The 68,214-nt window shown below is 49.8% G+C and overlaps 1 protein-coding gene across 2 annotated transcripts; it reads left to right on the top strand.

Annotated features, from left to right (window-relative positions):
* The first annotated feature begins 19,503 nt into the window (after positions 1 to 19,503).
* On the top strand, positions 19,504 to 61,583 carry FAM167A (family with sequence similarity 167 member A). 2 transcript variants are annotated; one of them, XM_004766069.3, is made up of 4 exons: positions 19,504 to 19,692; positions 26,385 to 26,483; positions 38,076 to 38,879; positions 58,382 to 61,583. In XM_004766069.3, exons 3-4 carry the CDS (start codon positions 38,511 to 38,513, stop codon positions 58,643 to 58,645), a joined length of 633 nt encoding a protein of 210 aa, XP_004766126.1. In that variant the 5' UTR covers positions 19,504 to 19,692; positions 26,385 to 26,483; positions 38,076 to 38,510; the 3' UTR covers positions 58,646 to 61,583. The 2 variants fall into 2 exon arrangements, with proteins under 2 accessions (XP_004766126.1, XP_012918752.1); XM_013063298.2 differs by lacking the exon at positions 19,504 to 19,692 and adding an exon at positions 22,743 to 22,982.
* Positions 61,584 to 68,214: the final 6,631 nt, after the last annotated feature.

The raw sequence follows: 68,214 nt of genomic DNA, 5'->3' as shown, positions 1-68,214 counted from the left end.
TTTGTTGGTTTAAAGATTTATTTATTTGAGATAGAGAGTGTGGGCACATGTGCTTGCACGAGTTGGGGGAGGCGCAGAGGGAGAAGGAGAGAAATCCTCAAGCAGACTCCTCCCCTCACTTAGTGGGGACCCCAAAGCAGGGACTGGTCCATGACCCTGAGATCATGACCTGAACCTAAATCAAGAGTCCAAAGCTCAATGAACGGAGCCACCCAGGTGTCCTGTAAAGGTGTTTTTTTAGCAGCCATCCCAAAGTTGACCAAAATGGTCCCTAATCCTTGGGAACTCCAACAGGAAATGGACTTGTTTTTTCAGAAATTTCTCAGTTCAAAATTGGAGCAGGGACAGGGCCTATCATAAATATCATCACTGCCTGGGCCCTAGAGGAGATGCCTGTGAACAAAGGGTCAGGAGAGCACAGACCAATATGTTTTTTTATTCTGACCCAGAGTTTACATTACAGCTCAGTATACACGTGAATTACTAAATGCCGAGTTTCACCAAAAAATACTTGTTATTTTTGATATTTTCTATTCTATTCTATCTTACTGTATTCTATTTTTATCTCTTCTCCTTTCTTCTGCGTGCTTTATTCTTTTTCTGTTCTATTTCTGTTCTTTATTTTTATTTTTTTTAAAGAGTTAAAAAATTTATTTGACAGAGAGAAAGTGAGAGAGAGTACAAGCAAGGAGAGCGGCAGGCAGAGGGAGCAGCAGGCTCCCCGCTGAGCAGGGAGCCTGATGCAGGGCTTGATCCCAGGACCCCAGAAACATGACCTGAGCTGAAGGCAGATGCTTAACCAGCTGAGCCACCCAGGGGTCCCTATTTCACTTTTTTAAATGCTGGTTTTGACGTACTAAATTGATTTTGACCACCATTCAGGCAACAAGCCCCACAGAGTCAAAAACTTGACATAAAGCTCCTCAAAGGGACTTTTGGGAGCCTAGGAAGCAACTGGATCGAGAGTGCCAAGCACAGGCTTGAACAATGCACAGCTTGAAGGTGAAATCCCCAGTTTTATAGACTCACCATCTGGGAGAATCTAGCGTGTCACCTAATTGCCCCCAGCATCAACTTTGCCATCTCTAAAACTAAAAGAACAAAATCCAACCCTGAGGGTTCTTGAGTACCAGATATGCAAAGTGCCTAGCCCAGACAAGGCACTCAGAAAATGTTCATTATCTTTTCTTTTAATCAAAGGCACAATGCCTCAAGAATGTGGGTCCTTACAGGTGAGTCTCATGGATCTCTAAAATAGCTTAGTGGCTAAGATCTTGGAGTCTGGAACAAGGCTATCTGGGTCTAATCTTGCCATAGATACTTAAGAGCCCCGAGAACTTGGGCAAGTGTCTAACCTGGGGGGGGGGGATTGGTTTCTTTGCCTTAAAATGCCTTAGGGTCTCTTAGGGTTTTGTGAGGATTCAGTGAGCTGACAGTACAAAGCATTTAGAAAGATTCATGACATACAGATCCCATACAGACATTGACCATCATCACTGTAATGAGACATGAATCCCCTGTAGACATTTATCATCTCCATGGTAGCAATACTTGAAGGCTGTGTAGAATCTTACACCATCATCGCTGTAATTGTGCTGGTGGATTCATGAAACAAGTGACATTGAGGGTGGATCCAAGTTTCCCCAGGGAGGGCAGGGAGCACTCAACGTCTGGCACATCCATGTTGGCATAGCTGCACTGACAGTTTGCAGCCAAACTCTATATTGACTTGTCGGTGTTAAATCTTTTAAAAGCAGTGTAGTTGTACTATTTGCTCAGAATGGCCTCTTAACACCCTCAGCCTGCCTCTCCCTGCTACAGAGGAGAGAGCTGCACATGAGGCAATACCTAATTTGGAGTAAATACAAAAACAAGGCTTGGCAGAGCCTGGATGTGGTTGTTTAGGATTTTCAGGGTGCTCAGAATGTCCTAGGATCTGAACTATAGTATGAATTTGTGCAGTTGGCCCACTCATGCATCAGAACCAGGCAAGAAATGAGTGGCAGGTGTAGAGTACATACAAGACATTCATCAAAGCTTTCTGCCAGGGAGAACTGAGAAGGGTTTGGAGAAAAATTTGCACTTATATGTTTCTCACACCCGAAAGAGAGGGGTGAGGACTCCCATCGTTGCCGGACTGCCAGGACTGGGCAGCTGAGAGAGTTGGAAAATGTCGTAAGATCTGCTTCCCCCTTTTCATAAAACTCAGATTTTCAGGGATCCTCTCTTCTCCCTTTCAAGTCCAAGTGATCTGAGGAAATCTGGCCTCAAACTACCCGGGTACAGATCAATATATCCCATCCCTGAGGCCGTAGCTGCAAATCATTCTAAGTGGTTCCAACCAGTGTGAATAACAGAGCTCATGTCTGGAATTATAAGATAGGACAGCATGATTTGAACTTCCTACTTTCTCTAGTTACAACTCTCTATGCAGTGTGGTCTGGGAGCTCCTGGTAGCTACTTGAGGATCATAGAGAAGCAGGAGTAGGGCAAAGGCAACACTGCAACTGGAAGAACAGAAAAGTGTGAAGGAACCAGTCCTTTGCAATGTTGTTGGCTTGTTGGGTTAAATGAAGCCTGGAGTCTGTCCTACTTGTAGACTTTCCAGTTTTGTGAGATTGTAAATTTCCTACAGTTGAGTTTTCAGTTATTTTCTGTAGGAAGTCTTGACTAAAAAACAAAACTAACTGAACAAGGATTTCTGGGGGGACCGGGGTGGATGCAGGATAAAGATGACTGGCAAATGTTCAAGTCTTCATGTGATATTGTGAAATATATATTTATTTGGTCTTCATCCCAGTTTTTGTCACAAGGCTCCTAAAATCCTTAAACTTTCTTAAACTGGGCCATGACAAAGTTGTCTTTTGTTATGTTAATAAGGTGGCTTTTAGAAAGCCCCTAGATAACCTAAGGGTGGGGTCTGGTTGCACAGGAAACCAACCACCTGATTACAGGGTTGGAACTTCCAGCCACACCACCCAAACTATGGGACATGGAGAGGGAATGAAGATGGAGTTCAATCACCAATGGCCAGCAATGTAATCAATCATGCCTGTGTAAAGATGCCTCCTTTAAAAAACAAAAGGACGTGCTTCTGAATTCTTCTCCCATAAATGAACACGTGGAGATTTGAGTAGAGTATTGCATTAGGGACGGTATGGAAGCTCCAACCCCTTTCACCATATTTGACCCTGTGCATCTCTTCCATCTGGCTATTCCTGAGTTCCTGCTGGTGATTTGTGAAAACTTCCTCAAGTATGTGTATTCTATATATCTCAGAAGTCTGTGGATGGAGCTAGTTCTAGGCTGACTTATGCCCCCCTCTAAGTTTATATGTTGAAACTCAAATATCTAGCACCTCAGAATGTGAGTGTGTTTGGGGATAGGGCCTTTAAAGAAGAGATTAAGATGAGGCCATTGAAGTGGGCCCTAATCCAATCTGACTGGCATCCTTATAAGACATGGAAATTGGAACACACAGGGGTACCTGGGTGGCTCAACTGGATGCCTGTCTGACTGTTGATTCTGGCTCATGTCGTGATCTCAGGGTCCTGGGATTGAGCCACCACTGGGCTCCATGTCCAACTGGGAATCTATTGGAGATTCTCTCTCTCCCTCTGTCTGCTCTTCTCCCCACTTGCGCATGCTCATGCTCTCTCTCTCTCTCTCTCTCTCTATCAAATAAATAAATAAACTTAAAAAAAAAGAAATTTGAACACACAAAAGAGACACAGGTCATGCAAATGAACAAAGGAAAGATCATGTGAAGACACAGGATAAAGGTGGCCATCTGCAAGCGAAGGAGGGAGGCCTTGAAACCAAAACCTGCTAACAACTTAAGCTTGGATTTCCACCCTCCAGAACTATGAGATAAATGTCTGTTATATAAACCTTCCATCTTGTGGTGTTTTGTTATGGCAGCCCTAGCTAACCAATACAAAGTTCCATAACACTCAACTCTGGATGGACCCCCACAGGCTAAATGCTGCAGAAGTGTTCATTTCAGTTGATTACTACTACTCCCTAAGACAGTAGAAAAAAAAATGGGGGCAATCTATGGAAGATTGTAGAAGTTGTTATTTTTGTTTTGCTTTGGTTTTTGTTTTGTTCTGTTGGATTTTTCTATCTCCCTTTCAAAATTTCCCATCCCTCTATTTCTGGTAGGAGACATGCTCCTTGGTCTCAGAGAAGGGCAATGACCCAGGGCCTGACTAGCAATAATACCCTATTTCTCTGACAACAAGGATTGGTCTTAGACCCCAGCCTGGCCAACAAGAGCCCTTTGATTGCTGTAGAGATGACAGTAATGACAGCTAACTTTGATTGCTCCTACTATGTCCACCCCCTGTTTTAAGCTCTTTATGGGTATTATCTCCTTTAGTTCTCAAATAACTCTTAGAATGGTTTCTTTCATTATTCCCTGAGAAGTTAAGTGACTTACCCAAAGATACAAGATCAGCAAAAGGATGAGCTGAATAGATACCCAGAGTCTGGCTCTAGCACCCATGCTGTCTGCAGGGGTCAGTAAGCTAGAGACACTGGGTGCATGTTTTCTCCACCAGGCAGGGGATGAAGAAGCTTGGTCATTCAGTGTCATTGTGCCCTAAGGATGAGGCGACAGAGACACTGTACTTGAAAATCACACCTGTAACGCTGATGTCCTCTACTCTCCACTGGCCTCCTTTGGCAGCACAGAGAAGGCGCTAGCCCCTGAGTCCCACTTCAGTCCTGAGCATGAACTGTTCTCTGCAAGAGCTCACCTGCCCTCTTGCAAAGATCCCAGGCCTTGTCCAGTGGGTGAGGTAAAGATTCTAACTTGGCCAAGAGCCCCAGGTCTCTTCCTAATGAACCATCCTGCCCCTCAGTTGTAAATAGAGATGCCAATATCTACTGAACAACTGTATTATGGGGTTCAGAAAGAATTAGCAGAGAAGAGGATCTCATATTGGGCAAGGAACAGAAGTTCATTGGGTACTCCTATCACTTTAGTATAATTTGGAAACAATGGAGATTATTATCTGTAGAGTTGCTAAAATGTTTCCTTATTCCAGAGTTAGCCCAAACCTATAATTTCCATGCCTGATGCAAGGATGAGAGCTGCCTCGTGGGGTCTTTGGGGTACCCCTTGACCAGGAGCCAGCAGCCTTTTTATCTTCTAAAGTTCTCTGAGGGAAAGGGGCCTACCCCTGCTCTGGAAAGCTCCTCACACAGAGATCCTAAGGCCTCAGAAGGTACTGAACTGCTCAAATCCAGGCCCCAACCTGAAACTTCCTAACAACTTCATCAGTAATGCCTTTGGACTGTGACGTCGTTCCTTTGCTCCTACATGAACCCCCACCCCCACCCCACCCCCTCAAAAAAAAAAAGAGAGAGGGGGAAAAAAAATACCTTACCAGAGAAAAGATGCCCAATGTCACTGATCTTCAGCAAAAAAGATTCTGTGGCTGCTTTTCTACTAGTCTGCTAACTGGGCCCATGGGTCCAGGATGTAACAGGTATGGATTTTGTGCTGAGAAGTGAGAACAGCCCCAGAACACCTACAGAAGAAGTCTGGGGCCAGCGCAGATGCCCGAGGCACTAGGAGAGGGGACCAGTGAGAGGACATTTGAAAGGGGATGGAATAGGTGGAAAATATGTAAAGAGGCCAGAAACCTGCACCCACAGTTCTGCCAGCTCTTCACCATGTGTAAGCCCTCAGAATCTGCTCTGCATCTCTAAACCACACTCTGAAATAGGATACTTGACTGCTTTCATCTTATCCCCATTTGGATATCGACTTAGGATCTTAACATGTCCATGACCAATCTCTCAATTTTCCCTCCCAGACCCACTTCTCCCATTCAATGCATCAATAATGTCATTGACTCTATTACTCAATCTAATACACCTACTAGTCATCTCAGTCCCAATCAGCAAATCCTATGGGTCCTATCTCCAGTGTGATCTAAAATCTGCCCATTTATCTCCACCCTCATGGCTATCACTCCAACACAAGATATCAGTGGCCTTCTCTGGCACTTTTAACTCCTCTCTCCCCAGGGTTTTTTTTTGGAGTCACCATTTTATTTTCCTGATGGAACTTATCGATAGCTCACATTGCCTTGTTCTTTGGTTTATTTGGTTGCTACTGCCTGTCTTCGCTCACTAGAGTATAGTGAGGCCCACAGAAGGGGCCTTACCTTCTCATCCATCACTGTATCCATAGCCTTTTGAACAGTCCTTAGCACATTGAAGGTGCTTGATCACAGTTATTGAATAGTTGAAGGAATCCTCATCGGGATCTTACCATCCCCATTTTACAGGGTTAAGAGAAGGGAAGAGATCTGCTCAAGGCAGCAAGCTGGCAAGCAGTAACACCAGGACTGGATTTCAGCTCTCCTGACCCATGGTCCAGTCCTCTTTTCTTTCCAACACTTGGCTGCTTAGAAAACTCTACCCAGACTTCCATTCCATAATCCCACTAATGACTGGTTTGAGTTGAGAGCAGATGTTCCAGGAGCTTCAAACCCTGAAGGCTGAGCTGCCACAAATCAGACTTTCTTGGTATTTTAAAGAGAAATCAGCAACATCTACAACTTGGCAACTCTTGGCCCTCCCCAAACCACCCCCCAAGGGACCCCAGGCCTAGTGGGGGCCTGCTGATGGTGAGTCATCGCTGAGTCAGTGGAAGCTGTTTCAGGGATATGTGCCCAGGAGGGTCCTGGTCTCTCACGGGGCAGTAAGCAGAAGCTGAGACAGAGACAGGCAACTCAGTGGAACACAGACCAAGCCTTAGACAAGCCAGCTCCGAGACTGAGGCTGGGGAGACTCAGTGGCTCCAGAGGTTGGAATCTGGAGAATTCTCTTCATTGAAGTGGAAGAGGCCCCCACACAACTTTGGAAACGTCTAACTCACTGAGATCAGGCCCCAAATAACTCCCACCACTATCTGAAATACTTCAACTTCTCCTTTACAGGTAGCCTTACAACTTTGTTCTAGAAGAGGTTGCATTCTAACTAAAAAGATACACATCAACAATACACTAAAACATATTAAAAGTATACGGAGAAAGAATAAGTCAAAGGAGAGAATGAATAGAAAAGTAAAATGGAGCCAGGAATGAGGACAGTAGCCCCAAAGCCTGCTATGAAGTCCTCTCCACTTGCTAAGCAGGGCCACATACTTGGCCTCAAGTTTTCTAGAACCCAGGGTGAACAACATAGCACCACACCTCAAGAATCACATTGTCCAAAAGAAAAAAACAAGCCAGGTGCTCAAAAAACTCAGTTCTTCTGAGGCTGAGGTCACAAAAAAGTACATCCAATGCTCTAGAGTTGTCTGAGTTGTCCGGTGGGTCCTCTTGGGTTGGGGGAGTGGGGCATTATATCATGTAGCACATAACTCCTTAGGGCTCCTCATAAAAGCTCAGGGATGAAGCTGTTTTCTGTTGTGCGCCATGTTCAGTTCAGGTCACACCAAAGGGTGACAAGGCCTGAGGAAAAGAAAATAGGCCGAGGAATCAACAGAACCCCATCTGAAGCCCATGTCAGCCTTGGGTTCTGGATGAGACAGACCATGGACAAATCATATTAACTCTCTGGACTTCAATTCCTCATTTACAAAAAGAAGAAAAAAATGATCCTGACAGAATTTCTGTGAGGATTAGCAAACTAATATTAGCACTGTTATGGACTAAATGTCTGTGTCCCCACCAATTTGAATTCATATGTTGAAGTCCTAACTGCCAATGTGACAGTACTAGGAGATGAGGCCTTTGGGAGAGGCTTGGTCATGAGGGTGGAACCCTCTTGAATGGAATTAGTGCCCCTATAAGAAGAAACATGAAAGAGATTATTTCACTCTCCATCATGTAAAGAATACCACGAGAAGGTGATCATCTGCAAACCAGGAAGAGGGCTCTCAACAGATACAAGATCTATCATACTTTGTCCTTGGACTTCCTGTGAGAACCATGAGAAATAAATGTTTACTATTAAACTGTCCAATCTATGGTATTCTGTTACACCAGCCCAGAATGACTGAGACAGATACCTGTATATAATAAAGCTATAGTTAAAACAGTTTGACATTAATTGATTCAGGAGTAGACAACTTGATCAGGAGAACTGACTAGAATGAGCTATGTATATAAGAACATAAAAAATACTAAAATTCTGACATTTTGAACCATTGGGAAAAGGATAAATGATTCAATAAATGGTGTTAGAGTATTTGGACATCCAGGTACAGGGAAAAGTCATATGCTTAATCTCAGCGGTAACCAGAGAAACAAAAACTAACTGCAAGCTAACGTTCTTCCACATCACACAAAAACATCAGACCATAGCAGGTGTTGGCTTGGTTAATGGGTAAATGGGTCCTCGTGGTTGGGGTCTAAGTGGTTACGTCTCTATATGGAGAGGAATCTGTCAGTATCTAGCAAAAAGGAAAAGGCCTAGTCACCCACAATGTCATCCCCAGTGACCTACGTTGGGGCAGCCATGTAGATGAGGATGATACTGTACTTTTGTCATGGGAAACAATGGGAATATCCTTCAGGAAGGGGATGGATCCAAGTGGCCCAGATTCATGTGTATCATCACCAAACCCTATTGGAGAGGCAAAGGGCAAATTGCAGAACAATACATATAGGATGATGCCATTGGGGACAAAACAAACAAAATGAAACTCTAGTTGTGCACTTTGTATGAGTACGAAAGTAAAATCATTAATAAAGAAAATGTACTCCCAACTCATGGCAGTAGTTATTTCTGAGAGGAGGGGAGAGAAATAGTCTTGGGGAGGGGCAAGTGGCACAGGTTAGTCAAAAGGGACTCAGTCTTATCTGTAATGTTCTAATTTTTTCAAAGAATCGATCTACTTACAACCAGTGTACTTGTTAAGATACTATATACTATGAAAATTTAGAAGCAAATATGCTGAAATAGTAATAATAATTATAAGTGGTGGAAATACATAGGATTGTTCTTTTCTTTTTGAACGTTTTGATTTCCTTATTTCTAACGTTTCCTATATCTGCAGAGAAATGGGGACAAAACTAAAACCAAAGTCTCCAAACCCTCTGTCCCTGGACTACCCCAGGAATGGGGGTCTCTGTGGTGACCCCAGCAGGTCGGGGCCTGGCAGGGCTGGGTCCAGAGTCAGCAGCAGGAAGACCCAGGCTGCCTTGGCCTTTGGGGCTCACTTCTTCACCCCTCAGGCCTCTCAAGAAGCCAATCACCACTGTTTTGCCCTTACTACACCGTCCAACCTAGCCTGTTTCTTTCCCACTAACTCTGGCCTGGCCTCAGTCCTAGCCACACTCCAGCCCCAAATAGTCCCCCAAACACATGGGAATGTTTCTGGCCTACACAGGACCTAAATCCTGAGGAAGCCTAAAGTCCCACTCCCTGGCTTAAAGCCATGAGGAGGGACAACCACCACAGGAACAAATTCGAGGCCTGAAATATACTGGGGCCGCCTTTCCTAGCTCTGCCCCTGGCTGGCTCATGAACAGTCAGATACCCAGGTGCAAATACCTCAGCTGCTTGGGCCTGGGGGGAAGGTGAGGCAAGCTGTGGAATTTTCCCAGGTGGTGACTCCTGAATGGAAAACACTGCCAGGCGCCTTGCTAGTGAGCTCAAGTCTGGAGGGGAAGGAAGTCCCAGACTAGCTACAGGACTAGAGAAGGGCCAGCTTCCCTTCACTTTGGGAAGTGACCTCTCTTTAGCCTGAGCCTCTGTGTCTGCTGATTTCCTGGAAAAGGCAATGAAGTCATCCACTACTCTCTTGTAGCTCCTCAGGAAGGAGGAACAATTGCACAGGTCCATTAATAACAGGGAAGATTCCCCAACCTGTCTTCCCCTAAGTCAGAGTGGGTGAGGCCAGTGGTGGCCAGTCCCAGCAAGCTCATTGCTAGGTGGGAAAGGACAAATGGCCTAGTCCTCAAACCACCCATCCCATCACCAGCTGCCCATCTAGAACATTCCTGGCATCCCTGACATAGCTCATTTCTTTCCTGTTCCTTCTTTAGCAGAGGAGACTAAGCACAAGGCTTTATAAGAACACATGTTCATTGATTGATTCATTCATTCATTCACTCATTTGTTCACTTACACGAGCATCACTGAGTGGGTGCCCACCAGAGGCCAGCCTGGTCCCAGGCACTGGGAACAGAAGTAAGACACCATCCTTCACCTCACAGGGTGTGGGATCTATGGTAGACACAAACCTCATGGTGAAGTGTTAGAGTAGTTGTCTGCCTCAGGTGACAGGGAAGCACAGATGAGGCGCAGCAGTTCTGGTTAGAGGAGTGGATATTGGTAGTAGGGAAGAGAGAAACAGAATTAATACATTCAGAGAGAGACTGGAGAACCTATGTATTTTAGGATCTACCAATAGGTACTCCTGACCAAATTTATTAAACAAACATCTCTATTCCCTTCTAACATTTAAGGTAAATCACACAAGTACAAATAGCCTAGAACCTCATAGTTTGCAAATACGGGATATATTTGCGTGAGCAGGTTTGAATGTGACTGGGTTTTAAAAGTCTAATGGTTCTTCTGATGGCAAGAAGTCTTTTGTAAAGATGTAGTTCAGAAGTATGATGATGTTTAAAGTTTGGGTCTTATTTTAAACTTGGCCTCTGACTTCTTCCTTTTGGGTTCCATCTGATTTCTTTTAACCTCTGAGATTGCACAGGCCTGAGTCTTTTGCACAGCTGGACTTCAGGGTAAGAAGGGCCAGTGGGGGAGGGCAGGTTGGGGGGTTGTTGAGAGGATTTTATATAGTAGCTCTAAGCTGCTCTCCTCTCCCTGCTGCCAACAGGTCGTCTGCCCCACCCCACTGGTAAAATTCTGAGAGAACCCAACCTTTTCAGTGCCATGAGCCCAGACATGCAAGGATGCAGAAATGCCCATGTGGGGAATTAGCTCTTGAAATGGAGGTCAGGTTCAAAGAGAACAGAGTGGGTCCTACAGACAGAAGGCATAGTGAGGTTGTCTTGAGGTGGGGGTATACTGTGGCTAAGGCTATACAACCCTTAGCCCTGGACTGACTCAGCCCTTCCTACAATAGTTAGACCATCTGGGGCCTACATGGAGCAAGACCTTCATCAGAGGCGTAGGAGGAAGAGTCAGGTTATTAGTTCATTCTGGCTGTGTCGTGTTCACTTGCAGAGGCTCCTGACTCCAAGAGCCCAGGCCAATGAGGAAGAACGTATCCCATCGTCTTAGTTTTTTGGGCTGCTCTAAGAAAATATCACAAGGTGGGTGGCTTCTTAACAACAGAAATACATTTCTCACGGCTTTGGAGGCTGGGAGACCAAGATCAAGGCAACCATAGATTGGGGGTCCTGGTATGAACCACTTCCTGGTTCGTAGCTGACTGTCTTCTCACTGTGTCCTCACAGGACAGATAGGGAGAGGGAGCTCTCTGGGGTCTCTTTATTACGGCACTAATCTCATTCATGAGGGCTGAACTCTTATGACCTAATTACCTCCCAAGGCCCCACCCTCTAATACCATCACATTGTGGGTCCAGTGGCAATATATGAATTTTGTGGGGACGCATGCAGACCGTGTCACCTTTTCTTTTCTTCCTTTCTCCTTCTCTTTCTCCTTCTTCTTCTTCCCCCTTTCCTTCCCTTTCTCCTTCTCCCTCTCTCTCTCCCTTTTTCCCCCTCTCCCCGACTCTATTTCTCGGTCTCTCTCTTACTCTCTTCTACCTTCTTGGAGGCTTATGACATCATCACAGACAACCATTTTCAACAAGAGCTAATTCTGCTTGCTAAACATTTTGAGCTGATCTTGAAACATGAGCCTGAAAGTGATTTGTCAGGAGGATCCTGAAGAAGTAATTTCTCTGTGTTCAGCAATCAGTCGATCGCACCTTTGTTTCTCCCAGCCCGGAGTGCAGTAAGGAAGCCCGTCTCTGTGTGCCTGCCTCTATTCCCTCTCTCTGTGAACCAGGAATAGTCCTGGTCATGAGATGCTAGTCGGTAGAATGACAGCTGACCCTGCTGAGGTGGCTTGTCTCATCTCCCACCAGAAGGTGTTCTGGGTCTGGGCGTGGCCCAACCATGAGGCATGTTTGTCTGCCTCGTGCTTCGTCCTGTTTTCCTGATGTCAGATTCCAAACAGAGCTACCTCATGTTCAAAGAAGACAAACAAGGCAGCTAAGATATTTGGGAGGACTGCCAGCTTGATTGCTTAACATTTGCTCACGCTGTGCATTAGACTAGAAAGAGCAACAGGCACGCCTCATTTCAGCTAGTACAGGATCGAAGTATCAGTTGGTGCACAGACAACAGAAGAGACATTGTTTCTTGGGTGATTACTCTCTGCCAAACATTATGGCAGGCATTTGATAGATATTAAGTCTAATCTTTGAGATAACCCACGGTGGAAGATACTGGTACCCTCAATGTTAGAGGAGGAACCGAGCCTCGGAAGGGTTAAATATTGGCCCCAAGCAGCCCAACAACAAGTGACAGAGCCAGGATGAGGACCAGGGTCCCCAAAGCCTGAACCATGCACCACAATATACTTCCTTTCAACCTCACCAGTCAGGATGGGGCAGAAAAGAAGGCGTATATCCCACTTGCTTTAGCACCTGTGGGGGCAGTCGGTTTGAGTGGATGTTAGGAAAGCAGTTACTTATAAGGGGGTTTATGTCCCCAGGTAAGGAGTTCCGCCCTCTGGCTAGAATTCCCAGAAAGGGGCTGAATATGAAGATCCACAGACCAGCTTCCCCTAGAATCCCTCCCCAGTGCTCTGTGACCAATGACCAGCACTCTGTTTCCTTCCGTGAGCAGCTCTGGATCTGCCTGGAAAGTCCATGCATATGGTCTAAGTTTTGTTTGTGACAGAATGTTTAAGTCCAACCTGTCATCTGAGGGCAACAATGTCTCCTCCTGACACGCACTCCAGGCTGCTGGTGCCATCGGACATTGGCTGATGGAACTGAAAAGAATGAAGTCATTAGCAATAGCTGTTGGCTTGGCCACTAGGTGCACCGTTCAGTTTATGAAGCAGCCCGTGTCCCTGTGCTCCCTTCCTGAGGGGACAGAGTTCTATCGTAGGTCCTAAACATCTTCATTCTGCCTGTGATTCTGTGACCACCTCATCACCCACCCAGTCCCCCAACCAGTTTAAAGCAGGGCAGAGAACAAGCAGGCTCTCCTCTAGGATATGGAGACATGGCTGTTCATGAGTGCCTCACCTGCTAGCTCTGGTCCCAGCCTCTGTCTAGCTGGTGTGGACCCCTTGCTGGCCCAGACATGGGGTATCTGCCAGACCCTCCCACTTTGCAGTTTCTGGCCCTGCCCACTGTTACTGCCCAGCATGACAGATGGGTGGGGCGTATCATGGAATCGTGGGTCAGAAGATGCCAGAGCTTGAAGCCCTCATTTTGGTGAGAAGGTAACCGTCCAAGGCAGGGAGGGGGGGTGAAGTAATTTGACAAGTGTCTACATGGTTACAAATCCAACACTGAAGTCTGAATCTCCTGGTTCCTATCCAGAGTTCTTTCCATCATTCAGAGGAACCAGGCTCATCGGGGGAGATAATACTTAGAAGAATCTAGAAGGCTTTCCCTTGCCCATCAGGGCTGCTTCACTGGCTTCATTAGTGGAATCATTTCTGGTTTCCTTCAAATGCTATACATGCCCAGGGTGGCTTCCTTCCCTTCATCACTAAGACGTGCCAGTGCTGGGCCTAGAAATATTCTCAGCAGCATCTTCTAGATCATGATTCCTAGGTGTCTCCACAAGACAAAAGGACAAACTCTGCAGAAGACACTGTGACTCCATTATGGGGAAGAGAGTGACCCAGAGAGCAGTCGCTCACGTTTGCCTGCGGTGGGCAGCATGCCTGGCATCTCAGAGTCAACAAGCCAGCAAGCCGGCCTATAATCGGGCCCACCACTAATGCTGGAGAGATCCAAGGCAAATGGATAAATGGAGGCCCACATATCGTGTGTCTAAATATTTGAGAGTTATAAACCAGGCTAACAAACTGTTGGACAATATTTGTTCTTTCCTCCTGCCTTGACAAATACATCTTTATAACCTCAAAGGCAGATTCTAATTCTGTACCTGTGAATTCCTGGAACAAGGAAGGATAGGAGGAGGAAGGCCTCAGTCCTGCCCACAGCCCTCCCTTTTTGTTTTATTACATGTGGACCCTTATGCCAAATCAGGGGGACACCCTAACCCTCTCCCACATTCCGTAGACCAGGAAAGAGGGCTGCATAGGCCAAAATGAGGGCAGGAAATTCCTGGGTCCTGGATATATATATATATATATATATATATATATATATATATATTTTTATACAAGGTAAGAGCTATCACATGCCCCTTTATTTATTTGTTTATTTATTTTTTTTTTCAGTGTAACATTATTCATTATTTTTGCACCACACCCAGTGCTCCATGCGATCCGTGTGCTGGGTCCTGGATATTTACAGCTTGGAGTAGAAGGGAAGGTGTGGACCTTGAGTAGGCATGGCCACCTTACCTGAAGGAGGCCTAGAGCAGAGGTCCGTAAAGTGTGGGATCCAGGGTGCCTGGGTAGCTCAGCTGGTTAAGTGTCTGCCTTGGGCTCAGGTCATGATCCTGGAGTCCTGGGGTTGAGTCTCGCAGTGGGGTCCTGCTCAGCAGGAAGGCTGCTTCTCCCTCTCCCTCTGCTCCTCCCCAACTTATGCTCAACTCACTCTCTCTCAAATAAATAAATAAAATCTTTTAAAAATAAATAAATAAATAAATGAAAGTGTGGAATCCAAGGCAGGTCCTCTTTCCCATTATAAGGACAGTATTGTTAAAAGGATTTCCATTTTGTAGATGAAGTAATTGCAGCTCAGAAAACTCAAGTGACTTTTTACAGGCATACACCAGCAACCAGAAGAGCTAGGACTTGAACCTGAGTCTGCCTGCCTCCAGACACCTGCTGTCCCCCTTCACCATGCTACTTCCCCCATCGCCCATCCTCACCCGGGAAACGCAGTGAGCTTCTCCCTGCCATGGGTCTGGACTTCTGTGGCCTCTCACCACCAGTAAAATGGAAACAACCTCTTTAGTGATCACCCTGCTTCCAATGTCTGGCCTCCACATCCATTAGGCCTCTCTGAGATACAAAAGCCATGACACACGCCCTTCTTAACTCCCTGCCTTCTGGACCATGTCCAGGGGCCTAATATGGGCCCATCATGCCCCCTTGTAGTCTGCTCAAGTGCATTTCAGTCCTGCACATGCTAGTCCCTCTTCTGTCCTCCACGTCAGGCCTCCCCCAAACCTCTCCTAACCAGCTCCCACTTATCCTCCTCATCTGGGCTTAGAGGGCACCCATTGCCTCCCTCACTCCAGTTCTAAGGTCAGTGATTTGTTAATTAACTCCCTACACTCAGCAGCTGCAGGCATCACGCCCCAATGCCTAGCACCTGGTGACAGAGTGAGCCGCCCACAAATGTTCTTTGAACTAATGAGGTCCCCATAAGAGGGGACGTTACCCCCCACCCCGGTCTCCCTTCTGTGTTCAGACTGAATTAACCCCTTCTGAGAGATAAGAGCAGAAGAGAGCCATTACTGTTGCGAGATCGGTGCCAAATGACCAACACTTCCTGGATCCTCTTGACACACTGGGCCCCCGGATGGAACAGTCTCCCCTAAAGGCAGCAGGTGGGAGCTAGCAGACTCTGGCCCAGGACCACAAGTCCTAATTGCTCCCTGGGGCAGGAGAGGGAGTCACCACCATACAATCAGGCCAAACAGAAATTTCTTCCTTTCTTCTCTTATTCAGTGAATGGGGACCAAACCTGAATCACCATTGAGGGATACTCAGGAGCCAGACAATGGAGTTTGCCCTTGAGTAGCTTAGAAACGCCAGTGGACACAAATGAGATGAATTTTGATAAAGGTTTGCCATGTGGGAGGGTTGAGCTGGGTATCCTGTGCTCACCTTGGGAGGAAGGCGAGGCCTTACCAGAGTCTGCCAGGTCCCTCATCTCCTTTAAATCTTTGCTCTAAAGTTACCTTATTGACGAGGTCATCCCTGCCTGCCGTGAGTGGGGTCGAGCACATTGTGGTCACTGAGGCTGCCTGGCCCATTGCTCGCAGGGACTGTAGGATCAGCGGGCAGCAACAGGCTGTGCCCTAGACTCTGGGTCCGACAGTTCTGGGAGCCCTGACTCTACCAGCTGTGGGACTCAGAGTGAGTCCCCTAACCTCTCCAAGTGTGGCACCCTTAGAGCTAGGAGGGAGAATGTTTCTTGACCCCTACAGAATTTCTGTAGGAACAAGAAAGACATCGTCCCACTCCTCTCGGGACTGCTAGAAAGGAACCCACTCTGTCACCTGTCAAGAGCTGAGCTCACGTCAGTGAGGCTGCTGTCGGCTAGCATACACGCTCACTACGTGCTCCTGATACCCGGGACGACCATCTCCTAGATCACCACATCTTGCCCCTGGAAAGTCAAATTGGACAACTGGACCGACCCAAAAGGCAGCCCTAGCACCAGTGTGCTGTCCTACTTAACTCCTGCAGGTTTGGCCCAGTGTTCCCTGGTCCACACGGCCAACTGCAGGGAAGAGCCCCCAGATGGCCTCACCACTCTGGGCCACGGGGATCCCCACCCATCACCGGACTCCAGCCAGACCTCACAGCACCCCACATAAAAGGCATACAAGGCCGTAGAAAGTAGGAGACACCTGTACCCCAAACACAAGGCCATTTTTAGTTTGTGGTGGTGTTTCCTGATGTTGCTACTTACAAAAACTAGTCACTGTAGAAAACACAAAAAATTAATGCAAGTCTACAGAAGGTTTTTAAATCCTGTTAGTCTACCACCCAGAGATAAGCGCAGCTCATATATGCATATACCCTCCTAATCTTTTTTTTTTTACCACATATAAAAAATTTAGACATTAGATATTAGAATTAAAGCTTTCATAATGTCTTGTTTACGTAGACATTTGGTATCCCTGCCCTATTTACTTGGCATGAAATCAGTAGCATATCCTACATCATCAAATAGTTTTTGAAAATATTTGTATGACTATGTACTGCCCTATGCTAGAGGTCTAAACATAACTCATTTGATCGCTGTGTAGTGTTAGATATTAGGCTGAGACTGTTCCAACAGAAACTTGGTTCCTTCTCCTCTTCTTCATCTTCTTTTCCGACTTTCCCAGTCTTTCATCACCGACTACCCTCCTGCCCAGGCATATGCCAGGCTGACTGGGAGGCTCCAGATAAGACCCGACCCCTGCCCCGGCCTGGCTGCTTGTCCACATGAAGACAGAAGACAGTGCACTCTTCAGAAAACAGAACAGGAGCCTCATGCCAAGTGAGGGGTTAGGGGAGTGAAGGTCATAGGAGGCGTTTCCAGATGGGGTGGGAAATCTCTAGGAAGAAGACATTGGAGCACTTCCCACACTGGGGCCAGAGCACACTGGACCGAAGGAGGGCAAATACTCAGAATTCAGCACAGGTGTGTCTAGGTACACCCCACCCAAGAGAAGGCTGAGTCCCTGAATCTGGACCAAGCCCTCTGCCTGCAAACATGGCTCCTGTCCCGCTCAGCTGACAGCCTTAGAGGGAGACAGATATTAATCAATCACATAACTTCACAAATGAAGATAAAAATTACTGCTGGTCCAGGAAGGAGAGATGGGTAGTACTATGAGGACATATAACCTGGGGTTCCCTCGGGAGACAGAAATGTGGCCAGCCCCATGTGGAAGGAAGGAGCAGGTGTGGAGAAAGACCCAGAAGAATGATGGTGTGGAAAGCAGAGCAGCAACGCAAGGTGGAATCCAAGGGGTGGGCGGAGGCAGACCACGCAGGCCTGATGGGCCTTGCTGGTTTCTTATCTGGGAGGAACGGAAGCTGTTTGGAGGGCTTTAAGCAGGGAGCAGCCAAGATCAGATTTCGATTTTGAAGAGTGTGCTCTGGCTGTGGGCGAGTCACTGGCTCAGGGGCGGGGGCAAGAGTGGGTGCAACACCTACTGGAAGAGGCAGTGTTGGAGCTGGGGCAGGCTGACGGTGACTTGGGCCAGGGTGGTGGCAGAGGGGATGGGAAGAAGTGGAAGGATTGGATCGATATTTCCAGAATCAAGTTTGAGTCAATAATGTGATTTTTTTTTCAAAGAAATTCCCGTTGAAGTACACTTGTGAGCTAGAAACATGAACCTGTTAGCAAAAAGAGGTGCTCACATTAGCAGGATGTCCCTTAGACAAAGTCCCTGGGCAGACATCCTAGTGAAGGCAGAAAGGAAGAAGTGGGACAGGCCCCAGATGGGGAGTTGCAGTGAGGGGCCGGGCACCAGGGGGCAGCACAAGGGGCTCAGCCTCTGAGTTGCAACAACTAGACCTGCCCACCGAACCGGGCAAGTCACTTTGCAGTCCCACACCTCACTGTGTACCTCTGCTCGTTGGGAAAACAACGCGGGCTCTGCACCCACCCCCCTCCTGTTGTTGTCAGGATGGCAGATTAGATCATTTCGGAGGATCCTGCCAACCTCAAGTGTCTTAGGAAAGGAACTTGGCCATGCCCCAGGCTGCCCTAAGAATGAAGCCAACTTCCAGTAATCACCCCTGGGGTCCGAGGTTCCAGGAGAAAGTGGAGCCCTTGAGCTCCAGACCGGAGTCCTGGGTGTCCAGGCCAGGAGAGGGCAGCCCTGGCCGGGTCCGGGATGACTTGTAGGTTCCTGGAGCTGTAGGCGCTGGTACAGCAGGGACGGGACCTTCCAATGTAACTATCTCCCGTGGTTGACACAGCACAGAGAAGTACATGCCGGAAGGCACCCCGTGATTTGTGGGGAAAACACGTGCTCTGGGGGCAGGCCCCTCCAAAGCACTCCCAGCTCCTCTGGGAGACAGATCTGGAAAAAGTCTGTTTCCACTTAACCTCTGGTTTCTGCGGAGTCTCTCTGAGCCTCAGGTTCCTCATCTGTAAGCTGGAAATGCCCACATCTCCCTGCAGAGGCGCTGGGATGGTGGGGCATATATTAGACACTCCGTAATGGGAGGAGCTGCTGCGAATTTGAACTCAAGCCCCCTGTGAATGGGGTGTCGGATCTGGGCTCGCCCACGCGCGCTGCAAGGTCGTCCCCCCCCCCACCCCCATACAGGCAAATTGCTGACAGTGGCAAAGCCACGTTGCCATGCTTGGGGGGTGGGGAGACTGCTTCGGTTTCGGATTTAATAAAATTTTTTAAAAAGGAGATATTTGGGTTTGGTTTCGTCTAAGGTTTGGCAAATGTGTGTGATTTGCTTCTCCTTGTGGCTGGGCGGCGGCTCCGGTTCAGGTCCTGGTGGGAAAGAGCAACTAGGGGGCTTTAGGACCCGGCTGCCCGTCGGCTGGACCCCGAGGTCCCGGGTCCCAGGTCCCGGGAGCGTCGGGTAGACAGACAGGCTTGAATGAGAGGCTGGCGGAGACCGGACTGAAACCGCTCAGGGTGGAATAGCTCCGCCGTCGCCAGGCAACCACCCTGACGCAACGCAAAAAAAAAAAAAAAAAAAAAAAAAAAAAAAAGTCCCTTAAAAAAAAGAATAGTGCTGAGAATTCACGGGAGCAGAGAGAAAGGGAGGCAGAAGCCAGCTCAGCCCCGAGGCTGGAGCCAGAGGCTGCGGCGCCAGGAGCCCACGTCCCGAGAAGAAGGCTGGGAACTAGGGGACTCCCTTGGGAAGGGCCTTGGAGCGCCTCGGAAGGTGGGTTCGCGACCCGGGTGAGACGTTCCCAGGACTGGGGTTGGAGCTGGGTGCGCGGCTGAGGGTGGTGCGGCTGTGGCCCAAAGGCGGCTGCAGGGGAGGGGGCTTGAGGTCGCAGGTCCCTAGAGCAGACACAGGCAGAGAGCAGTCTGGCGGGGCGGGGGCCGGGTAGGGGGGAGTGGCTGGCGAGCACCGATCCCAAAGCACCCTGGAGTGGACACCCCGCAACCCTCCCGCAGAAGAGTGGGATCCTGCCTCACCGTCCCTGGAGGCTCACTTGTCTCATGGGGAATGGGACAGCCTGCTGGACTCTATCTCCCACATCCTTGCTGTTCCCTTCCATGGCTAAGATCTTGATGGAGGTTTGGGGTACACTGAGAGGGAGGAGCCCCACTCAGTCCCTCCAGGTCTATTCCCAGACTGTTTGTCGTCTCTAAGGCCGCCCTATCCCCTCCAACCTACTTCAGGCACAGTGACATCAAGGTCCTGCCCCAAGGATGCAATCCCTAACTCAGAAGAAGTGACCCAGGGCACTTGGGCCCTGGGTGTTCTGAAGGGCTGAGGCCAGTGTGATCAGAGGGAACTGCACTGCCCAAAGGGCCCCAGGGGAAGGAGCAGGTCAGCCTTGAGACTGCCCTCCCCACCTCCACCCCAGGGTTCACTAAGGCAGGAAGGTCTGTGGTCCTTGGCTTGGGCACAGGTGTCTCCCTCTACCAAGTCAGGTTGGATGTTCTGCTTTTAAAATAATCCCTTATTGTCTGTGCCTAGTTTTCATTCTCTGTGGCATGTGGTTCCTCCTGAGAAGGTCCAGAAGGTAGGCTGATTCTAGGTTGGTGGATCATGACCTCCTCTTAAACTCACAGGCACGTTCGCCCGGATTAAGTTGCCATCAACTCCCAGCCATTTCTGGTGAATCCCGGGAGGGATAAGCTCAGGTCACCATCAACAGCAGAATCCCCTAAGTGCCTAAGGGAGCCAGGGCTTCAAAGCAGCTTCCCTTCTGATGCCCCAGAGATGGTCCTGCCGCCCACAGGACAAGGAGTGGAGAGGGGAGAGTGTTGTCTCTCTGTGAGAGTGCTGTCCAGAAAGAGCGAGGAGGCCATGGCGCCTCGAGCCTGACCACGACCGCTCATTTCTGCTAGTCTGTTTTTAAGAGGTTTGGCAGAGCAGCCATGAGCTGTGCTTAGAGTGGATAAAGATGACAGCTCTTTTCTAAGTACACTTACCGAGCAGGCACTGCTTGACCACCCTTGTCATCCTTTGGTCATTTTATTCTCACAATAGCCCCCGGAGGGGCCACTGTATCCCCATTTTGCTGATGGGACTCCAAGAGACTAGGTAACTCTGTATGGCTCAGGTAGCTAGTGAAAGAGCAGGGAGAGTCAGCCTCCTGTGCCTGACTCGTAAGACAGTGCTCTCAAAGGAAAACTGCTTTGGAAGATCCGAGGGAAGAGGTCCAGAGAGGGGGAGAAAAACAGTTGCACCCAGAGAAAATGAGAGCTCTGTGGCAGGGCTTATCTTGTGTCTGGGGACTGTGCGTTACCATCCTGAGGGACCCCGGGCAGACAGGAAATCCACCTCTTGCGTCAGGAACCTGAAAGGCTCTGCAGTCGGACTGGCTCGCTTCAACCACACTTGTCTCAAGTGTAAAGAAGGGCTCTCCCTCACCCCCTTCTTCTCCCTGCCCACCAGACGTCCCCCAACTTCTCAGGCACTTGTTTCTCTATCGTCCTCCCAAATACATGCATGGATTTGCACAAGATGAATAGTCCCATTTCCGTATCTACCAGCTTGGCCTCCCTCCAAAACCAGACTCTGATGGGGAAGTAAATTAAGGCAGTGCCTAACTGTTTGCTCAGAGAGACCCACAGAGCCCCAGGCCAAGGCAGGAGAAACTGCTTGTTAGGCTTCTCACACACTCCGGTGGTTTTCTCTAGGTAAATTTTGCTAGTGGAAAACTCCTGTGGTGCCACACGAGCATCTGGAATTTTCAGACCCCTCCGGAGCTATGCTGTAACTGGCTGTGGCTCTTTGCTTGACTGGGATGTTGAGCTGCTTGCAAAGCTGGAAGATGAATGATAAGCTGACCCGGTTTGCTCCCTGGTTTATAGAATAAGGTTGAGAGAGTTCTTACTAATTGGAAATCTCCTAGGATTAGCCTGGATGGCCCTCAATACACAAATGTACCCTGGGACGTGTATTGGGGTGAGGAGAAAGGAAAGAAAAGGCAAATTCTGAAGTAGTGGTCAGGCTGAGCTCGGAAGGTGTGGGGCGGAGCTACAGAGAGGGTGGGAGCAGGGAGAATGAGATGGGGGGTGGGAAAGGGCGTTAGTCGGGAACTTGGCAATCAGCCTGTAGAGTTTGGGCTGCCCTAGAGGGTCGACTTGCCAACATGAGTTTGGAAGGCTGCAAATGTCAGCTTTTCCATGGTTAGGACAGTTGCCCTGGTGTGTGAAAGCCCAGAACTCCCCCTGCCCCAATTCTCTCTGGACAAGTGTGGGAGAGAAAGGAAAGAAAACAAGAAAGAAGGTGGGCAGGAGGAGAGATTAGAGGCTTGCACTCCCTACACCATCTGCTTTCCTTCTGAATGCTCCCTGACCCCCTACCCCAAGCATGGAACAGGCTTACCCAGGAACCTGGAAAAGTCCTTAGGGAAGGGAGTGCATAGGGCAGCAGCCCACCTCCTTGTGGGCACTGTCCAGTCCAGGGAAGGTTCTCATCCTTAGGGGTAGAGGAGTAACAAGCTCCCCGGCATCAGCGGCCTCCTCCCCATAAGCCCCTGCCCAGCAACCATTACAGAGTCCTGGGAAGGGGTCAGGGTTCATCTTATCCAGGGGTATAGCCTGAGCTCCATTTCTTCAAGATAATCTCTCCGGTATGGCCAGAAACCCACCCCCCAACCTGCCCCCCACACACTCAGAATCTGATCTAATTGTGGGAGCTAGTAATGGGTCCCAAAAGACTTCCTCATACATCTTGTCCCTTGAGACCTCGAAGGGAAGGCCCAGCTCAGAGCTGCTTTTCCGGCTACTTAATGGGCCCAGACAGTGACCTTCACTGTGGCCACAGTTTCAAGGCTTACTGAAGGCCGAGCAGCATTTCCTCATTCCAGGAAACCAACAGAGCCTCTGAGTGTGAACTGGGCACTTCAGCCGCAGAGGCCAGCTGGGGAACTCTCAGGCGATGAGTACCCAGGTCCTGGATCGGGATCCTTGCCTGGCAGGCCTCTCAGGGCCCTGACTCTTCACCCCCACAGTGTGAAAGGAAAGTGACACTACCTCCTTAGTCCGGTGAGCATTGACATATGCGGTGCCCTGGGGACACTGAGATTCTATTAACTGACTTAAGTCATAACTCTAGGGTTTGGCTGGGTTGGATTTTGTTTATTTGTTGGATGGCAACCCCTGCAAGGAAGGTGAAGGCGAGCCTCGTTAGCAGGTTGGATGAAAGCAAGCCTCAGACCACATTGTGCTGTAGATGTAGACATTTTTTTTTAAGATTTTATTTATTTATTTGACAGACAGAGATCACAAGTAGGCAGAGAGGCAGACAGAGAGAGAGAGGAGGAAGCAGGCTCCCCGCTGAGCAGAGAGCCCGTTGTGGGGTTCGATCCCCAGACCCTGAGATCATGACCTGAGCCGAAGGCAGAGGCTTTAACCCACTGAGCCACCCAAGCGCTCCTGTAGACATTTTTTTAAAGAAATATTTTATTTATTCATTTGAGAGAGAGAGAGCACAAGCAGGGGGAACGTCAGAGAGTGAGGGAGAAGCAGGCTCCCCACTGAGCTCAGAGCCTGACATGAGGTTCAGTCCTAAGACCCGGAGAGTACAACCTGAGCTGAAGGCAGACGCTTAGCCAACTGAGCCAACCAGGCATTCCCCTATGTAGACATTTTTTTTTAAAAAAAGATTTTTATTTATTTCACAGATAGACAGTGGGAGAGGGAACACAAGCAGGGAGAGTGGGGGTGGGAGAAGCAGGTTCCCCACAGAGCAGAGCGCCCGATGTGCAGCTCGATCCCAGGACCCTGGGATCATGACCTGAGCCGAAGGCAAATGCTTAATTACTGAGCCACCCAGGCGCCACTATAAACATTTTGTGAACAACTATTTGCAGACAGGCCCAGCAGAATTCATGCAGCTTGTTCTTTGGACTGGGTGAGGTCGCAGCCATCTGTCCCACTAGGTGTCCTGACCACGCCTCCCCTGAGAGCTCACTGGATTCCTTCACCCTGCCTCTCCAGGTCAAGATGTCTCGAGTAATTTTCGCCAATCACGTATCTTGAATACCTCTGTTTTTACCAAGGAGATTGCATTTCTAACATTTACTCTGTTAATTATCAAATGCCCGGTGTGGAGCAGAGAGATGGACAGCCAGAGCCCTGCCAGAGTCCCCCTGGAGTGCAGACCCTCTGCTGAGGCGCCTGGCCAGGACGGGGGAGTCCCGATCACCATGCACCCTTGTCCCAGCTAGCTTAATGAAAACATGCAGAAGGTTTTAAGATCAGTTATAGACACCGTGTGACAGAGGAGACAATGGTCTTGCCCTCAAGGAGCGTGGAGTCTGATCAGGGTTGCAGGATAGGAAAGACCATTCGAGCAGCCCAGAGTCCTGAGCTGACAGGAGAGTGATGTTCGGAGCTTTCTGGAGTTCTGGAGCACACAGAAGTACGTCAGCTCGCTTGAATGGTTTGGCAGCGGTCTTGCCCTTTGACAGGCCAAGGAGAGGCCCAGCCAAGTGTTGTCATGGATGGGAGGGGACAGTCCTACTAGTGACTAGTAGACTAGTCAGACTAGTGACTAGTGACGTGACTAAGAATTCACGTACCCTCTAGTTCACTGGGACCTTCCAAAGCTTTGAAGTAGGTTCCAGGATGAACCCCATTTCATGGATGGGGAACTTGAGGCCTAGAGGGTTAAATCAATTACCCAATGTGGTAGAATTAGTAAGTGTTGGGACTGGGCTATCAGCCTCAGTCCCCCAACACTTAGCCCTGCCCCATCCCTAACCTGCCCTATCTGTTTCTCCCACTACCGAGTCCTACCCTCTGTGAGGTATGAACTTGGCAGCTCAGCAGCCCAGCAGCTCAAGCTGACACGAGTGGGGAGCAAAGTCACTCATCCCACTTTCTGTTCTGCCAGAGCCAACTGTCCCTTCCAAAGCCCAGTGTGGGTGCTGTCCTGCCCTTAAGTTAGCTGCAGGCTAGACACTGCTAGGTAGCCTCATTCCAGCCTGAAATCACCCCTGCCCCCCAGCCCCAGCTCCCGAGGACGGGCCCTGCCCAAACACAGGGAAATGCTAAGGGCCCTTCAGTCCCTGGAGAGGTCCGCACGCCCAGACGGAGTATGAAAGTGAAGTGATTTGCACAAGCCCATGAAACTTCTTAGGAAGTCCTTGCTAAACCATGAGGCTTTGGAACTTGTAATGCAGAGCAAAATAGAAAGCCTGTCATCAAAACAAATCCCCATTTGAGCTGAACTTTGTCGATTCTGCTTATTTGAAGTTGAAGCCAATTATCCTGTGGATGTGAATACTCCTAAATCAGCCTTGTGTGGGGGCTGAGACACATCGGTGGACGACAGGCACCCCACAGGGGACGACGGGCACCCCAGCGCCCGTAGTGGTGAAATGGCACCCTGAGTTTCAGTCAGCTGTGAAATGTTCCCTACTTTGATAGTCAGAACACCCTCTTGAACTGTGTCCTACTTTGATCTCTGCAAATTGCTTTAAAGGCCACTTTGTGTCTGCTTTCTACCCCATAATCCCCAGTGCCATGGCCTTTGGCCAGAACAGTGCTGTGGTCACCGGCAGCAGTGGGCTGGAGCAGCAACGGGCTGCCTCAGCCCCCTCCTGGGCGTCTCTGCCTCCATCAGCTCTCCCTGGAGGAGGGCCCCTGCTTCAGACTCCGTGTTTCCCATGGCTCCTTCCCCAGTCTCCCTTCCCTGCGCCTCCCCCCTCCCTAGCCTTCCCCACCAGAGGACTTGAGGATTCTCAGGCACCTTTCTCCCTTCTTGTCAGAGCAGAGCAGCCCTTTCCCAGGACCTCACAGCCTTGGAGGGGACACTGTGGCCTCGACCCCGCGGTGGCCCAGCAGCCCCCTCCCTGCAGCAGCCCTGTGCTTTCTTCTCTCCTTTCTCTGAGGCCATAAATTAGATCTGCAGGTCTGAGGAGCCCAGGAGCCCGGGCCTCTCCCCACAGCAATAGGGAAGCACAAGTCTTTCTTGGTGATTTTCTGGGCAACTTCTTTCACTGGGTAAAATGATAGGAAAGGTTTCCACGTTCCCAGCCCTGTGTGTGGCAGGAGGCCTGTGTGTATGCTCTGAGCTGCCGGGAGCAGAGCCCATCAATTATTCAGCATGGGCTGAGCACTTTGAATGTGCAAAGGTCTGAACAAGTGTTTTTTATAGAATCTTGCCTCACAGTATCCCAGTGAGATGAAGCAAAGCTTCCCGGTATTCTAGACAGTAAAAGCTCAACATGGAGTCAGAAGAGGAATCTGAGCCCAGACAACCCCACTAACAAAGCTGTGTGACCCCAGGCGAGTCTCGAGACATCTCTGGTTTGCGGTTTGTCTGTGGATGAACTCTCAGGAAGGGCTCTCTGGCCCAGACCATAATGTGTGGGGAAAAACTTGTGAACTTTTTTGTAGAGGGTGATTTCAAAATCGTTGTGATTGTTCTCATTATTCTAGGTATGGAAACAGAAACTCTCAATGATAAGTGGAGGTACAACCATTAGCACAGGACACCGGAAACCGAGCTTCACGGAGAGACCCCCCGGGGGAGTGTGGGTAAGTGGGTTACCTCTGCCCCTCTGCTCTCATAGCTCATGGACATGGCGACCACCCACCGCCTGCTGTGGTCTAGACTCTGCGCATGTCAAGGTGGAGGAAGTGTGGAGGCCGCTATGCCCAAACTGTGCATTTTGCAGGGGAGAAGCAAAAGCCCTGAGAGGGGAAATGAGTCACCTCCGTCGCTCAGGATGGGACAGGGTCCCTGGAGCTGACTCTCAGACTAGGGGCTCTTTTCTCTCCGACCCTGGGCTGGGTTTGTCCAAAATGTCTGTCTCCTTCCCGTCTGCCAGCATCAGGGCTGGGACCCTGGCTGGGAGGCTGCCTGGGCAGCTTGGAGCAGGGAAATCCAGGGGAGTTAGGAACCCAGCCCACTGAGCCTTCCTGCACCTCCTGGGATCCCCAACTGGGCCTCAGCCCATCAGCTCATCCTCCTGTGCCTACAGCCTCAGGTCTGGGCATCCCAGCTGCCCCTGGAACTGGCTTGGGAGCACCAGGCCCCCAACAGCAACACCACGGTCAAAAGAAATCAGTTCTGTCTCCCCTACCAGGCACGTCACTCACATTCCAGAAAGTCATGTGACTTGTCCAGGGGGGTGTCATAGTCATGAATGGCAGAACTTTCCTAAGGCTCCGGTCCCCTCACTTGCCAGGCCCTGTCCTGGGAGGCAGGCTCTAGCCTAGGAGAGAGGCCTTCATGCTGTTTGGCTCACCAGTATCAACAGAAGGGGACATCAGTCTAGCTGTTTGGGTCTCATCCTCCTCAACTTCCCAGATCAATTTTATAGGAAAATGAAGTATTACCAAAGGACTATTTAAATGGCATTATTTTCCCCTGAGATTCCTAAGAACCTGGGCTTTAAAATACTGAAACACTATAAAGCATGTGTTCCTGTTACTTTTCTACAAATGAGGCCAGTAGGGACATGGTCACAGTGGTGGAGTTGGGAAAATTTGGGCTCAGATGGGCTCAGATGGGCTCACTCACCTGTGTATGACCTGTTAGGCAGGGAAACTCTAGATTCTCTTCCTACCTCAGGGCCATTTCAAGGGTTCAACTAGACATTTGCACAGTACCTGGCCCATGGTAGTCACTAGAAAATGGTTCTCTTCTCCTCTTCCTCTTGATTCTAGGAATTTGTATTTTTATTCCTGTATTTAGTCAGAGAGGAAATCGCCATTCATGTATTTCTTTTATTTATACCCAAAATAGGTGTTAAAATTGAACTGGTGGTACCAAACCAGCAGCCATAAGAAGTATGGGGAGGAATTGGAATCAGATTGTACCTAGACAGATCCCACAGTCAGTACAGGGAGGTGACTCAGGCCCCTGACAGAAGTGCAGCTTAAATTAGCTCAAGCAAAGGAGAGAATGTATTAGTGCATAGGAGTGGGAGTTTCTGTCTTTGGACACTGTTGGGTCCCATGGCTCTGAAGATGTTGACATGTCTCTGTCTCTGCCTCTCTTTTGGTTCTCCTCCCTAAAGTCTTACTCCTTCTCAGTGCAAATGAATTTTCTCCATGAGGCTGAGAAAGATGCACCCTGGAAACTCCAACTGAAAAGCCATCCCATTTAAATCCCATGAACATATACAGACTGGCCTTGCTTGGCCTTCCACACATCCACTGGATGAGTAAGGGCTAGAATAAATGTCTTAGTCTGGGTCACATGAGCATCCCTGGGGGTGAGGGTGATGGGCAGGAAGCTAGGACTCACAGTCCCTTCCAAATACTGAAATGACACTGGGATAGGCCCCACAGAAGGGATGCTGAAGATACCCATCCACCTACCAGCTACATCATAATGTAACTCATGGGGCCCAAGGAGAGAAATGGCAAATACCCAGACTAGTTGGTGTGGAAAGGTGCTAAAAAAATTTTGTTAGGGGAAGAAGCAATTGGTTGCATTCAGAAAGAACAGAAGGTTCTAGAATGAGGTGGTGTTTGGCTCAAAGATTTGGTCATGTTCAAACATGAGGTTATGGAGCAAGGATAAGACATCAGGTTGAGGCCAACCCTCCAAGCCACGCTGCTTCCCAGTTCAAACTTGTTCTGATGCCTGCCGGGAAGAGGCATCCAGGCAGCAAATAGATGACCTCCAGGAAGTGGGAAATGAAGGGTTCTTCTGTGGGGCAGCATTCGACCCCTGCAAGTGAGCTGTTCCCTGAGGGTTGTAGATCATGGGAGCTGGGGGGACAAGCATTTGAGGAAGATCCCATCAACATGCACAACACTGGTACCATCCCCCTTCCCTTAGTATCATCCCCCTCTGCACACCCAGAGCTCACATGCAACAGTATAAACACACACACACACACACACACACATAATGTCCCAGCACAGTTCACCCCCACCAGGGTCCAGTCTCTGCAACATGTCATTCCTCCATCATCTCAGGAGCACCCTCCCATCACCAGCTCAGACCAAGACATGGAATACAGATGAGCTATGTAGGTCCAGACCAGCGGGTGTCCCCTCCTGATTCTGTCACCATGGCAACCTCTGACAGGAGAGAAAGCCTGCTTTCTGGCAGCTCCTCAAAGCTCTCTGGCTCCTTTGGGCAGCTCTGTAGGGTACAGGGCCGTGTCCCCCAGCCTCTCAGCCCGGGTCATAGGCACTCCTGCCAATGGCCAGTGTAGAGCATACACTAGAAATTCACAGCTTGTGTGGACCACCACCGGAGGTCAGGCCTGAAACATCAACTCTACCCCCAACTCTCCATTTAAGATAAGCATGGGGGTTTATAATTAAACCTGGCTGGAAAAGCCTGTCTTGTCAAAGCTCTGCCTCCAGGCCGCAGACCTACTGACCCCTCACTGGGAAAAAAAAAAAAAAAAGAGAGAGAGAGAGAGAGAGAGAGAAAACATTAGCTGCTTTAGAAAAGGAAAGAAAAAAATTCAGGTGTGAGTTGTTGTGGCCTGAGCTGCCCTGAATTTAAGTTTATAAGATGCATGATGGTCCGCCAAGCCCTTTCCCTTCACTCTGTCTTATCCTCTCTATAGCTTTGCAGTGTGGACACTGCAACAGCCCCACTTTCAAAATGGGGGCCCTTTGATTCTCAGCTGGAGGGGCCCCATCTGCCTCTCAGGGGCGTGTGGAAATGTGGGGAGGGGGAGTTTTTTGGTTGGCATGCTGTTTTAGGACACTCCTGAGCCCTCAGGGGTGGATTCTGTCTCCCCAAATGAATTATACATCCCCCTCCCCTTCCAGTCAGGGCTCTCGGTCTAAGCAACAGGAAACAGTGTTGCTGTAAGGAGTTCACAGAATTGGCAGGCGGTGGAGACCCAAGGGAGAAAACAGGCAGAACCAAGGCAGCTCCAGAAAACAAAGAGTGGGACGCAAGACCCTGTGATTTAAATGGCTTGTCTGAGACAGACTCCGTGGGGTGCTAGGTTTTTACTCACACAATACCCCCAAAATACTTCTGACACCAGATGTGTGATTTTTCCACACCAAACAGCCCTCCAGTTCTCTGCGGGCACCTCGAGCCAAGGACAGTGTCAGACCCCGGAAGGGAAGCGTTCAGTCTCGCAGACTGTCTCTGCTTCCCACGCCAACTACAAGTCCCGATTATTACCCATAGTTCTCACCTACCGGCTGTACATTGGGAATTACGCACAACCCCCTCCTCCGAGTCACTAGTTTGATAGAATGGTTCACAAGACTCAGGGAAGCATTTACTTGCATTCACCTGCCAATTAAGGGGTACATAAGGCAACATGGGAGGAAGGGGTACACAGAACTCACATGCCCTCTCCAGGTGTGTCACCCTCCCAGAATTACCGTGTGTGCACAAACCCAGAAGCATTCTGAACCCCTTCAGGTAGGGTTGTTATGGAGGCTCATTACATAGGCATGATTGATTAAATCATTAGCTATTTGCCATTGACTCAATCTCCAGGCCTTTCCTCCCACCTCCCGAGGCAGGGGCGGGGCTGAAAGTTCCAACCTTCTCATCACAGAATGGGCTTTCCCTTTCCGTGAGTCCTCTCATTAACAAAAACTCCGGTGCAGTTAAAAAGACACTCTTTTCACCTCTTTGGCTCTAGGGGTCTTTCAAGAACTAAGGACAAGGGCACCTGAGTGGCTGAGTCCATTATGCGTCTGCCTTCAGCTCAGGTCATGATTCCGGGGTCCTGGGATTGAGTCCCGCATTGGGCTCCCTACTCAGCGGGGAGCCTGCTTCTTCCTCTGCCTCTCATCCCACTCCTGCTCTCTCTTTCTCATAAAAAAGCAAATGAAATATTAAAAACAACAACAACAACAACAACAATCTAAGGACTAAACCCAGACGTTACAACAAAAAATATTCTCATCACTCCCTCATTCTCATGGCATCACTTAGGACATGCCAAGGGTTTCAGTAGTTCTGTATCAGTTCTGTATCAAATATAATTCCTTGTTATATATCATGTCCTCCAACAGTCCCTTACAGGGATGACCAGGCTGAGATAACGCCCCCTCCCCTGCACTTCACATCTGCTTCCAAGGCCCATGTGACCACAAATGAATCCTAACCATTTAGCCTTCTGGGCCTCATGCGCACCACATTTTTTTAAATAAAGATTTTATTTATTTATTTTACAGAGAGAGAGAGAGAGATTACAATGGCGGGGGGGGGGGGCAGCAGCAGAGGGAGAGGGAGAAGCAGGAGCTCCATCCCAGCATCCTGGAATCGTGACCTGAGCTGGAGACAGATGTTTAACTGACTGAGTCACCCATGCTCCCCACACCCCACATTCTGAGGCCTGGGCCTACGCATCTGATCAGCTAAGCTCAAGTCCCGTGCTGTCACCTGGGCGTCAGGGCATGGGTCAGCAAGGAGGGAGGGTCTGGTCCTCTCTGCTCAGAGGAGAGGTACCCAGCCTGACGTCCAGAACAGGACAAAGAGCCCCCTGAAAGCAGTATACGATAAACAAACAGGACAAATACCCACTGTGTTATTTTATATTCTTTGGCCAACACATGCTTGTGTTGGTTATAAATGTCAGAAACACAGTTTCTCCCTGTGCTGAGCACGATGGCCCCCAGGAACCCCAGGTCAGCATGGAACGTGGCTGGTTTCTGGATAATTCTGGTACAGAAACCTAGGGGAACTCTTATTGGCCCAGCTAGGGTCATGTGACCACCTACTCAGGACAGAGAAGGCGTGCCTGTCTTGAAAGGGTTTCAGGGTTCTTGTCTCACTGAGTCAAAGAATGAGTCTCACAGGCACAAAAGGGTGAAGTGAAGTGAAAGTTTATTCAGTGAAGATGAAAACAGAAAGGAAAGAAAAAAAGAAAAAAGAAGAAAAGAAGAAAGTGAGAGGGGACTTGAATAGGGACCCCTGAGGGCTTTTATGGTCTGTCTTTTATAGAACACTGACCAGGGAACTTGAATCTCCTTGATGTCACCCCTGATAGCACCATGATTGCTTCTCCTTGGACTGTCTCATCTCTGCTGTTAAGACAAACAAGGTGGCATGGCTATGTTCCCTTATCTCTGGTTCTGTTATGCCTCAGCATTTCTGGGATTTTTGGTGAGCCTGATCACCTAGCCCCCTGTCTCTCCTTACCTAGCCCCACCTGTCCCTTACTCAACAAGAAGCACAGAGAGAAATGCCCTTTCCGGAAGAGGGAAAGGACAAGGGGTGCAAATGACCTCACAACGCTGGGCACAGAGGAGATCCTTCAGCTATACCTGTGATGCTGGATTGCCCCGAGTGCCCCCTCCCTGTCCTGGCACTTGAAGCAGGATGAGATTCTTCCTGTCTTCCTAGCGCCTGACAGTCTGGGACTCTAAGGTTGGGACAGGTCTCGTGAGGACAGGTGGGGAGGGGACCAGGTCCCCTCTGCTTCTGTGAGCCTGTCCAGACTGGCTCAGACTGAGGGAGCACAGGCAACGGGGCATGGGGTAGAGGCCCAGGGGGGAATCTGTTCTGTTTGCTTGTTCATGCCACAGACATTTAGAGAGAGCAGCGTGGGGCTAAGAGCTGCGTGTTCCAGGCTGCAAAGCCTGGTTTTCACCCTCATGAAGCTCAGAGTCTGGTAAAGGAACCATCAGGAAAGTTCCCTGTAGCAGTGCTATGGCTTGAGAGGGCCAGTACGTCCAGTGGTTGAAGATCCAGCCCAGGGCTAGACAGCAGAGGTGAAATCCCCACTTTCTCATTCCTAACTTCTGCTCCTCAGCCTCTCTGTGTCTCTCAGTCTCCTTATCTGGGTAACGGGTCAGTGATACTACTTGCCTTGTAGGGTCGTTGTGAGGATTCATGTGTTCGTGCATGTAATGCTCCTAGAACAATGGCTGGCGTAGTCCGCTCTGAGTAAGCGTTAGCTCATGTTGTGATGAGATCATTGTTCCGCTGGTGTGCTCTCCTTGCATCCTGGGCACACGCAGCTGGGGTGAGTCAAGGAACACTTCCTGAAAAAGAAAACTCCTGAGAAATGATAGACAGAGGGAGAGAGAGAGGGAAGGGTGTTCCAGACCGAGGGAACAGCTTGTGCAAAGCCACGAGGGGGTGAGACAGAGTGTTCCTCCGTGGGACAGGAGCTTAGAGGAAATTGCATACTGTGGAGAAGATATGAGACAGTTCTCCGAAGAACCTTGGGCTGGGGGGGACCAGGCATGAGCTTGGGGATCCAAACAGGGCGAGAGTGGCTTTTGAGTGTCTTAGAACGTGGAACAACTGAGAGTGAGTGCAGCCGGGGAACGGCTCAGTCTACCTTCATCCTTGAGAGAGACACAGACAGGGAAAGAAGGAGAGAAGGTATTAGCAGCCCCTGCACCCTTTCCTGCCCATGAAGTCCATATAGGAAGTGGGTTTGAAAGCTGTCCAAGTGAACAGATTAGATCACAATGACACAAGGGCCTAATTGGCCGGATGACTGAGCTGCACCCACCTGGCTTCTCCAGCAGCCCAAGAATTAGCTCATGGCTGGCATGGCCTCCTTCGCCACAGCCACTGTGGGCTGGAGTGAGCCAGGAGCATGTTCGAGCAGCAGTCCTCCTGGGCAATGTAGGTCCCCGGGCTCTGGTTTGTCACTGCTACAAAAAGGTGGATGTGCCCCTGAGGCTTGTATTCTGTTGCGGGAAATCTTATGTTCCCTGCAGCCGGGTGGCCTGCCTGGCAGGGCGCGCCCAAGCCTGGTGGGATGAGGGTCTAACCTTGTTTTTCTGGGCTCTTGGTTGTGCCAACGTGCTTTGGCTTTCCTCCCCAGGCTGTCTGCCTTTGCAAGGCTCAGAGTGAGAGAAAACATGTTCCCCAGTGGCAGGAAGGACTTAGATTAGATATAAAGCAACCCCCCTGCTCAGGTATTGAAGGGCTCTTCCTCCCGGTGCCTGTGTTCCCAGGTCCCTAGTTTGTCCAAAGGAGAGGGAAGTCCCTACCGCCCTTTCAGATCAGGAAGCCGTCCAGGGCTGGCGTCTGCTCCCCTGCACCCAGGGGAGTGCCCACTAAGTGCCCACATCCCTGCGGTGATCTGAGTCAGTGACATTCCAGCTCAGCTCCTGGCAGTCTAACTGGATGGGGCAGGAACAGCCCCCCAGTGGCTCTCGGGCTCCAAGGCATCCAGAGGGGCAGTGATCCCCAGGATGCTGTCAGAGGACTAGAAGACCAGACAAGGAATCCTATTTGAGCAAATCTTCACCATGTGCATGTGCTGGGGGCTGTGGGAAGCAGTCTGGGGCTCAGTCCCTGCCTGCTATGGGTGGCCACATACGTCAAGGGGCGAGTCCCTGACTCAGGCCACCCCATACCCACACATGCCTTGATGTGATAATTGGGGAGCACACCTGGGGCCAGGGCTAAGGCATTCAGTCCCCCTGCCTTTGCTCTTATCATGTGGATAACACACTGTCAAAGCCGGTCACTCCCGGGGCCCTGAGCTGGGGATGGGGCTATTTAGAACAGGAGCAGGGAGGGAAGGGAGTGGGGATAGAAGAGTGGTATTTTCCTAAACTGGGCTTTTTTTCTCTTTCCTATGGCAGACCTGCTAGTCACCACTGTATGATGAAACTCGGAGGGGGACACCTGAACTTCTGGGGGGATGTGAGCTCCCAGGGGAGGATGCTGGGTGCAAGGAGTGGCTCGGGCCACCTAACAGGTCTGGGACGAATGGGATGACTGCCCTGTGCTGCACAGAGTGGACTATCTGGTCACATGACAGATGTAGCACGGATAGGTTTCATCATCTTAAGAATAATAGTTTTAAAGTATCCTGTTGTCTAGGACTTACCACAGAACAGGCAACGTGGGAAGGGCCGGATATTTGTTACTTCAATCCTTGAAATGGCCCATGAAGCCCAGGGCCTGCTTCATGAGCAAGAGACCCGGGCAGCCCCGCTAGGCCCTGTGCTTGGGTCAATGCTCTGCAGTTGCTATCTTGAAATTCCTAAATACTTTTCCACAGTGAGCGCGGCATTTTCATTTGCACCGAGCCCAGCAAATTATGTAAATGAGCCCAGTTATCCCCACTTCTTAGAAGGAGACAGAAGCATGGAGTGGTCGAGAAGTGACATGTCCAAGATCAGAGAACTGGGCATCCTCAGGGGTCTAACCCCAAGGCCCATGCCCTTTGGAGTAGACATAGAGGCCAGCCACAGTCTGAAGACTGTGCCCAAGTCCGGCTGCTGGCCGCGTCCGTGGTCAGGGGTGACTCACTCCACCCCTCCCAACCTCGATTTTCTCCTTTGTGAAATGGGGTGATCCCACCTGCTCCTCAAGGGCCACTGGGAGGCTTGAGTAAGAGGATGCATCCAAGGGTTCTTTCACACACTCCCTAAGCTCAGCGGATCAAAGACTCATCATTAGCTGACGCAACCGTGCATTGGTGCTCCTGGTAATGCCTCCAAGTCCTTCTGACACCGTCTTCACAGGGTTTCTCGGGATTGCTTTAGAAACCACCAATTAAAATAAACTCCCCTACCCTCTTGGAGCCAGCCTCCTAAGGTCATGGAGTCATAGCTCTTTCCCACTTCCAAGGGAAGACCCTCCCCTAGCAGGTTCTCCCTCCCGCCACAGCTGCCCCTGACTTCTGCAGGGAAGCGTGCTGCTCAGGCAGAGAAGGAGGGTGACTTCTGGTCCGTGTCATCTGCTCAGGCGACTGCGGTGTGGAGAGAGAGAGAGCACTGCCTACCGTCTGTCTGCCCTTAGATCCTCTCCCAAAAGCTTCACTGGCAACCATCAGAGCTGTCTGGTGGAAAGAAGTCCTGTAAGGTAGAGCTGCCCCCAGGCACACTCAAAACACATTCTGGCAGCTCAGCAAAGAGGCAGCTGGCGCCTGGGAGGGGCTGCTAATAGGTCTTTAGATTTGGAGAGATTCTGAGAAGCCTGTGTGACCTTGAAAGGCGCAAAAAGCCCCTCAGGAAAACACCCTGCACTGGCAAAGCAAGCTACACCTGCAGAAAGCACATACAAACCTTAGTTCTGCCAATTCCCCAAACCTAGGAGATTGATATTATCACCCCCATTTTATAGGCCAGGAAACTGAGGCCCAGCAAGCCTGAAAGCACCTGCAGCTCGGCCCTCTGACCCCTAGTCTAGGGTTTCTAGCTCCAGACCAGGGGTTCTCAGCCCTGACTGCCCCCTCACACCACCTGGGAAGCTTTAAAAACATAATGATGGTTGAGTCCCCCCCACACACACATTAATGGAATCCGAACCCCTGGGAGTGGAGCCTGGGAATCCATTTTTGTGGAAGTTCCTAAGGATTCCCATTTGGGTGGCTGGAGGTGAGAACGAACTAAGTTTCTCTGCCATTCGTTGGGGTAGAATATCCGCCCTTATTCCTCAGGGATACCTCTAGACGGGCCAGGCTCAGAGCATGAGGAGGACAGCCAGATATCCCTCGGTCAGATCATGTGACAGGCAGAGATTGTAGAAACGGTCCAGAAAGACAGCAAGGTCTGTCCTCTTCCTCCTCTTCCTCCTCCCCCTTCTTCCTCTTTAAGATTTTATTTGTTTATTTGAGAGAGAGAGAGAGAATGGGCACAGTCAGGTACAGAGAGAGAAGCAGGCTTGAGAGCCCAGCATGGGGCTGGATCCCAGGACTCTCTGAACCGAAGTCAAACATCTAACTGATGGAGCCACCCACGTGCTCCCAAATTTTATTTCTTTCTTTGAATGACAGAGAAAGGAGAGGCAGGGAGCATGAGCAGGGACAGACGGGAAGAGAGAGAACTAGACTCCCCACTGAGCAGGGAGCCCAATGCAGGGCTCGATCCCAGGACCCTGAGATCATGACCTGAGCGGAAGGCAGAGGCTTAACCCACTGAGCCACCCGGTCTGCTCTTCTTGAACATCTCCGTCTCTAGGTGGGAGGAAAGCCCCAGAGCTTCCCTGGAGGGCTGAGTCTATGTGTTTATTTTGCTCCCTCTGAACTCTCTGCCTCTTCCTATGCCCTCCCCCAACACCCCATGTCCAGTTCTCATCACCCAAACAAGTAATCAGAACTTAGTTTTAGTTTTTCTCCTTCCAGAGATCATTTTATTCTCATAGAAGTCAATAAAAATCTGTCGGTCTCCTCTTTTTCCACACCAGCAGTGTGCCCTCCAGACTACAAATACCTTGTTTTGTTTTGTTTTTCCATGGAAGCTTTATCTTGGACATCGTTCCATACGAATTCATTCTTTTTCGGCATGCCCTTAGCACATATTTTTAAAGATCAGCCTGAGAACCAAGGACTTCTCTCCTCGGTCCGAGTCAAATGTCCCCCACTCTGATGTACCTATCTCCAGTTGCCTGGACCCTGTGGGTGCAGGGATGCTGCCGGGAGGCCGGAGTCTCTTACTTGGACTCGGAGCTCCTTCTCTACACTGTGCTCAGACCACCTCCCCGGAGATGGGAAGGTCAGATCAGATCAGAGAGCCACAGCCCTTGTCCATGAGGCCCTGGAGTGCGGGCATTTTAAGTAAATGTGAGAACTGTCTTTCTACAAGTGTGGTGAGTCACAGTCCTCGCTCCATTTAACAATCCTCCTTGAGGGAGGTCGGCTCTTCCCGAAGCAGTTGCAGGTTTATTTGTTTCCTCCTCGGAAGAGGTGAGGTAAGGTGTTGTCTTTGGAAGAAGAAGTTGAGGGTGTGCAGGAGGACCTGGAGGAGCCAGCGCCTGAGGACAGGGGCTGTGGTGGATGGGGTGGGGCGGGGTCAGCGTCCCCGGACCCCAGGGCACAACTGTGTCTGCCTGGGGACCCACAGGGCACTGTTGCTCCAAGGAGAGACCTGATCCCTCAGAATCAGACAACCCAGTCTTGTCCTTGCTGATGGCCAGGAGCTCTCAGGTAAGTCATCCAACCTGTCAGAGCCTCAGGTTCCTGGCGTGTAAAATGGGGACAGAGAGAAGTAACTACAGACCCGCCTTGAGGACTGAACGAGATAATGGAGGTGGAATCAAGTCGTCAGCGGTGGAACACTGTACAGAACATTGATGTGTTATTAACTTCTGTGCGTTGAGTTAAGGCTTAGAATTGCCTCACTTCTCGTCCTGAGGGAGCCATCAGCAGCCCTGTCACCTAACCTCTCTGAGCCTCAGTTTCCCCTCCTGAGGAGCTCAGGAATGTGGCGAGCCTCCTGCCAGGGGAGGGATTAGTACTGACTTCATTTGCATCCTTCTTGCAGGGCCTCCAGCCAGCCAGCCAGCAGCTTCTCCCCGCCTGCCCTGGCCCGTGAGGAGGGAGCTCAGTCCTGCCTCCCCGCCAGTCTCAGATCTGTCTCACCTCCAGGACTGATAGATCTTCTTGGCAAATCTGCCCCCAAAGATTCCTGCTGACGCTTGTCTATTCCTGCCTTTTGTGAAACATGGCACCCGCAGGACTCCAGGAAGAATCTTAAATCCTGACCCTCCACAGCTGCCCGGGAGGGCACCCCGTGTGGCTCATCCACGGCGGGCCCCTGTCAGCTCCGGGAGCGGCTCACATCCCAGCAATGCGCTCAGGAGCCCTGACCCCAGCCGGATGAGAGCAGTCCTGAGTGGGTTCCAACCTTGCCACCCACCAAGAGTCCCACACCACCTCCCGCTGCCTCCCATGTCTGGCCGCCCCAGCAGACTCTAGAATGTCTGTGCCTCAGATCCAAGTAGAAGAAGTGGTAGGTGGGGAAGAAGAGCCGGCAGGAGCGGCCCTGCCTCCGGATGACCACCTCCGGAGCCTGAAGGCCCTCACTGAGAAACTGAGGCTGGAGACCCGGAGGCCCTCCTACTTGGAATGGCAGGCCAGGCTGGAAGAGCAGACATGGCCCTTCCCGAGGCCCCCTGCTGAGCAGGGGGAGTGTGAGGAGGAGGACCCCTCATCCCCGAGGAGAGAGCCTAGGCGGCATTCCCCACCTAACGAGAGTGACCCCCAGGACGCTGGGCCCCAGCCCACTGGCAAGCTGGAAGGCTTTGAAAGTATCGACGAGGCTATAGCCTGGCTCAGGAAGGAGCTGGTAAGTGGCTGCCCCTCTAAGCAACCCTGGAAAAGATGCCTCTCTCCCTCTCTCTGTCTCTCTCCCTCTTTCTGTCTCTCTCCCTCTCTCTGTTTCTCTCCCTCTCTCTCTCTGCTGTGTCTCTATCTCTCTGTCTCTCCCCATCTCTATCCCTCCCAACTGCACGTCTGTCACTTTCCTGTTAAATCCAGGTTCAACCTTATACTGCACAGTGACATGAGATCCACACGCCAGCCAGCCAGCCCCTAGTCCTCTAGTCACAGGTACTTATGGAGGGACTGTGTTGAAGGAGCTACCCAGAGGGTGACATGGTTGATCGGCCCTGAAAGCTTTGGGCTGGGTCTCAGAGGCCGAGAGGGAGTCTGCCCAGAAGTCAGGACCTGATTGTAGCGGGGGGGGCGGGGGTGGCGCATTCAAGGGAATGACCATGAGCAACAGCTATCCTTGGGGAGTAGGGGGCAGTAGCTTGACCTTTTCTCTGCCCAGGGGACAGCAGGTTCCCAACAGGGGCATCTCTCAGCATGTGAGAAAGGGAACGGGTATTCAGAACTCTGTGCCCATAGTCCAGAGGAGAATCACTGGTCCCAGGCATGATGGCTTCTTGGCAAAGCTGGGCACAGTGCTCATTCTCGCCATGATCTCAACTCCTGCCCCTCCCCATCACCTGTGGCCCAGGTCACACCTGCCCAGTCGGGCCTCTGTAGCCACAAGTGAGCCAGCAACCAATGGCCAAGTGCCTTCGAGAGCCACTTGTAACTCCTGTGTCATCAGGGTAGGCAGAGGTCTCCCTGGTTTGTTCTGCAAAACCCCGAAAAATAAATCCCCTTTGGGGCCTGGAATTCCTCAAGGGTTGAAATAAATCATTGGGGCACAGGAGAGGGGAGGCTCAGGGACTCAGGTGTCCCATCCATTGGAGGTCTTTTTTTGTTTTAATGTTTAATCTTTCATTGGAACCGCTTCCCCAATGCCTGTCTTTAGTAACTGGAGTGTGAGTTGGCTTGCATAGCAAATGGGGCACCTGTGGCTTCACACCTCCCTCTCTGGACACCCCATGCCCCTGGGTGCTCCTGGGGGCTTCAGGAGGTAAGTCGAGAGGGACACCCCGTGGGCCAGGCTCTTTAAAGCTGCTCTTTAAACTCCTGAGGCTGAACTGCTTTAGTTGGTTTTCACAAAGAGAACAAAAATATCCCCATCAATCAAGGATTCTGTTACTTGGCTCTGCGTCCATTTGAGGTTTTATTGCTTCTGGGAGTGGAGGCGTTTGCTTTCGAAATAAATTAGCATTCCCTGTGGGCCCCCTTTGGGGTAGAAAGTAGAAAAGGTATTCCCTGCGCATAAAGGAGGGAGTTCTCTAGAGCTTGTCCTCCTCATCCTCTGCATGAGAGAGGGGTCTCTCAACCCCAGCTGCATATTAGTCACCTGGGAAGCTTTAAAACATCCCAGAACCTAGACGCACCTCAGATCTAGCAAATGAATATTTGATAGACCCTGGGTGGGTCCCAGGCATCAGTAGGTTTTAAAGATCACCCCACCCCAACTTCCACCCACCGCCCCAGTGCTTCCAAACAATGCAGCCTAGGTTGAAAAGCATTGCTATAGTTCTGCAGCCTGTGTCCCTTTTCTTGCCCAGCCACTGCAAACCAAGCTACACGAGTGCCTCAGGCAGACTACATGCTGAGGGAAAGCAGATGGGCCAGGTCAAGGCCAACCATTGGTAATGGAGAGAGCAATGCTCTGTAGGCAAAGAGAGGAGGGCTAATTGCCAGGGCTAACTTGGCTGCCAAAGGCTGGCTGAAATAATTTGCACGATATTTTCTTTTTTTTTTAAGATTTTATTTATCTATTTGAGAGAGAGAATGAGAGAGAGAGGGAGAGAATGAGAGGGTCAGAGGGAGAAGCAGACTCCCCACTGAGCAGAGAGCCCGATGTGGGACTCGATCCTGGGACTCCAGGATCATGACCTGAACTGAAGGCAGTTGCTTAACCAACTGAGCTACCCAGGCGCCCTGCATGATATTTTCTTATTTTTCATATACCGTGTAGTTGTTTTATCCTGTTTTTATTTACATTGTCCGGTTAGTTAACAAACCGTGTAATATTAGTTTCAGGTGACAATATAGTGATTCAACACTTCTGGGCGTCAGCTGGTGCCCTCCTTAATCCCCATCACCTATTTCCCCCACCTCCTAACCCTCCCACCTACCCCCTCCATTTCCCCCCACCCCCAACCCCCTCCCCTCTGGTGACCATCAGTGTGTTCTCTGTAGCTGAGGGTCTGTTTCTTGGTTTGCCTCTGACTCTTCTTTTTTCCCCTTAGCTGGTTTGTTTCTTTTCCTATTTATTTATCTTTATTTGGCAGAGATCATAGGTAGGCAGAGAGGCAGGCAGAGAGAGACGGGGAAGCAGGCTCCGGGGGCTCGATCCCAGGAGCCTGAGATCATGACCTCAGCCAAAGTCAGAGGCTTGAACCCACCGAGCCACCCAGGCACCCCTTAACTGGTTTGTTTCTTAAATTCCATGTATGAACAAAATCATATGGTATTTGTCTTTTTCTGACTGACTTATTTCACTTAGTGGTATATCCTCCAGTTCCATTCGTGTCATTGCAAATGACAGGATTTCATTCTTTTTGTGGCTGAATAACACTCCATTGTGTGTACACCTCATCTCCTTTGTCCATTCATCAGTCGATAGACACTTGGGCTGCTTCCATATGTAACTATTGTAGATAACGCTGCTGTAAACATCAGGGTGCGTGTATCCCTTCCAATTGGGGATTGGGGTTTTGTATTCTTTGGGCAAGTAGTACAATTGCTGGATAGTAGGGTAGTTCTATTTTTAACTTAAAAAAAAAAGATTTTATTTATTTAAGATTTATTTAAGAGATGGAGTAAGGGGACAGGGACAAGCAGATTCCATGCTGAGCGTGAAGCCCAATGTGGGGCTCAGTCTTCTGACCCTGAGATCATGACCTGAGCTGAAACCAAGTCAGAGGCTTTAGCCAGCTGAGCCACCCAGGAGACCCTCTATTTTTAACTTTTTGAGGAAACTCTATACTGTTTTCCAGAGTGGCAGTGCTGGTTCATTTCTATGGTATTTATCACCCTTCCCACCATTTCTCTGCGCTAACAGGTTTGGGTAATAATAGTAATAGTAATAATAATAATAATACAGAGATTTGTCACTAATTGTTGTGTGCCACACACTTCACATGTGTTACCTCTTTTGGTTGTCACGTCACTTTCTTGTCAACCACGTTTTATAGAGGAGAAAACCAAGGCTCAGACAGGAACGTGGCAGTAAGTAAGAGAGTCAAAATTTGAACTCTGGTCCATCTGGCTGTGTTGCCCATGCTCTTCTTAGCCAACATACTATGTAGTATCTTCCAAAGGCAATGGATTTTGCTGGGTGATTCCTAAAAATATACATTCACAAAGATGCCAGCAGTCACCAGAATGCATGTACATGGGAGCCAAGGGAGAAGTAAGACTGAATGACAATCCCAGTCCTTACACCATTATTTGTGTGATTGCTGTAATTGTCTCCATTTTACAGATGAGTAAAGTGAGGCTCATAGAAGTCAGAGGCCCTGCCTAGGACTGTATGACTAGTAAGTGCCAGAGGCAAAGCTTGAACTCAGCCTTCTCCATTGAGGGTAGAGGGCTATGAGGAGAGAAACAGGAGAGCCAGCCCCCCTGCAGAGGGCCCAGTTGGGCATGCTGAATGAGCAAGCACAGGGGCAGATCTGTGCTCCAGAAATCACTCAGAAACACTTCTTAGAGCAGTGACTCCCAAACTAATATGCATACAGATCACTTGGCTCTCCCACTAAAATAAAGATTATGATCCATGATTCCAAATTTCCAACAAGCTCCAGGGTAATGCTATGCTATGGATCCATGGACCACACTTTGAGAAGTCAGGACTGAAAGGCAGGCAGGACTGGAGCCAGGGGACCAGCGAGAGACCACAGAAGGAAGCCCCAGGCATCCCCAGGCCTAGACCCCGATATGAGCCATTGCCTTAGCTTCCCTTTAGGCTCAGGGCTCAGTCCATAAATGGGCCTCTGGGAAGGAAGTCCCAGCATCCCACACTGAGTTGTCCAAGACTGAGAATCCATCAGAGATTGTACGTCTGAGGTCAAAAGCAGCTCGAATGCAGACTGGCAGGCAGGCGCACTTGAATGTGAACTTCTACCCACTTCCATTTTGGGGATTAAATAGTAACGGGCAACTCATAAAATCCTCCAACTGGTTGGAAAACACGGAGTTCGACATCTGCACAGCAAACGGATTCTCACATTTTGAGAATTGCAGTCAAAACATTTAACTTCAAATCATTTGTTTTCCTAATTTGTCATCTGACAACTCACTGCTGGTGGCATTAAAAATTAACCTTTTTATTGGGGCCTGGGTGGCTCAGTCGGTTAAGCAGCTGCCTTCGGCTCAGGTCAGGATCCCAGGGTCTTAGGATTGAGCCCATGTCTTGGGGCTCCCTGCTCAGCAGGGAGTCTGCTTCTCCCTCTCCTTCTGCCCCCCCCACTCATGCTCTCTCACGCTCTCTCAAATAAACAAAATCTTTTTTTTTTTTTTTTAATTAACCTGTTTTTCTAACCCGGTGAAAGTAGTTTCAAATAACCTTTGTTTTATTTTAAGCCCAGAGTTATGTTTTCTTTATAGCTGGGCAGGCTCACTCCACCAGTGCATCAGGCTCATAGGCAAATTTGTCTTTTCTCTTCATGTGGCTAAAGGTAGCAGATTAAAAATCTGTAATTCAGACAATCACGTGGCTGCTTTCCCTCCAGGAAGCCAAACCCTCCCTTTGTTGGACGTTTTGGCCCCGGAGTAGATTGCGCCCAGCAGGGGGCAGGCCCCGAATGACTCTCTGGTCGCCCCAGGGCTGTCCCAGGCACTGTTAATAAAACCAGGAGGCGTTGGTTGTCCTTGTTGACCCTTTCAGGGGCAGGCCATGCTGGGTCCCGACAGACGGGCTAGTCCACCCCCGTCTTCTACGAGGCCAGCTCAAAGGCAGAGAGTGACTGCCTGGATCTCATTCCCAAGCCAAGAAAGGATCCTAAGAGCTCCCTCGGGGATTCACTCTCCCTCTCTGCTCTCACCTAAGGGATGTGCTCCAGGGATCTGTAAGCAGGGCAGACTTTTCCTCTCAGTCTCATGTATTGGAGGCAAGGAAGGTGGAGATTTCTCAAACACTGTCGGCATTACTCCTCCAAGCTAGGAAGTCCTGACCTTTGGCTTCCCCAAGTATCCAGGGACCCTGTCGCCATCTGCTTACAACAGGCAGGGTTATAGCCTCTCTGTGCAAGAAATGGACCCAGAGCCCAGTCCAGTGGCCGTGGTGCATCTCTGCCTATTTCAGACTGCTCATGTTGTCAGGAAGTCCCAGTCTTAGGTCCTTGCCTTTGGGGCTGCCTCACTAGGTGGCCAAGGCATAAGGGTAGTCCTCCAGGAAAGAGTGAGCTAGAAAGGGCATGCCTCAGATCATGTGGGACTCGGCTCTCTAGCTGAGTCTGGAATTCAGATTTCACAAACCTCTGTGCTTGGTCCCAGAGCTTGTAGCACAAGGGGGAAAGGGACACTCCCTGGTCTCCTCTCTTCAACCCTGCTAAAATATTCCCCTTGCCAACCTGACAGATAAAGAAAAGGGGGGAAATCTTCCACTTGGCCTGTGTGCTGCCAAAACTAAAAACAAAACAGAATGGTCCTGCTTCCTCAGGGTTTGTCTTTGGGGCCAGAATACTTGGGCGTGAGAAATATTTGTCTTGTAGTTTCATGCAGGTGTTTGATACCCACAGAAAGCCTCCCAAAATGTGTTTATGGTTGTTAGAAAAAGGGAAGAGGAACCTGACAAGTTTTAGTAATTCTAGGACCTGCTGTGGCAGGTCACAGACTTGAACTTGGCTGGCCCTATATGTGGCTACAGCTTGATTTCAGCTTCTTCCAATTAAGCCTCTCTTGCCTGTGCTGCCTGTTTGGCAAGCACATGACTGGTGTGTCCCAGGCATGGCCAACAAGGCCAGTGTTACCCATTTCCACTGAATGATACAGCCAAGTGGCAATTCAAGCACACCGAGCAATGTTTGATGATCGTCGTGGTCCTGCCTCCTGTCTAGGGAGCATGGTATTGTCCCCAAAGCACTTTTACATACAGTATCCTGGGAGAAGCCTTGGAGGTACTTGCTATTCCCATTTTACAGAGGAGAAGACTGAGGCTCAGAAAGATACTAAGCCTGAAATCAGAGAGGTTAAGTGTCTTGCTCAAGATCACATGCAAGGATATGGCCAAACAAGGACACAGACCCACATCTCTGGGCTCTGGATCCAGATTGCTTACCTTTGTGCTAGGTATAGGTACTGACACTCTCGGTGTTCTAGTCGGTGAGGCCAGGAGTTGTCCAAAAGCATGTATTTAAAACCCTGCTGGATACCTGAGTAGCTCAGTCAGTTGGGCTTCGCCTCAGGTCTGCCTTTGGCTCAGGTCATAATCCCAAGGTCCTGGATTGGTCCTGCATATTGTTCTCCCTGCTCAGTAGGGGAGTCTGCTTCTCCCTCTCCCTCTGCTGGTAGCCCTGCTCCTGTTTGCTTACCCTCTCTCCCTCCCTCTCTGTGAAATAAATAAATAACATCTTTAAAGGAAATGCATAAATAAAACCCTGCTAATTACGGAACAGGACACGTGTAAAGGGTGAGCAAGGCCTCACAACCACTGTGTAGCAGGGCCTAGGAAAGCTGTGGCCATTCTATGATAAGGATATGCTCAGAGCCATCCAGAGAGGTGCTGGCTGAGCTGGGGTTCAAGTCCCCAGAGTTTCTAGTCTGGCTGTTCCTTTGCCCAACTTGAGTCTTCTCAGTGTACCTGGGAGCTTTCAGCCAGCCTGGTATGAGCAATCTGCGGGAGGAAGACTGTTCTAGTAATCTGGCCACACACTTTAGTAACACTTCAGTCTTTACTAAAGTATTTACAAACAAAGTCACCGGCAAAGGCAATAGGACAAAACATCAATGACCTTTACTTCTGAATGCCAATATTATTCTTTGAACTTTTCTATAGCTTCTGAGGTTTCCAAAATAAGAATGGATTATATACCACTAGAAAGAAAAAAAGACAAAAATGAAAGGTAAAAGAAAGAAGTTCCAAGCTCCTCTCTGACTTGCCAGTGTAATTGGTACACGTTCCTCACCTTATAATCTGCAGGTTTTAAGAAAGGCATAGACTCTCCTAGACTAAAATAAGAAAACTGACACCTGGTTCCGCAGAAATTCCCCAGTCACAATGAGGGCTGACGATGTGGGGACCGTTGGCCAGTGAGATGAAGCCAGCTCCAAGAATCAGGTCCCGCCCCTTTCCTTTCCTTAAGTGTCTTGCAATTGAAAGGAAAGGGAGGTGGAAGACAGGAGCAGAGGCCTGATAGGAGCACCCACCACAATAGCAGCAGAAGGCAGCCCTGGTGGGTGGGTGGGTGGGGGGTCCTTTGATCCAATCCTCCATTCATCCACTATAGCTAGAGTTCACGGAGTACCTGAAATTAGGAGCTGAGTGCAGGTGCGGGCCAGGGTGAATGGGACAGGGTTCCTGCCTTTATGGGGTTCTCCCTTTTGTGGAGGAGACAGACACAAAACACAATGACACAGTGTGACAAGAGCTATGCTAGAGGTATAATAAGTACAGTTCCAAAATGCTTCAGGGAGCTGAGGCGTATGCTGAGTGGTCACTGTGTGCCAGGCACAGCGGACAATCAAATTAACCAAGGGGAAATAGACAACTCCCTACCTTCTTCCACAACCAAATCCCTGTCTTTAAGTGGGTCTGACATTAAGCGGCTCCTTATTTCCAATTCACATTTTTCTGATAATAAGGAAAACCCAATTCCTCTGAGGGGCACCCCCCAGGTTATAATAACTACCCCATATATTAATGTGTAGTAAGTTTTGGAAAAGGTACCCATGGGCATTTGTTAAAAATACAGATCCTGGAGTGCCTAGGTGTTTCAGTCTGTTAAGCATCTGCTTTTGGCTCAGGTCATGATCCTGGGGTCCTGGGAAAGAGTCCCTTATCCGGCTCCTTACACGGTGGGGAGCCTGCTTCTCCCTCTGCCTGCCACTCCCCATGCTTGTGCTCTCTCTCTCTGACATATAAATAAAATCTCTAAAAAAAAAAAAAAAAATTACAGCTCCCTCCCAACTCTCCATGGAAATTCAGATTCCATTAATCTGTGGTGGTGTCAGGAAATTTACAAGTCCTGTGGGGGGTTCTAATGTAACTGGGTCACCAACCAGACATAGGTGGAGTGGGAAAAGCATAAAATTTGTGACTAAACAAGACTTCCAATCAGGTTCTACGATACCCTAGCTGTGTTACTTTAGGAAAACCGATTAACCTAGCCCCAGGTTTTGTCATTGTAAAATGATCTAATAAATACCTACGTGGCAGAGTGTATATAATAAATACCTACCAAGATAGTCAGGGTCTCTGCACTAAATGTCCTGTAAACATTTATAGTCATCACAACATTCATACAGTGCTCTTTTAAGGCAAGCACTGTCCCCATTTTGCAGATGGGAAAACTGAGGTAGAGTAACTTGACCAAGATCAACCAGCAGGGTGGGAGGTTGAACCCAGAGCTGACTGACCTCAGAACCCCTGCTTTGAATGGCTGATACACCATCAGTTGCTCCTGGGATTGAATAAGCTTGAATCTACTTTGTATTTCATGAGGTTTTAGGCTCGTTCAACATCCTCTCAACTCCTGGAGTTCTAGGCTGTTATTCTCCAAAGTTTGCTCGATTTTGCACTTTTTCCAAGAACTTCCCTCTCCCTTGGAGAAGTCTTCATTATTCTAATATAGACAGGCCGGATCTGGTGGCACAGAGGTTCAGAGAGAATTGTTCAAGATTGAGACATCCCCTTAGGCTGAACGTCCCCTTTCTGAAGGATGTGTTATTTTATAAGCTTCGGGACCCACCCCTGTCCCCAAGCCTCCACCAGGGCCAAAAATAAATAAATAGATTAAAAAAAAAAATAAAGAAAAGAAAAGAAACAAAAAAACCCGATCACTGTCCAAAGGGGGTTGTTGGTCATGTTCCTGGACACGGGCCGCCAGACACAACCAGTGAGCAGGCAAAAGCCACAGAAAACTGACAGAGAGGCTCACTCAAGGCGGCTGAGCCTTCTGCAGGGGAAACGGTTTCCACGTCTGCACTGTCTGCACTGAGGGCCTGGCACTCAGGAGCAACCCGGGGAGAAGGAGAGTCCCAAGCCAGTGGGCAGTCCTGGCTTCTCTGCCTTCCTCACTGTTCCCCCAAAGGGCAGGCATGCCCGCCAGCACCAGCAGCTGAGGACGATCCTCTCTGGTGGAACTAGTTCTTACCGCGCTACCTAGAAGGATGCACAGAGCCACCACATGCAAGAGCAGGAAGGAGCCAAGGGGCTGATCACTCTTGTCTATCAATGAGGAAATGCACAGAGAGATCCCGTGAGTGCCCGTCAGTCAGCTGTCCCAGGCTCGCTGCCCAGCCTCTCCATCCCACCCCCTCCTCAGCTCACACTCTGCCAGCAGCCCCAGGGCCACCGCTGGCCACATTCCACAGCATTCACCAGTTGGTGGCTTTACTAAGCTCCTGGGGTGTGTGGGGGAGGGGAGCAGCCCTGACTCTGGACTCTGATGGGAGTAGCTGGGTCACAGCCACTTCCCAGGTGCAGCAAATACTCTCCCGAGGTGGGTTTTGCTTTCACCCCAGCGGCCCTAGGCTGCTTCGAGTTCTGCAGGCAGATGAGGCCCAAACCATCTGTTCTTTCTAAGGAGGCAGGCTCCAGGTTAATGGAGTGTGAAATAACTTTGGAGAGCGAAATGGCCTCAGTCATGCCTGGAAGGTGGGGCAGAGAATAGATTAGCTTCACTTCCTCTTGAAGGCACTGTGAGAATCTATATATAGAACCTCCAGGTGCCCCGGAGCCTTGATTACTCATACAAGCCCCAGCCCCAGAGAGCTCTTGGCCCACAAGCAGTGATCCTCACTCATGGACACCCAGTGTCTCTGGCTGGTTCGGGGCTTGCTCAGCCTCTGGTGTGAAACTCCCACTCTGTCCATTTCCAAGCTGGGAAGCCCGGAACCCAGGAGAAGTCTCGAAGTCCCGGCAGGTGTGCTCTAGGGGTCTTCTCGGGGCTCTCCACGGAAGTCAGGGCGCCTCGGCCCCCTTCATTCAGTTGACAGCTGCCCTGGCCACAGCTGCCTGATCTCCAGGCAACATCCTAAGGAAGCACCACCACCACCCCCCTGGGACCCATAGTGCTCCCTGTAGATACAGTGTGAAGACAGTGCGAGGGGCTCACGGGGGAGCAGGCACCCAGCCCACAGGGGGTCCCCGCTCTGGCAACTTTCCCACCCAGAGACACCCCAGCAGGACGTCCTGCTTTAGAGAGGCCAAGGAGCCAGGCTCTCCTTGTAGTCTGCCTCGAGGCCTCGCTCTAGCAGCTTGCCAGGAGCGGTGCAGCTCTGCGAGGTCCCTGCTGGCTGTCCAGGGCACTGGCCGGGAAGTTGGGGAAGGCCCGCACCGGCCAAACTGAGAACCCCCCACCTGGGAGGGTCCCCTGCCAAATCCTGAAGTGCTTGGGCATTACCAGCTCCATGAAACCTGATAAGACACATGATAAGGGGGACGTTAATGCCACCCTGCCAACCCCACCCGCTATGCCTAAGTGTGAGGAGCAACACAGGTGTCAGGTGTCAGTAATAATCTGCGAAGTGTGTGGGAAGCATGATTTGTCAACCAGCTCTACTCCAGGCCCTGCTGATGAGGGAAGAGGAATGATACCAGACCTCGGCACTCAACGACTCCTTTGACTTAGTGGGAGAGTAAAGGGTGACAAACAGGAAATAACTCAGCTCTGCAGTTCTGGAGGCTAAAGTGGAACTAATACTTATGGAACCTCATGTCCTATATAGAGTCTCTTACACATGTGTTACTCGTGTCATTCTCAAGAGCAGACATTATGATTATGCCCATTTCACAGATAAGGAAATCGAAGCTCAGACAGCTTGAGCAACTTGCCCAGAGTTACACCATCAGCGAGTGGTCAATGAAGGACTTTGAACCCACAAGCCAATGCTCTGTTCATACTATTCATTGCCTCTCCACAGGCCTGGAGGGCAGCCTGGGTGAGAAAGATGGGAAAGGCCCCCTGGGATTGCCCCAGCTGGAGAAAATCAAAACATGGCTCTGGGGAGGTATCATCCATTGATGGGCTCATTCTTTCTTCCTTTCTTCCTTCCTTTCATTCAATCACTCACTCAACAAATGGCTTTTGAGCACCAGAGCTATGCACCAGGCCCTGGAATGGGCCTGGTGAATACAGGGTAGTCATTTCTCCTTGGTGTTTTGCCACCTGATGGGGGGACAGATGAGTCAACGAAGCCTTATGGAAGTACTGCGGTAGGAGGCACCCATGGTGGGGAGTGTCACCCAATCTGCAGGGTTTAGGGGCAAGGGCTGGTCCTGAAGGATGATACGGAAGGAAAGAAGTATTCTCGGGGAGGGAATAAGGACCCAGTGTGACTGCCATGGAGGGAAAGAGGCTCAGAGTGGAAGAGCTGAGGCTGAAGAGACCAAGGGAACCAGGAGGGCTGGTGGTACCTTTGAAAGTTTTGAAGAGTGGGGAGACCTGTCCTCTAGCCTCTTGAGTGTAGGGCCCAGGCCAGACAGTGGGAGGGGAGTTGTCCTTCCCAACACGGCCACAGCGCCCATCTCTTCTGCTCTCACTCAAAGGACACAGGATTCCTCTCTTGGGTGTGGAGCTTCTAGGCCCACCTCATGTCCAGGAGGCAGTCTTATCAGGGAGGGGAAGGGGATCAGCATCCCCTTTCCATAAAGGGGTCACACCACAGCCCAGAGCCACTCATCTAACTAGGGGCTGATCTAGGACTGTGTCTTACTCTCTTGCTGCTACTGCAACAAATACCGCAGCCTGGGTAGCTTCACAGCCACAGACATCGAATTCTCACAGTCTGGAGGCTGCAAGGCCAGAATCGGGCGACCAGCACGGTCAGGAGAGGGCCCTCTTCGGGTCACAGACTTCTTGCTGAGTCCTCACATGGGGGAAGAAGAGGTGGAGGAATCTCTCTGGAGTTTCTTAGAAGAGTGTCAATCCCATTCATGACTTAAGCGCATCCCAAAGGCTCTACCTCCAAATACTGTCACATCGAGCATGAGGGTTTCAGTGTGTGAATTTTGGGGTCACACAAACATTCAAAGCAAACTGGAACCCAGAGCCTCTGGGGACAGATCTAGGAGCTCTTCAGGATGCATCAGGCTGTCCTTCTTAAAGGCCAGCCTTGTGAGTGAAGACGCAGTTTGGTCTAGGACCTTCCAAGTTTGAAAATCAATGGCCTGATCATATACATAGAGTTTGACTCTTGCCACAGAGGACAGACAGTCCCTTGCAGGGTACTGCTCTCTTCTCTGGCTCTGGGCTCTGCTCAAACTTTCCCTCCCATTAGACAGTGGCTCCAAGGGGGCACAAGAGTCCCTTGGAGGAACTGAGACAGATGGTTATCTTCTGCCCAGACAATGGGAGCCGTGGTGCCCTTCCACCCACCCACACCCTGGGCCAGGGACAGCCTGGCACCTACCCAAGACCAGTGGCATCAGAGTGGCAGCCATGAGCACAGCCTCTCCTTTGCCAGGAAGAGTGGTCTCCTGCTGCCAGAGTAGAGACCTTTGAGAAGCATGTTCCAGCCTCCTCTCAAATCAACAGCTTTGCTGGAAAATCAATCCCCAAACAGTTTGGTTTCTAGGGGTGTTGGAAAAAAATGTTTTTTAATTTTTCCCAGACCCTAAAGTTGCCTCTAGCAGCACATTTCAGTGACACTACTTGCTTGCTTTCCTAACAGCATTATTCTGGCTTTTTCTCAGAGGCCAAACCCAAGATCAAATAATGAATAATATTTTCTCCAGGCTTCTAAGTGTGTTCCTACCCAGCACTGATGAAAACAATAAGCCGGACCTTTCGGTTAAGTTATATAAATCACCACTCAGCTTACAAAAACTACTTCTAAGGTTCAAGAATGAAGTCTTGTAGAGAATACAGCGCGTTCTGTCCTTTCACGCGCAACTGAGAAAATGGCCTGGATTTTTCTACTCTGTCTCTCGTCAACATCAGTCAGAGCCTAATTGTGACTGTGGGGCTGGGGTGGTTTAGATCTGAGCCTCAGAAATAGGGGTTGAATGAAATGCCCTTGATCACCTTGGGATTCTTTGTGTCTTCCGGGACCTGTGCTAATCCCTGTGGGACTCAGTCCTGCTCAGTCCTGGCTCCTCTGGTTTGCCCTGGGCATAGGCCCTTCTCTGGGGTAAGCTTTAGAGATAGATTTGCAAACCTCTGCCCAGAGGTGCACAGGGCATAGTCTCAAGCCCTGGTCCCCATCTTGTTGTTTCTTCAAATTAAGAAAACAGAAACTTTTCAGGGGCAAATGTGCAGAATTGTCCAGAAAATGAAGAAAACAAAGCAGGTCAGAACAGGACTTCGGGGAGGCCCGGTGCTGGAGAGAGGAGGGTGTGTCCCACAGGCCATGCACTAGCACTCGCTTTAGGAAGCAGGAGCTGTGGGGAGCAAAGGCAGAACATTCAGAAGAATTGCTTCTTGTGCTCCCGAAAGTCTGCTGGTTATGTGCCTTTTGCATTTTTTCAAACTCCTTAAATCTTCAGGGCGTTTTAGACCTGCAGAGAGCAGACCCAAGAAAGTGTTCTCGCACATCCTATGGGCAACTGGGAATAAAGGTATCAGCCGAACCTCGCACGTTTAAGACTTTATTCAAGAAACAGACCTGCTGGCTTCCCTGGAATGCCAAGATGTCATCCAGAGTTTTAGACTGAGCAAGTGAACACAGGGCAAGTGGGCAAGGGGTGCTGAGGAAGGGAACAAATCATCCAGATTCCACAAAAATGCCGTTTCCCCCAAAGTCTGCTGCGGCCATTGCCAAAGAACAAAATACTCTCTCCTCAGCAGCTTGTCTGAGCCTCTCCTTCTCTGGTCACTGTTCCTCCGACCTACCTCAGAGAAGCCTTCAACCTCCCAGACCACTCCACCTCCTTCAGGGCCTGGGGGGTTCCCAGTGTCACCCATGATAAAGAACGTATCCCACAGAAAGACGGGCCTCTGTCTGACCAGGACAAGTCCTCCTCGCCAACGCCTGCAACGTCCACACGTGCCCGGGACCGCAGAGACTTCTAGGACGTGGGACTTGGGAAGCTCAAACCAGGAAGGTCCTGGGCAGACCAGGTCGGAGTGACTCCCCCCCCCCCCAGATGTGTAGCTTTTGTTGTTTCTTTAATGGTGGTAAAATACATGTATATTACATAAAATTACCATTTTAAGCTTTTTTAAGTGTATAATTAATTAGGACATTCACAGCCTTGTGCTGTGGTGCTCACCGCCATCCATCTCCAGAAAGGCTTTCTTCTTCCCCAACCAAAACTTTGTCCCCAGTAAATACACACTCTCCTATCCCCCTAGCCCCTGGCGACCCCCATTCAATTCTCTGTCTCTATGAGTTTGACTACTTAGGTATGTCATGTAAGTGGAATTGTAAAGTACTTGTGCCTTTTGTGGCTGGCTTCTCTCTTCCATATCATCCTCAAGGTCTCCCATGATATGTCAAGATGGCGGAAGGACATGCCATTGTATGGGCAGGCCGTATTTTGTTTATCTCTGCATCCATCCCTGGACACATGGGTTACTCCCACCCTTCATCTCTTGTGAATAATGCTGTTATGGAGCTACCAGTTAATGTACAGCCCCTACTTTCTATTCTTGCAGGGATCTATCCGCAAGAGGCACTGCTGGGTCATGTGGCAATCCCATGTGTCATTTTTTGAGGAACTGCCTCACTGTTCTCCACATTAGTTCACTGCAACGTCGGCTTTCACTCCACCCAGCCCAGAGGCGGGAGTCAGCCTGTCTTCTAACTCCTCCTGAGAACTGGCCCCAGAAACTTCCCGGCAGAGCCCTCTCCCATGAGGTCCTTCCATGAATTTCCGCAGCTGGCCAGCCTACCTGGGTTGGCTACAGCCAAGCACTGCGGTTGCTGCCAGGCCATCAATCGGCCGCCTTCTCCTTCCTGGGCTGCCTCACCCAGTGGGAACACGCCCTGTCACCGCAATGTGCTAACAGCCGCCACACACTGACATTTCTCCCCCTTTCACCAAGTACTATGCCCTAATTACAGGATTACAGTCACTGTGGGCGCTCCTCCGAGAATCCAGCAAGAGTCTCTATTGTGCAGGAACAACAGGCCACCCTGGGCAGGGAGATTAGAAATCAGCACGTCCTACAGTAGAGTCTTTGCCAGGGAGAGCATTAACCCACACTGATTGTTGAGTCACTGGGACCAGGTTTTAGGGCCAGCATCTCAGTTGTTTTAATGAAGTCTTAAAAGTGGGAGGTTCTGGCTAGTTTCCACATTCTGCACCTAGGCCCAGAGAAAGAACTTAAAGGTGAACCTCTTGCCTTTGACTGACAGCATTCAGCTCACCTGGCTTTCACTTATTGTCTGCTACGCTTCTCATAGTCCTTAGAATAAACAGGATCCCTTCTCTCTAGAAGAAGAGACAGGAGTTCAGGACTCACCAAAGCCACATAGCTAGTAAAGAAGGGGTTCCACTGGAACCAAGAGTCTAACCCCAGAGCAATGGATTTCCCACTTCTCACTGCTTCTGGGATCCAGCCCACCTCCAGGTCAGCGGAAGCCATGGAGAGGCCTCCAGTTCTGGGCTCTGATGGGCCCTGGGGTGATCCGAGTGCACACACCCTGGCTGGCCAACCCCAGACAGTCCCTTAAACTTCTCTGAGTTGGTTTCCTCTGTTTCCTCTTCCGGAACACAGATCAAAATAGCTCTCATCTAAAGCTATGCTTCCACTGCACCTGACAGTATGTGGCAGAAGATGGGATGTGAGGCCATCGCTGCCTGAACACCTCCTTGGCAGAGAAGACAGAAAAGGCAGGAGGGCCTCCATCCCCCCGGCCAGACCCCATCCCAGGAGCTGCCATTTTCTAACTTACTGCAAGCAGGATCCATGAAGACGTACTTAAACGTTCGTTAAACATTTCTGCAAAGGTTAAAATCTAAAAAGCCTCTTAACCTGTATGAACCTTGTAGACATGAGGCTAAGTGCAATAAGCCAGTCACAAAAGGACAGATTCTGTGTGATTCCACTTACATAAGGCAGGTGGGGCAGTTGCATTCATAGAGACAGACAGTGAAATGGTGGTTCTGGGGGTTGGGGGGATAGGGTTGGGGGGGAGGGGGAGTTGTTTAGCGGGGACAGAGTTTCAGTTTGACAAGGTGGAGAGATCTGCAGGTAGATAGTGGGGATGGTTGCATATCAGTGAGGATGTGCTTAATGCCCCTGAGCTGTACACTTAACAGTGATGAAGACAGTAAAAATTGGATGTTTTGTGTGTTTTACCACAATGAAAAAAATGAAAAAAAAAAAATTCTAGGGTGCCTGGGTGACTCTGTTGGTTAAACAACTGCCTTCAGCTCGGGTCATGATCCTGGAGTCCCGGGATCGAGTCCCACTTCAGACTCCCTGCTAGGCAGGGAGTCTGTTCTCCTGATGACCTCTTTTCTATCATTCTTTTTCTCTCAAACAAACAAAAATTCTATGGGTGGGGCAGCAGAGAGACTGTACATTTTGCTTAGGTGTTTTTTGTTCTTTTTAATTTTTATTTTTTTTTAGCTGTGGGAGCTCATTTCTGTCTGGATCTGGTATGATTACAGCAGAGTTACCTCTTAAGGGCCGGCGGGGTGGGGGCGGGGCTCTAATTAATGTTCAAGGTACAGAGTCACCCTTGGGAAATCCTTAGTGAGTGAGAATAGGACCAACAGGGCCAATTTTCCCGGTGGTGTTGGAACACTGTTTCTCTGAGCATCAGATGCAGCAGCGGACTGACATTCAGGGATCATAATACAATAGATACTCTGAGTGACTCCTGGGGCAGATATTCACACTGAAGCACCCTCAGAACCAGGGTCTGCTGGGAAAACAGCAGCTTTCCAGTCCCCCTCGTGGTCCTTGGGGCATAAACAAGTAGAATGGGCAGAATCCTCAGCCCCATGGGAAGTGTGGTCTTACTTCTCTTCTTTCCCTTGTACAGAGTTGAATGAATCCAAGCTCAGTGAGTGTGTGAACTGGCCCTCCCAAAGAGAACTGGACATGTACCTTACACTCACCCCTCTGTCCAACAAACGCTGATGGGATTTCAACCCTAAATTGTCCTCTGACCTTTGTCTGGATCTATTAGCCCTAGAAAAACAGACCTTTTCCTCCAACCCTACAGATCCCATCTCACAGATACTCCCAGACACCTGCTCAAACCTGAAACTTTCCAACTTCAAAGATCTTTTCAGATCTAAGATCCAGTTCCTGGGCCCAGAGTTTAAACCTAAACCATGAAGTTCCTATCTTTTCAAAGAGCTCTATCTTCAAATTAGAAAATACCCCAGAGAAATGGTTGAATCAAGACTCCTCAAAGACCATATTACATAAAGCAATGGGTGTGAGCTGGCATTGTCTTTCAGACAAATCTGATGACCATCTCCTTTAGAAGGGTTTCAGACAACACCTAGCCCACTTTCAGGCATGACTAAGGGCTCCATAGCTAATGAATGGATAACCAGCTGCCCTTTGATGAGTCTGCCATCATTAATTTGTTGCTATTCTAATTCAATAAAATATTCTTGAAGATTTATTTAGTAATTTTAGAGAGAGAGAGAGAGAGCAGGGGTGGGGGCAGAGGGAGAGGGAGAGAAACTCAAGCTGACTCCCTAATAAACGTGGATCCCAGGACCCCAAAGCTATGACCTGAGCCAAAATTGGGAGTTCCTTGTCAGTGACTTGGGCTCTTGAGTCTGTTTGTCTGGGTTTCTCTGCCATTTTTGCCCTTTGTGATTTGACACAGTGATTGATTTCATGAGTTGCTGCCTCTTCATCTCTTAACGTGTGGATGATGATGATGGTGATATTACTTAACAGAGTTGTAGTGAAGAGTAACTGTAACAGGTTGATGTACCCACTTTAGACTGAATCTTTGTGCCCCCCCTCCAAATTCATATGTTAAAGCCCTTACCCCCAGTGTGATGGTATTTGGAGGTGGGCCTTTAGGAGGTAATTAGATTTTGAGGTCATCAGTGTGGGGCCCCCATCATGAAATTAATGTCACTTTGAAAAGAAGGAAAGCTGAGCTTTCTCTTTCCATCGTGTGGGGATATAGCAAGAAGGTGACCATTTGCAAGCCAAGAGAAGGTCCTCAGTAAGAGTAGAATCAGCCCACCCCTTGATCTTGGACTTCTTGACCATGAGAACTATGAAAAATAAATGTCTACTGGTTAAGCCTGCCAGTCTGTGGTGTTTTATATGGCAGCCTGAGCAGACTAATACATACCTGAAGAACTAAGAACAATGCCTGGTTCATAGTAAAACATATAGTAAATATTATCATATATTTATATATTTGTTTGTTTGTTTTGAAACTTTATTAAGAAATACTACAGGCAGGGGTGCCTTGGTGGCTCAGTGTGTTCAGCATCCAACTCTTGGCTTCATCTCAAGTCATGATCTCATGGTCATGAACTCCGAATTGGGCTTAGCGGGGAGTCTGTTTGAGGATTCTCTCTTTCCCTCTTCCTCTGCCCCTCCTCCTGCTTGCTCTCTCTCTCTCTTTCTCTCAAATACACAAATTAATTAAATACTTTTAAAAACATATTACAGGGCGCCTGGGTGGCTCAGTCGGTTAAGCGGCTGTCTTCAGCTCAGGTCATGATCCCAGAGTCCCAGGATCAAGTCCTGCATCAGACTTTCAGCTCCATAGGGAGTCTGCTTCTCCCTCTGACCTTCTACCCTCTCATGCTCTCTCTTATTTGCTCTCTCTCTCAAATAGATAAAATGTTTGAAAAAAAAAAACATATTGCAGTCATTTTAAAATGTTTAAAGATTTAAAGAATGATCTAACAGTAGACCCACCACCCAACATAAGGTATGAAATACTACCAATAAAGCTGAAGCCCCCATGAACCTTCCTTAACCACCTTCTTTCCTTCCCACCCAGAGGTAATCATCCTTCTCAGTTTGGTACGTAAACCACTCCCGCGCACTCCTTTATACTCTTACTCTACCCATGTGTGTCTGTGAACAATGAGACTGAACCTTTAAGCCAGGACGGACAGGTGCCTCTTCCAGAAGTATTTAGACATAGACTCTAGCCTGGCATGAAGTGTTGTTGGGGGAAACCGTCTGTCCCCATTTGTCATCCTGCTGTGTGTGTCTTTTCACCTTCCTGAGCAGGGAATGTGCCAGTATCTCCAGGTGGACCAGCTGGTGGTGCAAGCCATTAATTAGGTCTCCCATCAGCAGGTCTGTGTTTGTCAGAGACTATGGAGCTGCAACCCCAGCCCACCTCTTTGCTGATGCCTCCCTTCCTCCCTTCCAGATGGAGATGCGGCTACAGGACCAGCAGCTGGCCAGACAGCTCATGCGCCTGCGCAGTGACATCAGCAAGCTGAAGATCGAGCAGACCTGTGACCTGCATAGGAGAATGCTCAATGACGCCACCTACGAGCTGGAGGAACGGGACGAGCTGTCTGATCTCTTCTGCGACTCTCCGCTGGCCTCGTCTTTCAGTCTCTCCACCCCACTCAAGCTCATTGGAGTCACCAAGATGAATATCAACTCCAGGAGGTTCTCTCTGTGCTGAGAAGCCCTAGAAGGGGTCCGAGGAGCCAGAACAGAATGTTTGGGAGGCGGGGAGGGGAGGCGGGGAGGGCATGGAGGTTGTATCACCTTGAGTGAGTCTCCCCAGGGGCAGGGCTTCCCTGTGGCTTCCCCATGTGGGCCCTCAGACCCATGGCAGGTGCTCTGTCAGGGGGCCCCGACTGTGGAGCCCCACAACCCCTTGACTGTCCGTGACCCAACGTGTTCTGCAGAAGGGCTGCTCCATCCAGGTGTTCAGTGAGACCTGGCTCCTAGCATGACTCATCCATCCTCCCCTCACTGACCCGCATTCCGTTTCCTCAGAATCACTGGTGCTATGATCTGAGATCCCCAAGGGGGGCCACCAAATGCTATGGTTCTTGCAGAAAACTTTCCCAAGGGCACTGAGCCCCCAGGGAGGAGGTGATTAGGTACCTCAGATGAGCCCATCTGCAGTTGCTGTCCTCTAAGTACTGGCTCAGATTCACCATAGACAGGTGACTCAGCAGCCCTGACAGGGACCCAGGAGGAAAGGAAAACCAGAAGGAGTGATAAAGTGAAGCTTGGGAACACAGGCCCCATAACCATCGCCAGCTTCTCTGCTGAGCGGCCGTCCAGGCTCCTGTCAGTCTTAGACCTTGGCACAACCACGGCTGTGTCAATTGTTTCTAGTGCGTGCTAGGACACACGGGGGTGGAGCAAACACGGATGTCCTCTCTGCTGCCTTCCCTGGCCGCACACACCAATCCCAATCTCCAAAGCACCCCTTTGCCGCCACCCTGCTCGTCCAGGGGAGTGCCCGAGTGAACTAGGTAAGTCTGTCAGTGGATTTCCCAGCCCCAAATTCTCCTGGTGGCATCACCTTTGTCCCCTTTCTGCCCTCCCTTGAACGACTTGAGGAAGCTCAGGAGCTCACCCTGAGCCTCCTCTGACATTCTGTGCCTGATTTAAACCACTAACTTCAATTGAATCAGACTGTTACTAATCTGTTGCTAACGTGTTCAGAGCTGTTTGATTTTTGTCCACATGGTGATGCCAGTTGGGTAGGTCAAGTGCATTAGTTCAGGATTTGACTTGAAAGGTTCTCCCTGATGACAAGCATGAGGATGAGCAAGGCGAAGACCAAGGCCTCAACAGGGAGGAAAGTTAGCCTCGTAGAATGCCACCTGGTACAGGTTCTCCTGCCAGCGGGGGGTGGCTTTTGACATCCCCTAGTTCAAGCCTCCTTGTGCATAAAGGAGTAAAGTGAAGCCAGGGAAAGAGGATGACTTCCCTCAGATTATGCGGCTCCGTAGTGGCTACAGACGGCCAACAGGTTAAATCATTATTGAGAATGTCAAGACAGATCATATATCAAGGAACTTGAACCCCAAAGATGGTCCTAATGCTTTGCCAAACCCACCAACTGCCAAGCCCTCTACACTCCACCTCATCATGCATCCCCCAAGCGTACCTCTCATTTTGCAGTCCTGAATATTTGGGTCCAACTTAGAGCAATGCCTGGAAAGTGGACCCACAGAACACGTGTTACCAATCACACTTCCATAGTTGAAGTACGGTGTCCTGATGTTCTTTCATGTTTCATCTTCCCGTAGAGTCTCTCTGGGCCCATGCACACCTCACATTGGGAAGGTTGTTTTTCTTTGGTGGGCTGGCAGTGGGAGGACATGAATGAGTGGTCCCTAGTTAGAAAAGAACTTGTTCTCTTTCTGGTAATGTCAAAGAGCCAGAAGCGTTATGCCTCCTTCGCGGAAGGTAGAGCAACATAGCTAAGATGTGTTTTCTGCCTGCCTCTGAGCAGTGACTCAAGTGTGAGGCCCAAAGGACTGGTCCGCAGAGGAGACTTCTTGGTGGAACGCCTGACCTTTTAGACCTGCTCCCCCTCAGGCAGGAAGGGAGGGGGATTTTCTCGACCCCAAGCCGTCTCTCCTCAGGGATAATGTACTAGCATTGCCCATTTCCACCGAGACATTCCTGCCAGGCTTCTCTGAGATGCGTCTTTGGGACGGCAGGGGAGCAGGCTGGCCCACACCCGCCACCCGCTCTGGGGAGGCACATAGGCACACGCACTCACACCCACACCCACGCAGGAAAGCCCATTGCATCTTCTGAAAATAATGCCAAACTGGGTTTTTTTCCCCCCTTTCTAGAAATCAGTCATTACAGTAATTGAAAAAATTGGCTTCAACGGAAGCTGATTTCGTTGATTTGGTCGGTCCAATTGAATTGGCATCAACTGGGTGATTTAGTTGTTCAGCTCGCCTAATGTCCCCTTCCTTTCTTTGTTCTCTGAGAGGAAACTGAGATCCTGGCACACTTTTTGGAATAGGTTGGATGTCTCAGCTCTTTTGCTTCGTTCACCCAAAGAGAATTTAATTTGGGGATGAGGACGGAGGAGAAAGGGGAGGGGACCAGAGAGGAGAGTGGAGGAGGATCGACTGGGTGCATCTCCTTACTCACCCATCACCCCGTGTCCATTAGCTCCTTATTCTGCCAGGGAACACAAATAACTCGGCAGGTCGGTTCAGTGTTGTGAATTCCCTGCCTTATGGGGCTCAAGTGATGTCTGTGCATCACCTGTAACCTCACCTGCATCGCCAGCATCCTGGGGCCACCTTCTGGTGTGCCACATGTACACAATGTTTGTAGTTTAATCATCTACCCATCTCTGTCATCCCCAAGGACCCTGGGTGTAAACCACAAGGTCCCCACTGACACCATTGTGCACAGCAGTGTGTGATGCCTTCATGGACTTGGCAGAGATCACGGAGGCCCGGAGAGCCTGGGGAGGCTTGAGAGGGCCTGCTCCAGCCCCGGGCCTCCTCCCTGTAGCAATACCAAGTGCTATTACATAATTGATGGACAATTTATAATCTTATTTTTTATGATTCTGTGTTTCTATATTGCTGTTAGAAGAAGTGAATAAAAATATTTCAAAAGGAGATACCACATAAGGGGGAGAAATTTGTTTTCTTTTACCTCGTTCCTATTATAGCACACAGGGAAAGAGAGAGAGAGAGGGAGGGGGGAGGGAGGGAGGGAGGGAGGGGGGAGGGAGAGAGGGAGGAAGAGAGGCAGGGAGGATGAGTTTGAGATTGACTTTGGCCCTGCTTTGGGACATAATTTGGAGGTAAAGCCAACAGCTTGGCTATGGAGTGTGAAGGAAACGGAGGAATGGAGAACCACCTGCTGGCCGGCAGCTGGGTGGAGAGGGTACCATTTACTGAGACGAAGATGTCTTGAGGGGAACGTGATTGGGGCAGAGGGACAAGACCAGTAGTTGTGTCTCAAGTGTGGTACATTTAAATGTACATCCCAGTGGGGAGTGAGGGAGTGGTTGGCTATAGGGACCTGGATTTCAGGAAAAGGTCATTGTTGGAAACACAAATTTGGGAGTCTGGATTTGGGTGTTTGGATGATCTTAAAAGCACCATGCCTGTGTAAGTCCTCAAGGAAGAAAGAGAGGATGTAAGAGAAAGGCTCTAAGTACCACCTCCTGAGACTCCAGCATCTAGAGGTCTGGAGACCAAATGGAAGATCTCCAGACCTCTATGGGGGGGGGAGCAGAAGTGACCTTCTAGGGCTGGTGTGGCTGCTCCATTCAGGGGCACAGCCTGACGCTACACTAGCTGCCCAGCAGCCCCAGCTGAGGGTATCCCTCCAGGACCGATGACATAGGTCACTATGGTCACCACCATGGTGGCTTCCAGACCCCCCTGCAGATCTTATCTAATTTATTTAGAAAGGGTTTTGAACTCTGTTGACAGCATTCCCTTTGGCTTCTTAGCAGGAGCAGAAGGGTGTCCCCACTCCTGACTCTCCATGGCAAAGGTGGGAGTCTGTGACCCGGGCTGCTGGGGAGGAAGGCTTGGGGGAGGGGTGGGTTGGGCCCTACGGCGGACAGCTGACAGGGATCCTTTCTGCAGCCTATCACAACAGCGGGCCCTCTCTTCAGGGAATGGCTCCATCTCACTGCAAGGTTTCAGACCTGACTCTTTTCAAATACCCTGTTTACTGGCTCAAAGCCAACAGTGACAGAGAGAGCAAGGTAGTCTCCAGAGGAAGTTGCTTCAGGAAAGGAAAACTGCAAACGTTTGAGGGCTCTGGCAAGCAGGGTCCCCTTCCCCACCACCACAGGGGCCAAGTTCAGGGTGGATATTTCCCCAACCAGCAGGAATGGCACGGGTAGTGGGTAGTGTGCTCCCTGTGCCAGCTTCCCTGCCCCTCGTGTTTCCTAAACCATTTCACCGAACAGAGAGCCGACCCCCATTGTTACCCTGCCTACCCCCCCATTGTTACCCTGCCTACCCGCTTCTCCACATAGGGATGGCTGAAATGCTAAGAAAGGATGACTTGCTAGAGGGCATCTGGGGTCCCAAGGTCAACCTGAGTGAGGGAATGATGAGCCAGCATCCTCATCTCCCCCACCCCGGGGGCCTCGCCTTCCTGCTGCCGGCCCAGGCACCGCAGGGTTCCACCTGTTGCACAGTGAGCCTCACCTGGAAGGGGTTGCCATGGTTCAGGGGGCAGGGGCCGGGGGCCAAAAAAAAAAACACCCTTCGCCCTGTCACATCTGTACCAGACAGGGCTGGGGCGGGAAAGCAGAAGTGGCAGCCAGCCTTCCAGGAGGGGAAGGATCTGACGTGGGGAACTGGGGGCCACAGAATCATTGGAAGGTCTGGAAAGTGACGGCTAGGGAGTGATGCGCTGGACTTCAGCAGGCTCGGCAGATGCCCTCCACCAGGAAAGCACAGCCTCGTGCGGGGTCATGGGCTGGGCTGTGTTCTCTCAAAATTCAAATGTTGAAGTCCCAGGGCCCCGTAGCTCAGAACATGACTATATTTAGAGATAGAGCCTCGAAAGTGGTCATTTAGGTAAAGTGAGGTCACGAGCCTGGGACTTGGTGTCCTTAGGAAAAGAGGACATGGGGACACAGACACACGCAGAGGCAAGACTGTGTGAGGACACGGGGAGAAGATGGCCGTCTGCAAGCCAAGGAGAGAGGACTCAAGAGAACCCGCCTCGGCCGACACCTCAGTCCCCAACTTGCTGCCTCCAGCACAGTGAGGCCGCAGATGGCCGTGACTGAGGCCATAAGTCGGGGGGACTCGGTACGGCCCTTGCAGACAAAGTCACTGCTGTTCCTCTTTATCTCCCTCTTCCTCTAGCCCCAGCTCTAGCTGCTTGCACCTGGACGTGATTCTGATCACTTCCGCTCACATTTCTTTGGCTGGAACAAGTCCCATGGCCCCATCAATCCTTGGGGGGAGGAGGAAGGAAAAGCTTACCACGTGCCAGGGCAGAGGAGAACTGGAATGTTCAGGACCAGGAGATGAATGACCATGCCCACCACCCTCCCCCACCTCACCCTGAGCCACCTGGGACCCCATGGGCCTGTGGCCCTGAGGACACCTTGGCCGGCAGACTCGAAGGTGTGGGACAGACACCCGGGAGTGTGCAGGACGGAGTGTGCAGGACGGGGCCATAGGGAACGTGAAGAAAGGAAGTGAACCTCTATGAATATTTTTCATCTCTGTCTATCTTCAGTATGCTTTAAATGTGCATAATGCTTCGGTCCAGTAATGCATGCTGTGAAGCGTGAATCTTTTAGGCAGGGGCGGAGGGCGGGGGGTGGTTAGGCACAAAACTTCTTCCGGATGGAACATAGCATCAGACATGTGGGCCTTAGCCTGCAGACACTGGTCCTGGATCTGAGCCAGCTGCAGAGTACTAGGCTGGGCCACACACGGCTCAGGGATCAGTGCTTTTCTCCTGAGAAAACACACAGGTATGTCCTTCTGTGGACACCAGCAGCTGCTCGCTGCACTTGAGTCCTTGGGTAAGAGATACAGCTTTCCTTCCCCTTAGTTCTGCGCTCTGCACCCCTGGGCCACACAGCAGAAAACAGAGGGTGGAGAGGAAGGATCTAGAGGAAGGGAGAGAGGAAAGAAGGACAAGGCCAAGAGAGAAGGCACAAGAAGAAGCAAAAGATGATTTTCTAAATTGTAGAGTTGACACCAAGTCCAAGAACATGGAATGACATCCCCTTCCGGGGCTGAGTCCCCCCACCTTTTTAATAAAGTCCTGGGCAAGTCTTAGAACAGGGCCCAGAAATCATGGTTTCTGAGATGGAGTCCTGGGGGACAGGCGTGGATCCAAGGCCCAGAAGCCAGAGGCATTGCCAGGCACCCCACAGCCTGTTGGCGTCCACACCCTGGCTGGAGCAGAGTGGCTGATCTCAGTGCCTGCTCTTCCTGTCTGCCAGGCCTTTGACAGGCCACCTCCTGCACAGCTCCCCCAGGGCCCTGCTGAAAGGACCAGAGCTCAGCCCACAGAGGGAGGGGCACCTGGCACTCAGGAGAGCCTGGGGGCTGGCCACAGGGAGGGAGGAGGTCCCCCCTGCTCCTGCAGGAGACAAAGGAACACAAAATGTCATCTGCTGACCCCCACCCACACCCCAGCCTAAAGTTGGGTTGATTCTACTAATTCTAAGGAAAGACAAGACGGAACAAGCCATCATAAAAATGTCACAAGGCACCCCAGGAGGTGGAACTAGATTTTCTAAGAGCAAGTTTCTGTCAGAAGTTTCCAGCTACTTCTTTTTCTAGCAGAGGAGACAGTGAGTCTCCCTTAGAAAAACCTCCTGAGTGGTCCCTTTCGGGAAGTAGATGAAAGGCAAGTCAGCAAGCACTCCTCTTGGGGAGGGTGAGCCAGGACTCTTGGCACCGACAAAGACCATCCTCCCCAGCTCCCGCTGTGACTGCTGGAGAGGAGTGGACAAATTGTGTCAGGGTCTAGGAGCGTTCCAAAGAAAGGGGTCTTGATGCCTTTGCAGATTCTGTAGTACTGAAGCCTCTCTGAAGTTCCTCTAGATCCGAATGTCTGACTCCTCCAGGGGGAAGGCTGGATGTCCTCAATAACAGACGTGCAGAACTACCAGACCTTTGTGGACGGGAACGCTGGGAGCCCAGACCTTAGAGGAGAAGACAGTCTCCACTTCAAGGGGCAAAGGAGAACGCCAGGGGCAGCCTCAGAGAGGGATGAGTCTCAGGAAAGAACGGAGAGGAAAGACACAGACTTGTCATGATGAAATGGGGCTCAGAATTAAATCTTCCAGAATATAAAAGGGGCCTTATACCAACCCCAAGCGGCTGAGGTGATATGCATCCCATGCGGTCAGGTCAGAGGGCTCTGGCGATCAGAACATGGTCTTTTCCTAGTGCAAATAAAGAAGCAGGTCCAGGAGCTGAAGTGGCTGGCCAAGGTCACCACCCAGTTGGTACAGAGCTAGAAATGCATCCTGATCCTGGCTCTTCCCAACACCCTGTCTTCCCTGCAGCCTTTCCACCTCCTCTCACCTTGCTGGAACCTCACAGAGATCTGAGATCACAAACCTGTGCAGTTCTTCTGGAAACAAAAGATTTTTTCATTTTGGTCACAGAAACCCTAAAGTGCCCTCTGCTGGAGAAACCGAGGAATCCAGTCCCATGTGGATTTTTTGTTTCCCCCAGAGTTTCAGCAACAACCAATCACTTACACCCTGATACTTGTTGATTTTCTCGGCGTGTGTGCTGTCATCACCGTTCATGTTTGCTAAAAAATTCAAAGCTCAGATGCTCTTTCCACCACTCAAAACCCAAAATCTCTAGTTAGAACACTCTGTCACCCTGTAATCAATCTCCTAATATTTTTTTTAATGTCTGGTTTGTGTCAAGCACGATGCCAATTCCAGGAAACAAACACTTGGGTTTCTTTCACTCTATCTAAAGTGAAACTTGGGACTCCTGGGTGCCTCAGTTGGTTAAGCATCTGTCTTTGGTGGTCATGATCCCAGGGTCTTGGATCGAGTCCCGCATCGGGCGGGTCCCTGTTCATGGGCGTCTGCTTCTCCCTCTGCATGCTTCTCCTCCCTGCTTGTGCTCTCGCTCCCTCTCTCTGACAAATTAAAAAAAAAAATCATTAAAAATAGATAAAGTGAAACTCATGTTTTATCTCAGTTCCAGAATGCAGTCCTTTACAAAGAAAATAAGCTAGCCGCTAACCTGAAAACCATATGGGAAGTTTTTAATTAATATGGTTTCATTTGGTGCTTCCCTTCTCACTTTTTCAAGCTACAGTTCCTAATTATTGGGACCATTTTCCCAATTACAGCTGTGAAGCGAGAAAGCTTTCCATTTTTCTGTCACTTGTTCCCTCAAAATGCATAACTACTCCAGGTTGTCCCCCCTCACTGGCTTCACCCAGTTTCAAAGCTCTAGCAGTCTTCCTTGGCCTCCCGCTACAATCTGGCTTTCTCCCCCAGAGAGACAACTTTCAAAGACAGTGACTCAAGCAATTCATTTTGCCCCTTCTATCTTTCTTCCCATGAATTAGAAGCAAAATGATTAATTCACAAGTCCTTTCCCTCCCCTATTGTGTGTTTCCTCATGACTAATTGTGCTCTGTTGGATGTGTCTCAATTCATTTTGGTTTTATGGTCTTGCTTGCTTTATTTTGTTTTTTTAACCTTTAGGAGAAGATGCCTCTCAGATTTGCACCCCTTGCTCCAGATGGCCACCTTTCTCTCCAACAAACAGCATATTTTCACCTTAATTGGCCCTGGCAGCTGACCAAGATCTAAATTAGCGTCACAGCGAAGTCCACGTGACACATTACGAAAAAAGTTCCTTAAAACAAAGTGTGGGGGAGGGGCTTTCTGGAACTTACTCTTAACCCAAGTTCAAGAAATAATGCAATTTATATCTATTGTCTTTTTTCTCAAAACCTGAATGCAAAAATGATTGAAAGGAAGGTTTAAACAACCCAAACCATCCAAACGACCTCTATAACATCAGGCGTTGGGTGTGCGATCATTTCTTTCTAGACCAGCCCAAATTCCAAATGGATGTTGGTCACCAAATGTTAAATTGTTAAGTGTGAACTTCCTGATTTTAAGCAACAAAACTGTACAGTAACTCTTAACATCAGAATATTTCTGACCCACTCTCTAGACCAGTGATTAATGTATATTAAAATGTGTGTGTGTGATTTTATCTTTGCCCCTTTGTGCACTTGACCCTCTTTTCCTTTGCTTATTCTGACTCCACTGAAGCTTATTCTGACTCCAAGGCTGAAGTTTCCTCTTTATACTCCTAGTGCCTAACTCAGTGTCCAGAAGGGTGAGGGCCCTGAATAAATGAATAGGCTCAGAATGATTTTCTAAGTCTCACCTACCTCAAGTGTTTGCAGAACGTGGCTATCTGGATCCTGAGAAAGAACGGCATTGTCCGATGGTTACTACTGAGCTAGACAGAAGAAGACGGCTAGACAATCACTTCCCCTGGCCTGAGTCTCTGACCCCCTCTGCTGTTGCTCCTTCCAATTGTCCATGAATAAGGCAAATCAAGATGACTTCTAGGCACAGCCAACATCAAAGCATCCTTGGTATGAAGACATCACACCTGGCTCTCAGAAAAAATCAGGTTCAGGAAACATTAGATAGGGGAGCCTTGGTGGCTCGGTGAATTGGGTGTCTGGCCTCAGCTCAGATCATGATCTCAGGGTCCTGGGATCAAGGCCTGCATGGGGATCCCT

This window comes from Mustela putorius, unplaced genomic scaffold (assembly GCF_011764305.1).
Source record: "Mustela putorius furo isolate JIRA1106 unplaced genomic scaffold, ASM1176430v1.1 tig00000242_pilon_pilon_pilon, whole genome shotgun sequence".
NCBI lineage: Eukaryota > Metazoa > Chordata > Mammalia > Carnivora > Mustelidae > Mustela > Mustela putorius.
The sequence above is the reverse complement of the archived record's forward strand: the minus strand, read 5'-3'. Positions and strand labels throughout refer to the sequence as shown.

Excerpts from the sequence above, each read along its gene's own strand:
- FAM167A (XM_004766069.3), top strand. The coding sequence starts at position 38,511 with ATGTCTGTGCCTCAGATCCAAGTAGAAGAAGTGGTAGGTGGGGAAGAA. Across the intron at positions 38,880-58,381 it reads CCTGGCTCAGGAAGGAGCTG|ATGGAGATGCGGCTACAGGA; the intron begins GTAAGTGGCTGC and ends CCTCCCTTCCAG.